This window comes from Metopolophium dirhodum, chromosome 8 (genome assembly GCF_019925205.1).
Source record: "Metopolophium dirhodum isolate CAU chromosome 8, ASM1992520v1, whole genome shotgun sequence".
NCBI lineage: Eukaryota > Metazoa > Arthropoda > Insecta > Hemiptera > Aphididae > Metopolophium > Metopolophium dirhodum.
In genome coordinates, this window is record NC_083567.1 from 170024 (window position 1) to 242112 (window position 72089).

The following is a 72089-nucleotide window of genomic DNA, read 5'->3' on the forward strand; positions in this document are numbered from 1 at the left end:
GTTGCATAGCTTTACATATTGGTTCGGTCCAGTCTCGGTCTTAAATATTCTCCATCGGTCCGGTCAGGTCTATGAAATTGTGGACCATGCAGAAATCTATAATATGCCGGGTGACGGCCTACTATTTGCAGACTAATAAAACAATTTATTCTGGGGAACAAATATGCCGGCCGGCGTAGGGGCTCTTAATCTATAGTAATAATAATAATTCAAATAACAATTATATAAAAAAGTTTCATAAAAACCGGAGCGGGTACGACGGCGTTGATGTTGCTCCGTGGTGCTGGTGACAAAATGACGGCGAGGTGACGGTAAGGTGACGGTGAGATGATGGTAAGGTGACGGTGACAAAACTAAACTTAACTTTGCCCGTGCAGTTGGTACAAGTATAACATAAACGCACGCAAACAACGTTTTCACCGTAGCGCTCACACAACGATTACGGCAACGCGACTGACCGTCCAGTCCGAGGTATGGCCTTTTATCTAACGTGTTCTGCGCTATCGCACCGATCACGACAACGTCTGAACAATGTCTATTAACCCTAGCCCTATACCTATAGCCTAAAGTTGATCATAATGCAGTTGAGTGTTATAATGATGTTTGCAGTATTTTTGTGATTTACGTCGCCATTTCGTCGATTGGTCATTTAATTGTTATGTTGAGCATAAGTTACTCAAACACGCACACACATCGTATCCTACAATTTTGTATAGGAACGACAATGGTAAAAATAATATTCTTCATTGTGATGTGCAATTTCATAACACTGCACATTAGTAAAATATAGTAATAATTGTTTTTCATTATTGTCCTAGGCCGGGGCGTACGTGTCAATGAAGAGGATTTGGACGTATTGAGTCCCACTGAATAAACAGTCAATACGCCACATTCCATTAATATTGTACGCGTTGATTTGAACTTTAAATGCTTATAATTAAAAACTGTGACTAAGGATTTTTAATTTTTTTTATCTGCTTTTGAAACAATAACCTAGGAGCCTTCTATTAAATTTTCAAGCTTTTTTACTCAACAGATAAAATTTTATTGATATTTATAGAAAAAAAAACTAAAAAAATTGAAAACTGACAATGGCCGTTAACAGCTCAAAAAGAGTCAAAATATTTTGTAAATTTTATGGTGTATAGAAAATGCTAATATAAACATTCAGTCATAATTTCATGTCCCTACGATCATTTGTTTTAGAGTTACACCAAAAACCAAAATCGATTTTCTCAAAAACAGATTTTGCGTAAAAATTCCCGTTTTTTCCTTAATTTTTCTTTTGTTTTTCACGTCGCTTGTGAAAACTACTGGGAAATTTTTACTTTTGACCCCCCAAAGTACCAACTAGATTCACTTTCCTATCAGAAAAGTTACTATTGAAGAAAATCCAAGCACTTTTACTGTCCTAAAAGGTGATGACAGACACAAAAATTAAAAAAAAAAATTAAAAATTAAAAAAAAAATAAAAAAATAAAAAAATAAAAAAAAAACACACATCATTGTAGAATCAATACATTCATCGCTTCGCTCAGAATCTAAAATGTAGTGTGTTTTTTTTTATTTTTTTATTTTTGTGTCTGTCATCACCTTTTAGGACAGCAAAAGTGCTTGGATTTTCTTCAATAGTAACTTTTCTGATAGGAAAGTGAATCTAGTTGGTACTTTGGGGGGTCAAAAGTCCCAGTAGTTTCCACAAGCGACGTGAAAAACAAAAGAAAAATTAAGGAAAAACGGGAATTTTTACGCAAAATCTGTTTTTGAGAAAATCGAATTTGGTTTTTGGTGTAACTCTAAAACGAATGATCGTAGGGACATGAAATTATGACTGAATGTTTATATTAGCATTTTCTATACACCATAAAATTTACAAAATATTTTGACTCTTTTTGAGCTGTTAACGGCCATTGTCAGTTTTCAATTTTTTTAGTTTTTTTTTCTATAAATATCAATAAAATTTTATCTGTTAAGTAAAAAAGCTTGAAAATTTAATAGAAGGCTCCTAGGTTATTGTTTCAAAAGCAGATGAAAAAAATTAAAAATCCTTAGTCACAGTTTTTAATTATAAGCATTTAAAGTTCAAATTTTGACAAAATACGGAAAAATCACGAAAAATAGCAAATTATTTTGATGAGAATTCATAAAAATTTTTCTTTTTAAATCTAAGATTTGAAAATGTAATATAAGATTACTCATAAGTTTGTCTACCTTTATCAAAAAAAAAAATGTCTAGAAGAAACTTAAATTAAATTTTTATGAGCGTCTGAAATTTATATTTTTACAACATTTGATATTTACTCGATTTCTCATGTAACAATTTTCTTATTTTATTGTAATTAAAAAACGAATGACTGTAGATACTTGAAAATTTCACTGAATGTTTATATTAGCATTTTCTATACACCATAAAATGTTGAAAATATTTTGACTCTTTTTGAGTGGTTTACGGACATTGTCAGTTTTCAATTTTTTTAGTTTTTTTTCTATAAATATCAATTAATTTTTATTTGTTGGGTAAAAAAGCGTGACAATTTAATATAAGGCTCCTGATATATCGTTCTAATAGCAGTTGAAAAATATTAAAAATACATAGGCACAATTTTTTTTTATAAGCATTTAAAGTTCAAATATTGACAACATTTATCAAATTTATAATTTATTAATTATTTTATAGTTAAAAATGTATAAATTTTTAACTTTTGTGGCTAAGGATTGAAAATTTAAAACAAGGCTCCACGTAAATAGGTTATATTATATAAATTACTTTATTCACAATAATAACAATAATATCATCAAATACTTGGTAAAATCATAGGCTGACTGACCGTTTTCGCTCAGAATCGTTTTTCTTATACAATGATTATATTATATCATTGAATTCAAATTTAACACCATCCATTACAGTGACCCACTTGTAACCTACCGTACAGCGGAGCGACATCCACTTATCCACCTTTTTTTATTTCTATTGTATATTAAAAAATTCTTGGGTGAGCACCTTTTTAAAATGCAAATTTTCGAAAATCCTTTCTTTGAGCATCCTTACATGGTGGTGTAAATATAGCCAATATAGGTACCAATGTACCATTAAAATATCAAGTGTCCGGCTATCATAGTTTAGGCTTTACGTATATAGGTCAGTCAGTCAAAAAAGGACTGCTAGTTTTACTTACTGGATCACGGAGGTGATGATGGTCAATGATAGCTGACCGAGCAACAATGCAATTACCGAGTGGGTAAACAATTTAAAAAAAAATAAAAAAAATAAAAAAATAAAAAAAAAACACACATCATTGTAGAATCAATACATTCATCGCTTCGCTCAGAATCTAAAATGTAGTGTGTTTTTTTTTTATTTTTTTATTTTTGTGTCTGTCATCACCTTTTAGGACAGTAAAAGTGCTTGGATTTTCTTCAATAGTAACTTTTCTGATAGGAAAGTGAATCTAGTTGGTACTTTGGGAGGTCAAAAGTAAAAATTTCTCAGAAGTTTTCAAACGCAACGGGAAAAACAAAAGAAAAATAAAGGCAAAACGGGAATTTTTACGCAAAATCTGTTTTCGAGAAAAACGATTTTGGTTTTTGGTGCAACTCTAAAACAAATGACCGTAGGTACGTGAAACTTTGACTGAATGTTTATAATTGCATTGCCTATACACATCTGTTATAAAAATGTAAAGTATTTTAAAGTATCAGTATTTGTAAAAAAATGTGAGAATTGAATACAAGGTTCCAGATATATTGTTACAATAGTTGTTAAAAAATATTAAAATTTAAAATTCAATAATTATTTTGTAGTTAATAATTTATTAAATGTTCAACTTTTATGGCTAAGGATTGAAAATTTAAAACAAGGCTCCGCGTAAATTGGTTATATTAAGGTCATTGACCCTGGCACCACAAAATTAACATTTTGTTACAAAAATGGTTTCACAAATTAGTAACCAATTAGTAATAATTCGTAACCACAAATTTGGGATTTGTAACACAAGTATAACCGCCCAAAATCCGTTTTCAATTTACGGGTGCCAGGGTCAGTAGGACTCCAGCACCCGAAACTCGAAAAAACGACTTACAGGGTCCGTACCGGATCTATAGGTTAGTAACCAATTCGTAATAATTTGTAACCACAAATTTGGGATTTGTAACACAAGTATAACCGCCCAAAATCCGTTTTCCATTTGCAACTGAATTGTGTACTCTACCTACAAAATATTAAAATATAATTACCGTGGTAATAATAAACGAAATCAAATTCTTAATTTTTTTATTATTTATACTTCTTTTTTAATGCATTTATTTTACTTTAACAATATTTAAAATTATTAATATATTATGGTTAAAAATTAATTTAAATTTAGTTTAATCAAATTGTAAATATAATTAATTCAACATTAATTTCACATTTATTGTTTACATTTAAAACTTTTTCTTTACAGTCATCATATAACTCCTATCTGTCATTAGACCTATATGCATATGCAGTATAATGGCCAGCTGTGTTAAACCTAAGATTTCCTCTTGTTGGTGAACTGAATGCAATAATTCCCCTCATCGTATATTTTTTTTTGTTGGTTACGACTTTTTTTGTAACATTTTCAAGAAGCATTTTGAAAGGCTTGACATAATTTTGATTGATTGTATCTAGTGGTGCACTTTCAATGTCTTTACTTGTATCAGCGTACAACCCTGTAATCATACAAGATTAAAAATAAGTATATTATTCATAATTAATTATTATAATGTTAAAGTTTATTTATAATATTTTACCTGCTGGCATGGAGTTAAGTTCAATAATTAAATATTCTCTTAGTGTCATAATTGAATTTTTCTTAGCCTGACAAGTTTCACATATTTCATCTGAATCAATTATATTTTCAATTTCATTTTGTACATCAATTTCTTCATCATACGCGTTTATTGATATTACGGTGGATGATAAAATTGTTTTTTTCGTATATTTTTCACAATGTTTATTAGCACAGTTTATATGACGTGTTATTGACGGTAATTCTTTCAAAAGCTTATTCGTTATACTGGTTGCTGTATCTGTCACGTCGATAAGTTGTATACCTCCAACCAAAATCGAACTTTTAAAATGTGGATACATTAATTCAACTCTTTTATTATACATCTTTTTACCTGTTGGACTTAACATATTAAGTAAAATTCAATTATTTCATTTTCACTAACTAAACTGAATAAAAAGTTTTTGAATTTTTTATATCAGATGTTGAGCATGCCAAAACAGTCATCAATGAATTAACAGCACATGTGTTACTCAATATAAATTTATCGTATTTATCAATATAAAATTATATAATCAAATCTGTTGTTCACACTAATACACTATTCTAACACTATAATACATAATAAAAACAATTGTAAATTATAATCATATTATCTTTGACAAATCAATATGTTTAAGATAAGTTTTGAAAGTTATTAAATTAGATTTAAAGCGTGTTATTGGTTCGAGGGTAATTTGAATAAACAGTCATCAGTCATCAATGAATCAACAGCACATGTGTTACTCAATATAAATTTATCGTTGAACCCAGAAAATTCTTTAATTTTTATACTTCGGTTTTTAAATAAATTTCTGTTGTTTAGAAAATAAACTGAAGCCGATGATCCTTTTTCATTTAAATTTAATTCATCAAATCCTGGCTGTATAGAAAGATATGATGAAGCAGATCTTGATTTTTTGGAACTTTCACTTGTATGTTTTTTCCCCCATTTTTCTATTGCATTGTTTTCATCAATAATATCTGCGCAATTCAGGGAAATCCTTTCTTCTCCACATCCTTCTTCAGTGTTCGAGGCTGGAATAGAACAGCCAAATAAATGAACATTTTTTCGACATGTTTTGCATTTATGAAGACCAGTAGGAAAGTCACCATTACTGCATGCCAAACATGAGTTAGACGAACTTTGTACTACTAATTTAACGTCCGTTTCACAATTTTCCTTATGAGCTATGTCATCTTCATGCTCTATAATACCTTCAAGTTCTGTTTCTGCTACGTGATCAACGTAAAGTTCTTAATCGTTCTCGGTATCTTCGTCAGCTATATTATCGCATATCTGTCTTTCATTGGCATTTGGTGCTGAACCTTGCAATAGTAAATGATCGCCTCTGTAATATTTAATTAATTTTTCCAAAAATGTATCTACCCTTAATGGTAATACATAGTTTTTGAAGACTTGGTGTTTCAAGTTATTGAAGTTACTCTCAATTCGGCTACTCGATGCTGTTTCACTTCCATATCCAAATATTGTTCTCATTATTCCTGACCATCAAGGAAATAATTTCATCGCATTTATTAAATGAGGTACTATTTCCAACTCATATTGGACATTATCTTCTATACCTATTATAAACAATAACGAAAATTAAATTAGATATTCTGAAACATAAGGCAATTATTCAATTTACCTTTTATTCCTAATTCCACTTTTAACTGACATACGTTTGCAATTGACTTGATCCATTCTTTGAATGATGAACTATTAAGAGATATGGATTAATCGTTATCTACTTCATAATCATATTGAGGTGAAATATTGTTCTGTTGATTTATATCAATCAGTGGATCGACAAAATCAATGACAGTAGCAGTTATGCGATTCTTGAGATATATTTTTGATTCAGCACATAGCGTTAGTTCGCCGTTTTCATTTGGCCCATCAGTTTCGCTAAATGCAATAGTAAAAATCGCCTCCAAGATAGTTTTAGCTTCAGTTAACTCGGTACATAGTACTAAAAGGCCCATTGCTCGTACATATAACTGTTTGGTTCGAATAAACTTCGTGTTTTTTAGACATGGCCATTGTGTTACGAGATGCATGAAATGGTTAACATCATTCCGTATATAACAAAATGGAATTTCTGTATAACGGTGTCCTTGTGTAAGTTTTAAGCAAACATCTAAATACATCTCAAGTGAAGTATACTGAGTAAAACTTTGAACCAGAGCTGACATAAGAGCTAGAGATTGATCATTTATTACCACTTCAGGAGACCGAACAACACAGCGAAGCCACCGTCGAATCCACACTCTGATTGAAATATTGTCATGCTCTTCAGATAACATTGATAAGGCAGTAAATGTTTGATCATTAACTTTCATTACACCATCATATAAAAATATTGACCCACTATATGTATTATTTTGTCGTTTTAATTTTCTAACACAACTGCCAGTTGCATCGAAACACATGGTTGGTGTATCAATCTTAGAATATGATTCTTTATACACTTTAAGTTGAAGATCACTCCAAAAATGAACAAAAAACTTATAAATACCAATGTTACGAATAGCAGAACCATAGACTCCATTTTTTTTCATTATACATAAGGCTAGCACTGGATCTGCGTGAGACTTTCTGCTGCGATCGCTCTGCTTTTAGCTTTTTGTAAGCTATTTAAATTAGGCACTTGTGCTGGAATTAAATCACCTAAAATCACATATATTTTTTGAACTAGAAAAATCTTTTATATTTATGACAACCCAATTTTTTTTTATAAAAAAAAAACGTTAATTTCTAACCTAACCAACCAGGTGTCGAGCCTTTGCAACAGGAGTCTTTCCAGAAGTTTGCCTGGGGTGTCCAGGAGGCAGATTGGACGGAAGCTGGAAGGAGCCTTGACAGGTTTGCCGGGACCCTTGTGAAGTAAGACCAGGTTGGCCTTCTTCCAGGTGGACGGATAAGTTTGCTCGGTGAGGCACTTGTTATATATCTCCAGAGTGGAGGCCGGGCGGATGCGTGCAATCCTCTTGAGCATTTCGTTTGGGATGCCCGAAGGACCACCTGCTTTGCCTGATGACATCTTCTTCGTGGCCTTGAGCAACTCGTCAGCTCTTGAGCAACTCGTCCACCCTTGAGCAACTCGTCAACCCTTGAGCAACTCGTCAGCAACCTAACCTAACCTAACCTTTTTTTTTTGCGGTATCGTGGGGGGCCGGAGACACCCTAAGGTATTTCGTCAGCTCCCCCACATCGTTTATTGAACATTATATCTTACAATATTAATGTATAATGTTATTTACAGTCTGTTATATACATAGAAGTAGATGGCCCTACACCATCTAAGAACGGCCTTCGGCCCATAGCAAAGCAGACTTAACTATAAGGTTTAATCTTGACGCTGCCGTTCTCTCTCCTCGGCTTCCCTCTTCGTCAGCACCTCCTTCACGAACCGCTCTACCGCCGTCCAGTTGCTCCGTGACTCCATCATCTTCCCCCCAACGGTCTCGGGAGTGAATGGGTCGTTGATTGCAGCTTTCAGCTCCATTTTCCGACGCCACCACCTGTCGCACAAGAAAAATGCGTGCTCCACGTCGTCCACTGACGCGAGACAGTCCACACACCTGGGGTTGTCCAACTTGCGGATCCTGTACAGATACTGGCCGAAACATCCGTGTCCCAACAGGAACTGCGTCAGGTGGAAGTTCGTCATCAGCCCGTGGCTCCTGGCGCACCAGGGACGAACGTCCGGGATCAGCCACCTGGTCCAGCTTCCTGATTCCTCCGTCGACCATCTCTCCTGCCATGCCTCCATGGTGCTGATTCTCGAATCGTTGACTGCTGTGGGTGCCGCGGGGGCCCGCCTCCGGTCGAACGCAGCCTCTCTCTCCTTCGCCAGGAGATCTGCAGGTGGCGTTGATGCGATCACGTTTGTGGCCGCCTCGGAGACAGTGCGGTACGCGCAGGCGCACCGGAGAAGAACTTTCCGTTGAGCTCTGTTCAGGGTCCAAACGTTCCCTGGCACGAGCTCCAGCGTATGTGCCCAACTAGGGGCACCGTACAGGAGTACGGAGTGCACCACCGATGACAGGAGCCGCCGTCGATCCTCTCGGGGCCCGCCCACGTTCGGCATGATCCTCACCAGCTGGTTCCCGATCCTCGCTGCTCTGGCTGCCGCTTTCTTCACCTGGCCCTTGAACAGCATCGACCTGTCCACCACCATCCCGAGATAGTTCATCTCGGTCGAGAGCTGAACGTCGCCGCCGCACAGTTTGATCGCGGGCTGGGTGTACTTGTACCTGTACGTGAAGAGGACGGCTTCCGTCTTCTCCACCGCAATCTGAAGGCCGAGGTCGGTGATCCGCTGTTCCACCAAGGACAGTGCTTCATTGGTCACGGCTTCCAACTCCTGGGTCGAATTGGCCCTGGTGACCAGCATCGTGTCGTCCGCGAATCCCAGCAGCTTGGCTCCGCTGGGCAGCTCGGTTCTCATGACGGCATCAAATGTAGCATTCCATAGAAGGGGGCCTACGACGGAACCCTGGGGCACGCCTCTGAAAATCTCGATCTCTAGCGTACCGCCCCCCACGCAGTTTGCGTACACCGTTCCCGTTCTCCCGGAGAAGTTCTGCAGGTACTGCGGGACACTCCATCCCGGCAGGGCATCCAAGATGTCCGACCACTTGATGGAGTTGAACGCATTCCTGATGTCGATGCTAACGGCTAGACAATACTTGCCTCCGTCGACTCCTTCCAGGAGGTTGGCCTGCAACTCACGTACCACGTCGTCCGTGGACTTCCCTTTCCTAAAACCAAACTGATTGGCTGAGAGCCCACCGCTGTCCGACATGTGGTCCTCGAGTCTTCGCGCGAGCAGAAACTCGAGGACTTTACTGACGTCGTTCAACAGGCAGAGAGGCCTGTAGGAAGAGGGCACACCATCTGGCTTGTTCCCTTTCTTCAACAGCACCACCCTGGAGGTCTTCCATTCCGCAGGGAAGGTCCCACTGCGGAGGCAGCTGTTGTACAGGTCCAGCAGGATGTTCGGGTGCGCCTTGTGCACCGCCCGGAGTATCTTGCCTGTGAGTCTGTCCGGGCCAGGGGCTTTGTTCTTGCTGCCCATCCTCTCGACCGCTGAGTCCACTTCCGAATCCGTGAACGGGACTACTGGATCCGCAGGGACCAGCGGGCCGTCCGTTCTGCTTGGTGTTTCGGGAACAGGGTATTGACGACTGACTGCAGCGTCGCGTATTCGATCGAGGACGTAGGTGGGGGACCTCTCAGCTTGCGCATCACCAGCTTGTACGGCTTACCGAACGGATCGGCGTCCACTGAAGAAATGAGCTCTTTCCAGCATTTCCTCTTGCTGCGCAGGCAAATACCTCTGCCGAATTAGAAAAGTCGTCCATCCCGTGTGTGTTGACTATCAGGACACAAAGGACAGCGCCGAACGCGCCAATTTCAATTGCGATAGGTGGTGGCATGCAAGAAGGGAGTTGGAAGTGGAGTTTTCGGTCAACTTCACACCTGATACCGCGACCGCTACAATGCTCAAGTCGCTGAGGCACTGGACCGCCGTCGCCAACTTCGTCCACCGGATCATGTCCACCAGAGAGGAGGAGGAGCGAGAGAGGCAAAAAGAAGCAAACACAAAATGATCAACATACTCCAGATCAACCTCCAACGGAGCCCCGCGGCCCAGAGCCTCCTTCAGCAGACGTCGGCCGAGAGGGGAACCCACGTCCTCACTGTCTCGGAACCCAACTGGCACCCCGCCAACGACGACAGGTGGGTTAGCAGCGACGACGGCACCTGTGCCGTCGCCCTGACAGCGGCAGCTGACTTCGTCGCGGAGACCAACGGCGCGGGTCGCGGATACGCCTGGATCCAGGGACGGGGCCTGAGAGTCTACAGCTGCTACAACTCCCGCAACGACACCGCTGAAAACTTTGCCGCCTTCCTCGACGACGTCCACCAGTCCGCCCGCGAGTGTGACCGCCGGACTCACCTAGTCATCTGCGGCGACTTCAACGCGTGGTCGCAAGAGTGGGGCTCGGCGCGCAACGATCGAAGGGGCGAGCAGCTGGCCGACCTCGCCGCCAGCCTGGGGCTTAGCGTCGAGAACACGGGCAACACGGCCACCTACCGGCGGATCAACGCCGAGTCGATCATCGACATAACGTTCTCTCGCCTCGCGGCGCCAGCCGTCATACGGGGCTGGAGCGTCCTGGAAGACGTCGAGTCCGCCAGTGACCACAGATACGTCGAGTTCTCCATACACCCGACGCCGGACGACGACGAAACCGATCGCAATCGCCCCACGGGCTGGTCGTACCGACAGCTGGATCCCGCCGCGCTCGCAGCGCACCTGGTGAACACGGTCCAACCCGCCGTCGACGACACCACCACCGCGACCCGGGCAGCCGATCAACTGAGCGACTACCTGGAGGCGGCCTGCGACGCGTGCATGCCTCCGAGGGCCTCCCCGAGAGCGGGCAGGATATCAGTCCACTGGTGGTCCAACGGCCTAACCTAACCTAACGACCTTGCTACGCTCCGACGATCTACCATCAAGGCGCGAAGAGCGGCCCAACGGTCCGCCCGGAGACGCGACCCACGAGAACTGATGGACGCTCATCACGCGGCCTACACCGAAACGCGGAAAGTCCTACGCGACGCCATCCGCGCGGCGCAGGCCAACAGCTGGGCCGAACTCTGCAGAGCCGTGGACGACGACCCCTTGGGCCTGCCTTACAGGGTCGTGACGAAAAAGATTTCCCAAAAGCGGCAGGGCGTCGAAGCTCGCGGCAGGGAAGAAGCCATCGCCGATCACCTCTTCCCGGAACCTCTGGCGACCAGATGGGCATCTGAGCCCCGTCTGACCGATGACGCCGTGAATCCCGCGACTCCCCGGTTCACAATCGAAGAGCTGTGTGAAGCGTGCCTACAGCTACCGGCGGGCAAAGCCACGGGACTGGACGGCATACCGAACGAGGTGCTAATCCGGGTTTCCAAGACCGCGCCCAAGTCTTCCTCGACGCTTTCAACCGGTGCCTCACGGAGAACAAAATCCCCGAACGATGGAAGATCGCCAGGCTCGTCCTCCTCCGAAAAGGACCGGTCAAATCAGTCCTCGCCCCGTCGAGCTTCAGGCCTCTATGTATGCTCAACTCCACGGCCAAGCTTCTCGAGCAACTCCTGTTGACGAGGCTAAACCAGCACCTGGATACGACCGGCCAACGTTCTGAGAATCAATTCGGATTCCACCACGGGCGATCCACGGAGGACGCGATAGGACGCGTAATCGCCGCAGCCTGAGGAGCCGCCACGGGAGCATCCCAACACCGCGACCTCTGCGTGGTAGTGTCACTCGACGTCCGAAATGCTTTCAACACCGTCCCGTGGCCGCGCATCGACGCCGCTCTCAGACGGAGAGAGGTCCCTCCGTACCTAAATAGGACCATCCGATCTTACCTGAAGGCAGGACACTACTCGTCGGCGAGGCGCTGACAGCCCGGAGAACGACCTGTGGAGTTCCTCAGGGCTCCGTCCTCGGACCGTCCCTCTGGAACGCGTTCTACGACGATCTATTAGACACCTTATCTATTAGTTCAGCTGGTCGCATTTGCGGACGACGTCGCTGTCATCGGCACATCCCGGACCGGACCGTCAGCAGCCGCACTGCTGAACCCAGCGCTGGAAACTGTGAATAACTAGATGCGCGACAACGGTCTCACCGTAGCACCCCAAAAATCGGAGGCGTCGTCTTGACCAGGAAATACAGATATGCCGACCCGGTGCTGTACGTCGAGGGGCACGTCATCCCGGTCAAGCCGGTCGTCAGATACCTGTGAGTCGAGCTCGACACACGACTGTCCTTCACCACGCTTCGTCACAGCTTCGTCTAGGAAGGCCACCGAATGCGCCAAAGCCATCGGACGACTGATGCCGAACGTAGGCGGCCCGTCCCAGTCGAAACGAGCACTACTGGGATCGGTGACCAACAGCAAACTACTGTACACGTCACCGATCTGGGCGACAGTCGGCACCAGGACCGCGAAAAACCGGAACGCAATGGCAAGGGCACAGTGGACCACGGCCATCCGTACTATAAGGGCCTACCGAACGGAATCCACAGACGCGTCCTCCGTGCTTTCGTCCATGCTGCCGGCCAACCTGCTGGCCCACGAGAGGGCGAGAGTGAAAGAGCGGCTCTCTGAGGACGGCGAACACAGGACCAAACAAACAATACAACTGGAAGAGAGGACGATCTCCATCCGCGCATGGCAATCCAGATGGGACCGGTCAGCCACCACACCAGACGCGGTCGGCCGCAGATGGACTCACCGGCTGCTGCCAGACGTAGCCCGATGGCTAGCTAGGCCAACAACGACGGACTTGACCTACCACCTGACGCAGGTCCTCTCGGTGCACGGCTGCTTCAGGAGCTATCTGCGCAGATTTAATCGGGCAGACGACAGCTTGTGTTCTTACTGCATGGACCCCGATGACACCACCGACCACACGCTGTTCGCCTGCCCGAGGTGGGAAGACGAACGCTCCATCATAGAGAGGATCCTCCGTCACCTTCCACACGCCGGTGACGTCGAGGACATCCTCTGCAGCCCCCGCCCGGACGAACTACCGGACGAATCGGCAGCCCGCAATAGATTAACTGACCAGGCAGGAACAAACGAACGCCAGTTCTGGTTGAAAAGATCATGACCGCTAAGGAGGAAGACGAAAGGGAGGAGCAGCTGCTCCGCTGAATACAGCGGATGATGGAGAACGGTGGGCAGACACGCTTCGAAGCCGCAACAGCGACACGTCGGAGGTGTCACCGACCACCGTTCTTCATCCCCCCCTACCTGTGATACCACGGGAGGGAAGGCGATCACAGCATCGCAGGACACCGGAAGGACGAACGAGCGAATAGAGCGGCGGACTCCGGTCGGCCCTAGAAGACCAGGAAGGCACCGACACACACTAGAAACAGTATCGTAATAAATAAAATGTTATGTAAAAGGGGGGTAAGTCAGGGAACTGTCCCGTCTACCCCTCCCGTATGTATATGTAAATGTTGATATCAATAAACGAATAAAGCAATTCCCGCGACGTCGTCGGTTCAAAAACGAAAAAAAAAAAAAAAAGGTTAGGTTAGGTTAGGTTCCCCCCCACGGGATCCGCCTTGACGAGGCGGGGGGACTTGCGGGCTCTTAACTGAGTCTTACCAAGCGATCCTAGTCTTAACTAGACTAATCACAGAGCCTGACCTTATCTGGTCGGGCAGGCCCTGTCCACCTGCAAGCGCCTGCAAACGGACATAGGTGAAGGCAACACTGACTTAAATCCCCCTGGTGGCAGGGCTAAAACGTAAGGTAGACAACCCTTCAAAAAACACAATATGGATAGCACCAGCAGAAATATTGTTACTACCGCAGGGGCCTCGGAATCCCAGAGGTTTGCAGTAGTGGGTGGATCTGGGGTAACAGCCGGGTCCAACGTAGCGGGCTCACTACGGGCCCCACCACTCTATCAACTACTAGTGCTGAAGCAGGCAGCGGGGAGGTTGTCGCTAAGTCATGGAGGAGCCTAAAGAGTGGCCTGAGAACTAACGATTCGGGCATAAGGCTTTTGATGACCAAGGTCCAAATCCTAGAAAACTTGTACGCCAAGGTAAGGAGTCCTGAGGTAAAGCTGGCCATAGAGGAGGTCCTCAAAGTTGCGGTTGGCGTATCCAAAAGCAGGGACGAGGTCGCAAGAGCGACTAATGCGATGTCTGAGATAATGCAGGGAGTAGAGCAGTACCAGGGTGGTCAGGCTCCAAGCTGCAAAAGGGTTGATGCCTCAACCCAGACCGTTTCGATCGGGGTTAACCCGAGTAAAAGCGTATGTGTGGGGACACAATCTCCAGCCTGGGACCCCCCAGCTAGTATTCATAAACCTGAACAACGAGCTCTTGTACCGTCTCGGAAACGGAGACGCCGGAGGTCTGGCAGACAGAAGCAGCAGAGCAAGCAGGGGGTTACCCCAATGGACAAGCAGTTTCGACCTAACTACCGAAGCCGGCCCAACAACCACGTTCGGCCACCGAACAAGTGGCTCTCCTGCGGAAGCGAAATCCGTGGTCCATGGCGGTCACCATCGACAGCCCGGCTGAAGCAGGCTCCCTAGCCGCCGTGATGAAAAAGGTATCAACCTTCAATCCCTTGGCGTCAAGGTCCTGACGACAAGAAAGACCAGGGCGGGAGGTATTCTCCTCGAGGTCGAGGGGATCGAAAAAGCCACGCTGTTAGCCGAGAAGATCCGGGAGAAGGTAGGAGATGCTGCCAGGGTCAGGTTACCCGAGCCCCGTACGCCCGTTCTACTGCTGGGAGTTCCGGAATGGGCAGAGGCAGAGAACGTCGTTGCCGGCGTCACGCAGGTGGGAGTCACCGGAGTCACCTCCGAGAACGTGACCATCCACAAGAACTCCGGTGGTAGAGGGGAGTTTGTCACGAGCCTCCACTTGCCGCTCAAGGACGCCATCACGCTGGCGGAGAAGGAAGCGGTCACCGTGGAGTGGACCAGGTGCAGGGTCAAGCTGTTGGCCAACAACCAACCTACCTGCTTCCGCTGCCAAGGGAAAGGACACCTGGCTGCCGAGTGCCAGTACGAGGCCAAGCCCCGCCGCTGTCACAGATGCAAGAAGGACGACCACCTGGTGAAGGACGGCGCCCTACAGAAGCAGACGCAACAGCAGCAGCAGCCACAGCCCTCAACCTCAAGTTGTGAGGCGCCTGCAGAAGCAAGTAAAGCGTTGTGATGGGACTCGACTTCGTGCAGTGCAACCTCAACCATTGTCACGTGGCACAAGACCTCGTCACGCAATTCATGGTTGAAGAAAGAGTCGACGTCGCCCTGATCAGCGACCCCCACAAGGCGATTCCCGCATCCAGTGCCTGGCACGTGAGCGCCGGACAACGGAAGGCGGCCATCTATGTCGCGAACACGGGAGTAACGGTGGCCAACGTCATCAGCGACCCCGAGTTTGTCACAGCTCGGCTCAACGGCGTCCAGGTGTACAGCTGCTACGCGTCGCCCAACAGGCCCATCGAAGATTTCCAGGACCCACTCCGCCGTCTCGAGGATAGTATCAGGACCGTTCAACAGGAAGTCCCCGTCCTCGTCACCGGGGATCTCAACGCGAGATCTGCCGCGTGGGGCGACTGGGTCGACAGCAGGAGAGGTGAAGAACTGGAGCTGCTGATCGAGTACCTCGGCTTAGGTTAGGTTAGGTTAGGTTAGGTTAACCTAACCCTCCTAACCGAGGAGGAGGAGCGAAAGAGGCAAAAAGAAGCTAATTTAATTTAATTTATTTAAGACTTATTTATTGTGGGCCGAATGCCAAATTCACCGGAGGGTTAGAGGCCCTCCACAATTGTAATAATTTATTATCTTGTAATTTACGAATAAACGATGCAGGGGAGCTGGTGAATTGCCACACCAGGTATATCCGGCCCCCTGCGATACCATAAAAAAAAAGGTTAGGTTAGGTTAGGCGAGGGTTTACGAGGCCCCTGTTGCGTCCAGACCAGTCCGTTGGTTCCTGATCTTGCCGCTTCTCGGGAGTTGATCGCGTTCCCGAGAGACTGTTGAGGTCAGTTCTAACCTGGTTTTTCTGTCAGGGGCCCTTTGTCTTCCGGGGCATTGACGCTTCGCAGGCACCAAACAGGAACTCGTCGAGCGCTTCGGCCGAGGACAGAGCCGTCTCGACACATGTGGTGCCAGCGGTGGCCACCAGGCGCGTGGAGCTAAGATGGCGGTGTAAGGCCTCTGCATTCAGCTTATTGACTGACCAGCCGGGGAAGGCGTCGGCGGGTGTTTCGGTTCAACCCGGGACCAGAGCCCGATCGACTGTGCTGAAGCAGACGTACCTGTAATCGCTCAAACTCTCCAGATCAGGCACCTGCTAGCCCGTGAGATCAACGCCCCTATAGAATGTCAGATCTATGATAGATGTAGCCGCTCCTCTCACGAAGGTGAGAGAGTTGCCCGAAGTGGCCAGTGCCAGCCCCAATCTTGCGGCTAGGTCAGACAGTGGCACGCCCCTGGGGTTGTTAACCCTCGAGTCCCACTCCACGTTCCAGGCGTTAAAATCACCAGCAAGCACGATTGAGGAGTCTCCTCTGGCACGGATCGCCGTCTCGAGATCGCCCAGAAACAGGCGGAACTCCGGCAGCGGGGCCCGGGTCTGCAGTAGCAGCTGAAGACTGTCAGCTCGCCAAACGATAGCCAGGCGAACACGGGGCCGGAGCCCCGTCCGTCGCGGCGACTAGGTGGTAGAGTGGAAGAAATTAGGGTACAAGACTGAGGAGCTCGGTCATTTGGATGCGCCAACGAGTAGCGCTCTCTCGATGGCCGCAGTATAGCCAGTCAGACGCAGGTGAAACTCAATTTACGTGCAACTTAAGGTACACAACTGCAAGTTGACATGACAATGAGTTACAGTAAATACATCATAGCCACCTAGGTAAGCAATCTATGCCAATTGTGCTAATTATCTACTCGTAATTATAAATACAATTGGTAATCTATAAGGAGGTTCACCCAATGATAAGTTATTACCCAATCAATAATCACTGAGTTGGTTGATTTTCGATTTTATATTACTGTACCACTATAAAACTAAGCCACAAAATCACATGGACTTTAAACGAAAGGAAAAACAAAATGTTCTCTATGTCATCGAAGAGCGGACAATAATTGTATGAACTTTTTATTTTAATATAGAATACTAGAATACACCATTAACATAATCTGTATCCAAATTGCAATCATATTTTATAATACAAAAAAACATTCGATTTCCGTTTGCCAAATGTGAAAGTCCTTGTATGAGTACATCTTTAAAATACGTATTTTTTAAAAATCCTTTCTTATTGCACATCTAGATTCTAGTTCATTAGACATAGAGTGCACCAGAGTTCCAAATTTCAAGTTCATAAGTTTTGCTATTTTGTAAATAGGTATGTGAATGCGTTAATTCTGTGAAATTTTATTTTTTTAATAAAAAGATGGCGTTGTACTGGTTTTTTTTTCTATACAGATAGTGCCACTGTCAAAAGATACCATCCAAATTTCTGATTTTATCGTTTTAGTATCCAACATTTTTTTTTTTATACAAACCTAGTTATGACAGTTATGAACATAAAAAAAAATCTGCCAAATAGGTGCACACATGCTGCAATACATTTTTATTTATATAGATTTTTTAAAACTTTAACATTAATGTAAAATCGTAAATTGTATTTAATTCATATGTATTTATGATTTGTAATGTGGAATATTATAACAGTCATATATTTTAAATATTATGTGCATAAAATACATTTCTTAATTATAAAAAAAATATTAAAAACATTTAATTGAACTAAAAGTTAGACAGCATTCAATAAATCAATTAATAAATGATTTAAAAGTGACGAATTGCACTTGTAACCTACGAGTAAAACTAAAGTTAGCGGTTCATCGGATTTTTATATTATTCAGGTTATGTTAGGTGTTTAAATTACACATTTTGATATACAAGATAATTAAATAGTATTAAAATAAATTGACGATTTTCTCCTCCGTCTTTATGATATCGTTTTTTAGGGACCATTTGGGTCATCTTCATTTTTTTTGGAAAAATATGATTTGCACAATTCAGGAGTAGTTAAAATTTGCATGGCTACAAAAAATAAAAACCCATATTACATCATTCTTTATCTTTATATTAACTATAGAATTTGAATAGTAATTACATCTTAAATGTATAAATATTTAGCTGTGTGTTTTTAATGTATAATTAACTGATGTATATTTAATGTATAAATTAACTAAATAAAATCATAATATTGTGACACAGTCGATTGTTGCGATAATCGATATTGGCACCAACCAAGTTAAACAAATAATAAATAAATAACTAAATTAAAAATAAATCAAATTGAAAAACTAACAATAAAACACAAAAAAGTTGATTAGGTAATAATAATAATCACTTTCCTCAAATCATTCCGTGCTTTTCAAGTGGATTAATACAGAATAATTTGTTCTACTTCACATTTACTGTGCAGTAAACAGAGTTAATTTATCCGGGGGGTGTCTTTAAAAACTTTCATTATTTGTCTAATTCATAATTATATTTACTCAGTATCTCTTTAGTTTTTAAAAATTAATGTATAGGATATAACTATATTTTCATTAGTATATTTTATTACATATTCTAATTGATTGTTTTCAATCAGTCGTTAATCGTCGTTTTGTGTTGTTGTTCTGTAGTTGTTCGTCGACGTTCGCTAGTGCAGTAGCATAGGTACACGTTCTTATAATGTGTATTAAGTATTAACCCTTTGCAGCCAAGCGATAACGTCTTTATTAATCATGTCTATTAAACAGTCACTGAGATTGATATAACATTATCTAATACATAATAGACTATTGTTATCTATCTCTATGTGAACCACGATTTAAGATAGTATGGTTGCCCAACGAGCTATGATAAGACGGCATAGGATTTAAATCGTGATCTTGGTGCTAGCGCTTCTAGTGGACTATTTTATAATTTATAATATAATACGATCATTATACATATTTTTATTTTATATCGGCATATAACATAACAATTTTATTAGTTTTAATTTTAACCGTTATGAGCGCTGTATCTGAAGACCCCCGTAGATTACGTGACTTTTTGATTCAAACAGTATGCCGTGTGAATCGTGTGATTACATTTTTCTAATGGGTCAACCATACTATCGTAAATCGTGGTGTGAACCACAAACTAAGATATAATGAACTGGAAACGAGCAGCTTATCAGCGGCTACGAATGTATGTACAAGAAGCAAGTGTGGTTGGTCACGAATCACGATGGGGACACAGAGTTACAATGCCATCCGTATAAGACACGGATTAAGATACAAAATGTGAAAATAAATAAAACTACCGGTAGCGCTAAAAACTTAGGGTCCCCAGTGTGTGGAACTTTTCAGTGGCCGCCCCCCGATCCCCGCCGACCATGTCGTTTCCAGTCAATTATATCTTACTCCGTGGCATGGTTTAAGATAGAATGTGTAGGATAAATAGTGTCATAGTCCATGGTGTGAATAGTTTATGTTATCTACTGAAAACAATTATAATATTAAAACAGTGTAGCCGACCCCAAAATATGTGTATTTTTGTTTTACACAACATAAAAAAATATTATTATGGCGTACATGTAATTTTGATAAAATCATAAGGCACAAAGCTTTTTACTAAAATGAGCTCTCTCTCCGAATTCATTTGGACCATTAAGGGTAGAAATTTAACTTTCATTGTCTTTAGTCATAGAGGTGGCACATTTATATTTTCGTTTGTTATTGCATTGCTTCATACATTTTAATTATGATTGGTAGTATATGATTTTCTAGACAGTTAATTGTAATAGTTAGATAGTCATATCTCTCATATATGTATCACAATTGAATTTTTTTAATAATAAATGTATTTATGACTACACCTATTTATTACTTATCCAGTGCAAATGGTTTCAATCATGTCCGAAAAATTAGACATTTTATGACAAACATCCAAAAACACGGATGAAATCATCCGATGCGAACATCGTTTTTTTTCTGAATTTATTTAATCTGAAAAATAATATTGTCAAGTAGCGTACACTAGATAATAGAATACATACAATAATAAAAATCCATAATAACAGTCATATGATGTTTGAAGTAGCCTCCTGTAGAACCTAAAATACAACATTTTATTTAATTTTATTAATGCAACTATTTAAAGATAAATTAATTTTACAGATTATTTATTATTAATATTAAATTGTTGGCCTGCATGAACTAAATTTATCCAACCCCTTACATTGTAATTGAAAACTTTTTTTTCCTTTATTTGGCATGTAATTAACATGTATTTGCATGCTAACTTTTGTATTTTGCATGCTTTTTATTTAGGCGTGGTATCAAAAACTAGGTAAGGGTGGAGTAAGACTCGAGTCACAGGCCAATATAGTTTAACATGTAATTAGCATGTATCCTAATAAGCACAAAAATAGTGGCTCAATTTACACAACAGTTTCAATAGTTACAATTTAAAAATTGTATTTCTGTTGTTTGATGTTCGTATAAATGAGTGATTTTTTTTGCTAAAGGTGATAAAAGTATCAGAATTGCAATATTATACGGTTTAGTATTTTTTTAGTATAAACAAATAATGATCCCCAAATGAACACTAATTATTTTAAAAAATTATTTAATACATCCGTCTGGCAAATAAAAATCCCAATTGGTCAGTTGACCAGGAACCTCCCTGTATCAGTACGTCAGTTCGTCTCTGCATATTATAACAAATATTATGTTAAAGTATACATTGAAGATAAGTAAATTATTTTTTCAACTCCTCACAACTCAATGAATCATGTGAGTAGAAACATTTTATGCCTATATAATGCTATTTTTCTTAGTTATGAACATTCTTTCAAATTAAAAATCTTTATGTTTTGTGTTTTGCACTCCTTTGAAATTTGGGAAAAACAACAAAATTACAAATATTTTACACAAAATCTATTTTAATTTTGTTATTATTCAGTAATGAATAACTGTAGAGATTTGAACTCTTCACCAAGTCACAAAATATTATTTAAGAAAAAGATTCTGTGTATTTAAAATTGTTTGCATTAAGTTATATTGTTGAATAGTTTTAGAATCATTGAAGTTCCCCCCTATAATTTAGAATTTATTATATTCACAAACCTACTAGGTATAATCTTATTAAATATATCTATGCATTATGGGTTTAATATAAAAATTGGCGCACACTATTTGTCTATTGAAGTCTAGTGAAGTTTCTGAACCACTATTTAATTCTATGCGGGAGGCAACTATAGTGTGAAAGTTCTTGAGAGGCAACCCGTGTATAATTATGAATTACCTGGTCATCGAAGGCCACTATAGTGTAGATTAACCTTTTTATTTACGATAAGGATGGGAGGCAATTTGTATATTTTGGGAGGTATGCACCGATAAAAATGTACATGGAGTCCAGGTATATAAGGAGCCACAATTATGATTTATCAACTAACAAAATAAATACAAATATCCGTATACATTTAAAATCATTCAACTTTATAATATTTTATTGAATAGGAGTCTTATTAAAATGAACAATTTATTTTTTATTTTCTATACTCTAAAGTGTCACATGTTCAATTATATTGCTAATATTATTATTTGTATTATATTATACAAATAATATACAATCTAATTTCAGAACAAATACTAATAATAAATCAAGCATAAACTCCAACTTCAAGTTCAAAACCATAGGCAATTACGAAGTAAAAAATATATTAAACAATCTGAATCACAACTCGGCACCTGGAGTTGATGGTTATACAGCATTTTTTTTAAACGAATAGGAGACAATGTGATATTACCTATTGTACACATAATTAACTGCAGCATAAAAATGGTAATGTACCTCATGAACTTAAAGTAGCTAGAATCGTACCGATTCATAAAAAGGATATAAACTGATTTCACTAATTATAGACCAATCTCAATAGGTATTAGGAATTTTAGCTAAAATCCTTGAAAAAATAATTAAAAATCAACTATTAGAATACTTGGAGAGAGATAAAGTAATATTTACTGGACAAACGGGTTTAGAAAAAATTTAGGAACGGAAGATGCTTTAATCGATATTAATAACTAATTACATAGCAAAAGGGTTACTAAAAAAAAATTTTAATTTCATTCTTGGACTTGGAAAAAGCATTTGATTCAATCAGTAGATAATTATTACTAAACAAGTTAAAAGAATTAGGCTTTGATTACAATGCATTAAAATGGTTTAAAAGTTATCTGAGTAACAGACAACAACTATAACCACTGTAGTGATCGCCGTGAAGGACACGTTGAACACTAATACAATAATTATTTAAACGACGTAGCACGTTCGTTGTCGTCTTGAGTCGTGGTTGAGAAAGATAGGTAAATAATTAATAACACTTTTTAGACTTTTTAAATATGACAATTACATAACACTTTATTATTACAAGTTTTAATTACAAAATAACTATAAGCACTGTCGTAAGCTTGATAGACCTACGACGAGGGCTGACTATCTTCTAAGTAATAGTAGGTGCTCTACCCGTATTTATGCGGGTTCTAACAATGACGTATTGGTGGCGTGATATCTATATTCTAATATTACTTCCCTAGTAATGTCAAATTGCATTATGATGATTGATGGGACTAGGTAAAACAACTTGTTGTTTTCACCTCTGATCCACGCTTCCTGTTATTTAGGCCTATTTTACATTGCATATTACTACCTACATTACCCATTATAAATTATACTAAATGTATAGTTTATTCTACGTGATATTGTTTAATATCGTATTATAGCTGTGTGTATTAATACATCCCTAATATTGTTGAATTGCACTATTTTGTGACTCGGTAAAACAACTTGTTGTTTTCACCTTTGCTCTATGTTTCCTGTTATTTAGGATTATATTAATACCTACGTTTCTACTCATAAATTATACTATATTATTCTATTTATTATTTTACTTATTTTATTTAAAATAATATAATGGCTTTTGGGTTTACTACACCACTATCGGACCTAATTACAGTCATTATTGTTATGTTAAAGATTATGGAGTCACTCAAGGTACATCATTATGTCCTATATTGTTTTTAATATACAGGGTCATTTTTTTATCGAAGAACACTCATTATTTCTGAAAGTATAAGACTTTTTACCAAATGTTTTTTTCTAAAAATTTTAGTTACATACTTTTCTACATTTGTATAACACTTTAATTTTTTTCACCCTTATATTTATTGGTCAAACTATTATCAACTTTTGATTTTCAAATGGCAACCCATAATAAAAATCTTATAAAATAATAAAATAATTTTTTTATGAATTATAACGTTAAAATTTTCATTTTTTGATAATCCATTAGCGAGATACAGTGCCTCAAAGTTTGGTGGTTTTTTCATAAGTAATTGTGCTACTGTTTATAAGTAGATAGTATTTTTAAATTGTTTGCCATTTTCAGCTAAACAAATATCCAGTCGCTTCATTACCTCAGTGGATGTAATTTTTTTTAGTATTACTTTTTTAATTTTGTTACAACAGTCTTTTATTTTTTGTTTGGTTCATTGACCTCTTCCTTGTATACTTCATTTTTTAGATAGCCCCAAAAAAAGAAATCAAGAGCACTCAAACGAAGGGTTAAATATGTGTTGTATAGTGACTATAGTGTTGTATAGTTCTATAATATACAGGGTGTAACAGATAGAACTGACTTTTGGAATAACTTTTGTTCCAATCAATATTTTTTAATTTTTTTTTTTATTTATCATTTATAAACCCTAGCACTAAATGTACAATAATTTTATTTTTATCTTTAATTTAAGTACTGAAAATAAAAAAAAATTAAATTTGATTTAATTTGTTTTAAAAATTTTAAAAATAGCCATTTTGTAAAACTAATTATTAGAAAAATTATAGGATATCATATTATAATAAAACAATACAATACTATACAAACACCAAGTCAAAACTTTTAAATTCATCTGCAAATTCTTTATTTGGCGACTATTTAATTTGTATAGTTAATTGGTAAGTTCACCTAACATTTTTTTTTTTTTTTTACTAAATAATACTTATTAATAACTTTGTGTAAAAAAATTTGACTTTGATTTCAGTGAAAATTAGTAATTCATAATAAATTACACTGAACTATGAGCAACTATATCTATGACTAGACAATACTATTTGATTTGACTAGCAAATGTTTCATAACTGTACCAGTACACTTATATTTGATATTTATGTAAATTAATTAAATATATTTCTGTAATATAATATAGTCTCTGGACAAACTACTCAATTAATTGTGTATGTATGAATATTTTGAATTATTAAATAAATACATTTTTTAAAATTATTTTATTTTATTTCCAGATTCTTCTTCTTCTTCTTCTTCTTCAGCTTAGCGGTCCATTCAGGACCATCGCTGCCATCAAAATTTCTCTCCACCTCTCTCTCTGATATGCTGTCTCTAAAGTTGCGTCCTGGTCTATCATTTCTATATCTTTGGCAACTACGTCAATCCATCGGGTTTTGGGTCGTCCTAGGGGTCTCGTTTTATTTATTTTATTGATAAGTACATTTTTAATTAATTGTCCATCTGCCCTCCATACATGTCCGAATCATTCTAGTCGTTTTTTCCTAATAAAGTAGAGTATGTCTGGCTTATTATAAAGAGACTTTATATTTTCGTGGCTTCTTCTTTCGTATGTCTGTGTTTCTGGGTTGAAGATTGGTCCATAAATGGTTCGTAACACTTTCCTTTCGAACGTGATAAGTCTTCTGCTATCACCTTTAGTTAACGACCAGGTTTCACAGGCGTATGTTATCACAGGTCGAAGGTAGCTATGATATAGTAGTATCTTTGATCCTCTCGATAACAGCTTAGACCTCAGGAGTTTGATAATACTGAAGTAACATCTATTTCCACTAGTGATCCGTTCACTTATTTCTATATGCATATCATTTTTGTTGTTGATGTTTACGCCTAAATACTTAAAATTATCAACTTTTTCAAATTTATAATTATCCACTACTATGGAATCTATATTTGGTGGTCTTCTCGATACGACCATATACTTAGTTTTCCCCTCGTTTACATGTAATCCTATTCCTTTACTTGCATTTATGAGTTTAGATGTTGAGTTGATGATTTCCTCTTTGGTTTCACCCATCAGCACAATGTCATCTGCATAGGCTAACCTAACTTGTTCATTGCTTATCTCCATCCTTCTGTCATCGTTTGTGTCTCTAATTATTTTTTCGAGGGCTAGGTTAAATAGAGCAGGTGACAACGCGTCCCCTTGTTTAAGGCCAGATTTGACTTCAAAAGGATCTGAGATGCCTTGCATATAACACACTCTGCATAGTGTTTTTTCGTAACATGCTTTTATTAGGTTCACATACTTTTTGGGTATTCCTAAAATTACCAATGCTTTCCAAAGCTCTTCTCTGTCTACACTATCATACGCCTGCTTGTAATCCACAAAGACTAGATGCAGGTCCTTCCCAAATTCATAGTATTTTGACATTAATTGTCTTAGCGCGAAAACATGGTCTGTTGTGGATTTTCCTCTCCTAAACCCACATTGGTAATTCCCAACTATTTCTTCAACATACGGGTTTAACCTTTCTAATATCAGTGTTGTCAGAATTTTATAGCATGTGTCCAGTAGCGAAATTCCTCTATAGTTCTCAGTTTTAGTAGGGTTACCTTTTTTAAATATTGGGCATATAATTGCAGTTTTCCATTCTTCCGGAATTGTCTCAGTTTTCCATATTGTTTTAATAACTTCTGTAATTTTGCTCACCAACATCGTACCACCTTTTTTAAGTAATTCCGCTACTATGCTGTTTTCTCCTGGGGCTTTGTTATTTTTAAGCCTCTTAATCAGATTATCAATTTCTTCGTATTTGGGAGCGTCTATATCTATTTCTGCTGTTAGGCTGTCCTCGCTTGGATTTAAACCCTGCCCTATTGAGGGTCGGTTCAGGAGGTCTTCAAAATGTTCCTTGAATTGGTTAATTACTTGTCTTTCTTCTGTGATCATAGTTCCCGTACCGTCCACTAAGATCCTTGTTTGTGGTTTAAAGCCAACTTTTACTTCCCCGGTCATTTTGAAAAACTTTTTTGCGTTGTATCTATTGGTTTCTATTTCTTCTATTTTCTTCTTTTCGTTTAGACGTTTCTCTCTCCTTAACGCTTTATTTGTCAACTTTCTTTGTTCTTCATATTCTCTTATGCACTCGTCTGATGTATTTTGTAGTGCTTTTTTCCTCAATTCGTTTCTTCTGATAACTGCATTCTTACACAGATCGTTGAACCAGTTTTTATTCTTTTCTTTTGGTTTCATTCCTAGAATCTCCGTTGCACTAATAACCACCGCTCCCTTTGTTCTGTTCCAAATCGTATCAATTTCTGTACTATGGCTTATTTGATTTATATTATTATTTTGTAATTCATGTGCAATTCTCTCAATATAATTATGATTTATTTCAATATCATTTAATTTTTGAATGTCGTACTTTATTGTAGGTTTCCTTTTTTCCAAGTTCCATTTTGTTGCCAGTCTCAGGTTAAATTTCGCATACACTAGGTAGTGATCTGAGTCTGCGTCAGCTCCTCTATACGTTCTTACATTCCTTATGCATCCCCTAAATCTCCTGTCGATAAGTATGTCGTCAATTTGATTAAATGTTCTTCCATCAGGGGATTTCCAAGTGACTTTGTGTATATTTTTTCTGGGGAAATATGTACTGCTTATTATACAATTTTTTGAATGTGTAAAATTTATCAGTCTGGTTCCATTTCCGTTACTAATTTCATGTAAGCTGTTAGGTCCTATGACCGGTCTATATATATGTTCCCTTCCAACCTTCGCGTTCATATCACCTACTACTATCTTTATACAGTGCAACGGTAAAGTGTCATATACCCTTTCTAGTTCTTCATAGAATTTGTCCTTTATGTCTTCATCTTTTTCCTCTGTTGGGGCATAGCAGTTTATGATAATTAAGTCAAATATCCTTCCCGCTATACGTATATAGCAAATTCTATCATTAAAGGCTGAGAAGGTCTTAACATTTGGTAGTATCTTGTCGTGTACTATAAAACCTGTTGAAGTACACAGATATACAGAAGTTAAAAGGTAAATAATAATATAATCGGATATATATAATATAATAATAAGTATAATGATACGATGTACAATAGTGTTACGAGGCGTAATATAAATCAACGACTAACTATGTATACCCGGCTACACTACGCAGGACATATAATATGCTGTAGTATATAAAAATGTATAGTCAGCGTCTGATGAACTACAGTGTGAATATATTACTTATACACTACATTATATAGGGTGTTTTGTTTATAATTCCAACACTTTCCCTTAAACAATATACCCTTATACATCAATATTTATAACTCCTAACATCTCCCTTAGCTCATTGAACCGCGTTCGTGGAGTTGATTTTGTCATAATGTCCGCAATCTGCTCCTTGCTGGATATGTACTCCAATGAAAACAATCCCTCATTGAACTTTTCTCTTATATAGTGGTAGCGAACATCTATGTGCTTCGTTCTTCTATGAAACTCTGGATTTTTTACGAGTTTAATCGCACTTTGATTGTCTCCATACATTGTTGGCACCGTTTTTGGCTGGTCCAGCAATTCACCTAAAAACAATTTTAACCAAGTTAATTCTTGTACTGCTTGACTTAAAGCTATGTACTCTGATTCAGTTGTGCTAAGGCTAACACACTGTTGACGACGTGAACTCCATGCTATACTTCCAGATCCTAATGTAAATACTGACCCTGATGTTGATCTTCTTGTATCCAAGTCACCTGCATAGTCAGCATCACTGTATCCTTTTAACATGAGTTTTTGTCTAGAACTAAATACCAATCCAAAATTAATAGTTCCCTTTAAATATTTTAAAATTCGTTTCACTGCTGTCCAGTGTTGTTCCTTTGGATCCTCGATGTATCTACTAACTAGATTTACTGAAAAAGTTATGTCCGGTCTTGTAATCTGACTGAGATATAATAAGCTTCCGACTGCTTCACGATATGGCACTTTACTAGTTAAATTAGTATTTTGTTGCTTGTCATCTAATGAATGTTGAGGGTCTGCTGGTATTTGAACTGATTTTGCTTCAGTCATATTGAACTTCTCCAATACTCTTTTACAATACAACCCTTGGTGCATTACAATTGATCCATCAGATTTTCGCTCAATTTCTGTACCTAAAAATTGATTCAATTCTCCTTCGGTAATATTGAAATGTTGTCTCAAATATTCCATTAATGCATGTACATCCTGACTCGATGTAGCTGCAACTAGACCATCATCAACAAATATAGCGACGATTAATACTTTGTTATTTTCTCTATTAACAAAAACACAGGGATCTGCTTTTGTTTCTAATAGATTAAAGTTAAGAAGAAATGTTTTGAACTTTATGTTCCAACATCGTGGTGACTGCTTTAGGCCATATAAACTGCGTTGAAGTCTGCACACCATTTCGGTACCATCGTTGAACCCTTCTGGTTGTCTCATGTAAATTTCTTCGTCCAAATCTCCATATAGAAAGGCTGTTTGAACGTCAAATTGTCGAAGTTGTAATTGTTCTGCTGCTGATATAGCTAATATAGACCGAATTGAATCGAACTTTACTACAGGACTAAAGGTTTCATTAAAATCAATACCGAACATTTGACTATACCCTTTTGCTACTAGCCTAGCCTTGTATCGATCAACATGTCCATGAACATTATATTTTGTTTTATACACCCAACCACAATTTACAATAGTTCTGTCCTTAGGTAAACTTACGAGCGACCATGTTCCGTTTTGTTCAAGAGATTCCATTTCATTGTTCATGGCTTCTATCCATTTTTCTGAATTTTGTGACTCCACAGCTTCCTTGAAATTCACTGGATCGGATTCGACTACGAAAAAGGCTGAATTATCATAACGTAATGGTTTCTTAATATTACTTCTGTCTCGCAAGTTGTACACGTTGACATTTGATCCATTTTCTTGTTCATGTTCTTGTTTTTCATTGTCATCTACACTTATTGACCCAAATTTATTTTCCATGACTTCATCTTCTTCTGATGTATTGCTGTGTTCTAAAGAGCCGTCTTTGTGTAAGCTAAGAACATCAATGTTATTACTATCATTTAAATTATTAGAACATTCTACACGTTGGTCATTTACAACACTTTCATCCTTGAAAATAACGTCTCTACTAAGTGACACCTCGTTATTTTCTTTATACCAAATACGATACCCTTTTGAAGTTTCTGAATATCCAACAAAGTATCCTTTTCGACTTTTTGCATCCCACTTCTTTCGTCGTTGTTTTGGAACTAAACTATATGCATTTATTCCAAATTCTACAAACTTTTCTATTTTAGGAAGTTTATCAAACCATAACTCATATGGAGTTTTACATACTTTCCCTGAATTACCAGTATAATTGAATGAGAACACTACTGTATTGACTGCTTCTGCCCACAGTGATTTTGGAAAATTCTTGGCATATATCATTGTTCTGGCTGCCTCACAAATAGTCCTCATTGAACGTTCAGCTCTTCCATTTTGTTCAGGAGTATAAGGTACACTTGTTTCATGCTTTATTCCAAAAATATTTAGAATTGATTGAACTTCAGAATTCTTATATTCTAATCCACAGTCACTTCTAATAGTTTTAATAACATTTTTAGTTTGAGTTTTAACCATACTCAGAAAACAATTAAGTTTTTCTTTAACCTCAGATTTATGTTTCATAAAATAAACATAAGTATATTTAGAATAATCATCTTTAAAAATAATGAAATATCTTTTACCTCCTAATGAATTCTCTTCCATGGGTCCACATACGTCGCTGTGTATTATTTGCCCTGGTTCAATAGTTATTGTTTCGCTCTGAGTGAACGTCTCCTTATGCTGTTTGCCATAGATGCATGGTTCACAGAATAACTGTCCTTGTATATCTGTAAATTGTATTTGATTGTGTTTTAAATACTCACGAACATGTTTGACATTCTGATGACATAGTATTTTGTGCCAGTGTTCTAATGTTAATTTCTTAACTGCAACGTTAGCACAGTGTCCAATTTCCTGTGAAATATCTGTTTTGATTAGCATTGAAAACAATTTATTCTCACGAACACCGACTGCAATTACACGATTATCCATTTTAAATGTACAACCTTTACTGTCTGTCACCATTGTAATTCCTTTATCAAGGCATGCCCCACAAGAAAATAAATTTACTTTTATATCAGGTACATATAAAACATTTTTTAAGTAGCCTTTTATCCACTTATTGTTAACATAAGTATGAATATTTATGTTACCTTTTCCGACTGCCATAATGTGCTTACCATCTCCAATACGTACGGGCGAATGCACATCAAAATTTTTATAATCGACGAACCACTCTTTCCGATTTGTCATGTGGTCGCTCGCACCTGAGTCCACATACCATTTGTCTGAGTCGTCGATTTCTTCAATTTTTCTTTGTACACCAATAAGCGCCAAACCGGAAGTTGATTTCTTTTCTTCTTGTTCCCTTTTGAATATCCTGCAGTCCCTTTTCCAGTGTCCTGGTTTTTTACAGTGGTTGCATTTTCCTGGTTTTGTATTATCATTTTTGTTCCCGTATTTTTGACTTTTAATATACTTGCCTTTGTTTGCAGTCAAAGCAATACTTTCAGCACCATCGTTACGGACCTCCTGTCCTTGCACTTGTCGTGTTTCTTCCACCATCAATCGAGTGGTTAACTGTTCTAGCGTTCTATTTGTACTATTCATTGAGTCCCATGCACTGTAGAAGTGCCTATAGCTATCAGGTAATGTCATCAAAATTTTTGTAATCAACATTGATTCTGAGATAGGTTCTCCCAATTGTTTTAGTTGTCTACTTAGATTTTCTAGTTTCGAAATATGACCGGCTATATTGTCCTTAGGATCCATTGTATAACGATAGAATTTTTGTTGTACTATTGTTATGCTTGTGTCCGACATTTGTTCGTACACACTAAGTAATTTGTTCCACATACCATTTGCTGTGTCACAGTTCATAATGTATTGTAGAGGTTGTTCATCTAGCGAAGTGACGATACATTTTTGAGCCTTATTATCTGCCCTTTTCCATATTGAAAAATCAACACTATGCCTTTTTCTCGCTTCATCTTCAGTTTCATTACCGATTTTTGCTAAAATTGGTTTCTTTGATTTTCCTGTTACTACATCAAATATTTCTGCTGCATTCATGATAACCTTAATTTGAAATTTCCACATGTCCCAATTTGATGCATCTTTGAGTTTGTTGATTTTATATTGTTCGTTCTCCATATTTAAACAAAACGTAGATGTACACTATCTGCACACTAAGAAACGCACGCACACTACGAAACGCACGCACACTACACTGCACTTACTTCGCGAATTATTATTGCTGTACACTGTCTGTACACAAAAAACACGCAATTCGTTAATCAATTATTATTTTACTAACTATTCACGACTTTATTATAAAGACCTTACTCTGGGCCCATAACCTGTTGAAGTACACAGATATACAGAAGTTAAAAGGTAAATAATAATATAATCGGATATATATAATATAATAATAAGTATAATGATACGATGTACAATAGTGTTACGAGGCGTAATATAAATCAACGACTAACTATGTATACCCGGCTACACTACGCAGGACATATAATATGCTGTAGTATATAAAAATGTATAGTCAGCGTCTGATGAACTACAGTGTGAATATATTACTTATACACTACATTATATAGGGTGTTTTGTTTATAATTCCAACAAAACCTACTCCATTTTCATGTCTTCCATTAGTAGTGCCACTGTAAAATAATGTTATATTGTCTTTCTTTAGGTTTCCACTATTTGGCCACCTTATCTCTTGTACTGCTAATATGTCAATTGTATAGTTATTATAAACGTCAAGTACATATTGCAATGCTCCAGGTTTGTTTAGTGTTCTGACGTTCCAAGTTCCTATACGTAGCCCATTTTCCGATTCCAGTTGTTTGCCATTTTCAATCCAGTTCCGAGGCTTTTTTGATGGTTTCTTAACTGAGTGTTTTTTGCGAGAACGGGTTGTTGGCCCGAAGCTCAACCCCCAAGATTGGAGGGCCGTTCCGCGCCGACTACTTAAAGTCAGCGTGGTGCTATTGCAATATACTTTGCAGCGTATTGGGCGATGGGAGCGCAACTTTCCCTACGCCAATGACTGGGATCCGCGGGTTTGTCACGCCCGTTACCAATTAAGGTACCCCATGCGGATATTTATATAATTTATATATAATTTCCAGATTGTAAAGTTAATTTTTACGAAGAGGGAAATATTAAGTCAGCCTACTTAAAGGTTATGTTATTAAATTTTAATACAATTCCTCATAAGTAGCATTATGAGGTTGTTAAAATATAAAATTTAACATTTTTAAAAAAAATTAATCAGACATTTCCAATTTTTAATTAACTTATTTTCAAAAAATGTAAGATGAAAAATTAGTTATGTTTGTACTAATTGTATTTGTTGTATTTGAAGTCCGTAGCCCTTAAATAAGTTTAAATGTAGAGTAGTTAATATATGTACATTTAATTTTTATAATTTTATCAAGTGTTAATATTTTTTGTTGATTTATGACCTTACCCAAATTCTGCAAAAACTTGCATTACGGAAATTAGGCCATACTCAAGTAGAATTATTGATAACTAATGCACTTATTATTTTTGATAATTTAATATTAAATTAGTGTCCATTATGTGGCTTATTCACACACAAGATAGTTTTTACATTAAATTAATTTTCACATATTATGTGTATTAGGTATACAAATAATACAATAGCAATTATTCATTACAAGCATACATTTCTTAAAAAATTATTTTATTTCATATTTTTAGTATTAATTATTATAATCACATTCTGTTTTGGAATATAAAATTCTTAAAACTTAATGTTGTCATTGAAAAAAGTAAAAAATTAAAAAAATTATATGGATAAAAAATATTTAAAAACATCTTTTAATAAAAATGTTGTTTTGCAACATCTTAAAATAAATGTATGGCTGCTCTATTCTAAATACTGTTATGTAAAAAATTTTTATTAATTTCTAGCTTCTCCCCTACAAACGGCCTTGTGTGTGATTTGACCTATAACTACTCTTAGAATTATGTTGGGTTATGGACTTTTAGACAAATGAATACAATTATTTTATAACTTTTATTAAATTTTTTTAATGTAAACATTTATTCATAATTTTCAAAATGTCCTCCATTTCTCGCTACACATTTCTCATGCCTCGTCATAATGGAATTAGTTAGCAGTACCATATTCGCTATAAACTCTAATCGTCTCTCTGGGTCAGAAGGTATTAAACCTTGTACATAGTGTATTTTATACGGGTGATACAAATTGGTCTTTAAAATAAGGTGTACAGAGGTATGGCTTATGTTTGTTTGCCTGGATATTGACCTTGTAGAAGCATGCGGATCAACACTAAACGCAGCCAAGATACTAACCGAATGTCGCTCATCAGATGTAACATTATTTTTTGATTTATGAAGACCATTCGGAAAGCTACCTAGAGTTAAAAATAAGAGAATTTTATTTTTTTTTCATGTTGATTGTGATTGTGTATGTACTATTGACTTATAATTTGGACAAATATATTTTTTAATTTTAAGTGTTATATTTTCAACGTGCAACGCTTAATAAGTTAGTGATGGCAACTTGTTATCAATTACGGCAACTGTTACAAACTGTTCTCAAAAAATAACAGTTAAAATCATAAATATTTATGGTGAAAATAACAGTTACCTACTGTTGTAGACTTATTAGTGTTATTAGAAAAGAACAAATAGAACAATTAAAAAATATTAATAACATGACCAGTAACAGCTAACAACAACGCAACACTATTGATAACAGGGTAACAGAGAATAACGCCAGTAACCTGTAACAGTTTATAACCAACGAACCAGTCGCTAATCAAGACCAAATTATCAGAATAACCGTAACAGCTTTTTATTGTTACTAGTGTAGTACCTGTTATCAATCAATGTCCCTGATATTTTTTATCATCACTAAATAAGTGCAAGTGTACGAATACACAACAAGCGCCTCGTATAATTCAGTTTTTAATTGGGTATATTGGATCAACGACTGAATGAAAATAAAAAATTTAAACGCTGCAATCCTTAAAAATAATATTCTTAAAAAATGGCAATTTTGAATATGTTATAAAAATATTTAATTTAATTTAAATTTTTTTATTTTCAGTACTAAAAAATAAACTATACATGTAGCGCTAGGGTCTATAAATTATAAATAAAAAAAAAATAAAAAAAAAACTAAAAAAAAATAGATCAGAAAAAAAGTTATTCCAAAAGTCAGTTCTATACTTCTATCGGTTACACCCTGTATATTATATATTATGTATATATATATAATATGTACTCTTCTACTACAGAATTACAGAATGAATAAATAATAATTGGAATAAGAAATAAAATAATTTTAATAATTTAAAATTCACCACATGTCACGAAGTCCCATAAATGGATGGTCTCTTCACTCATCCCCCTGTCTGAATTGATGTAAATAATTGTAATTATCAACCTGTTTGTTACATTACCCTATTATTTTGTCTTTTCTATACTTATACTTTTATCACTTGTGCTTATTGTAAACAATTATATTACAGATTGTACAATTGTCTAGTTAAAAAATAAAAAAAAAAATTTTAAATAAGGAATAAGTACTAATAAGTAATAACTAATGAGTAATGATTAGGTAATATGGTTTATGAATATACAATATTGAATACAAGTAGCATATTTTATAAATATCAAATAAAATAATTTTAAATTTTGCTCATTACAATCATAAATTTATAATTCTCTACATTAATGACATTTCAATTTGTACATAATAAATACTTTATACAATTTTCAAAGAATTTTTATGCATGAAAATATTCACATTCAATACATTTTTGATACATAAATATGTTCATATTCTAGAATAATTTTTGAACAAAACCAGGCACTATAGTACGGCCAGCAAAAAATGAGCTGCGATACCAATGCACCGGGTGGTCGAATTTCGTAAGGGCTTCTACAACTATTTTCCGCGTTAATTAATTTCAAACAGTAGTCATACTGATTTGGTCATGGATCCTTATCATATAGTCAATGCTACTATAAAAATATTTAAAAAATGTGTTGTAGTAAATTTTACTCAAGGCCTAAATGGCTTTGAAAAATCGTAAAATAAAATGTAGGGACGCCATTACGAAGAACCCCTGATTACGTTAAAATACACCATTAGTAACGTTGCCGTCGCGGCTCATTTTTCACTGGCCGTACTATAGTCATGAATGTACCTTTAAATTATTATTATAATTAACCACTATATAATTTTATCCATCATTTTAAAGTCTAGGGCCATGAAAAATCTATTTCAAATTTGATGATACAGTTGAATCTAAATATTCGTTGTGCAATTATGCAAAATATGAGTAAAGATTAACATGTAATCAAAAAATGAGAAAAAATTCTCCATAACCCCCAGATTTAAAACAATAGTAAAATTTAAAAGTGGCCCTTATAATATTATTCAAACGTGAATTTATTACTTCAGTATTAATAGCTATAAATAGGCAACAACATCAATCATTTACAGAAATAATATAAGTTATTTGCATTTTACAAAGCAATAAAATATAGTTTAAAGTAAAAATATAATTCTTTTATTATTTAATATTGAATTTAAGCATATTATCTATAAGTAATTTGTATTAATTGAAATATACTTTATTTTAATTACACAATCTACATATTACGTATATTATGTATGATGTATCAAACGTAAGTATACAGCATACAAATATATATTATGTATATAATATTATGTACATACATATCTTTTGAGTCTTAATGATTGATGTTGTCACCTCATTTAAATGCATTATTAAAAAATAATATGAAATTATAAAACATTAACATTATACAATTTTTAGTTTTCAATACATACCTATTATTGGTTATACGCAGTTAGTCCATCTAAACTGTTGTCCACTTCTTTCAAATTAACTTGATAATCTAAAAAAAACAGTTTTTCAATACAATTAAATAACATTATAGGTAGTTAAAGATATTTATACATACTTAATTTATTTTGTAGTTTGTTGAAATATTAAAATCCAATATGTGAAGCAATATTGTTATTTATTGATGTTACCATTTGTAAATGCAATTGAAGATAGCAATATGAATATAATTTTAATATATATACAGGATCATCCAAATGGTATGTTATAGTAGAGTTCACGATGACATAATTAAATTATGAACAATTATAAAAATGTCTTAGATGATTGTAATATTTCTGTGTAGTGTTATGCCAAAACAGTACCACTTGATTGTGATACGAGCCAAATATTATCAAAATATAAATAATATCCAGTAGGTTTAGTGATCCATGAGTTAGCTAGGTATACATTAAACGAAAATTGTATGTGTTGAAATTATTAAACTGAAATCAAAATGTTTATACACAATGACATTGTATTATTTATTATAATTTTTGCGACTGCCAAATAAGTTAAACTTACCAATAAATTGTATTACAGTATTCGCGTACGCGTACTCGATAAGTATCCAATTCACATGTAACGCTTAACAATTTAGGAACTTCGTACTTATACGTTATGTTTGGTTGAATTATTAAATAAAAATACAACATGACGTGGTAAACAACACATTAATATTTACAAAAACTAATACTATATTAATAATTGTAAGTCTATTGTTATAATTTAAACATTTAAAATTGTAAAACATAAAATTATTAAATAATAAATAATTTATTAACGAGTCACGAGTCACGAACAGACGAGTGTTTGTTTACACTTATTAGTGTTTAGTAAGTATTGCATATTTCATACTCGCATAGTAATATCGCATAACCTAACTTACAACACTGTCCAATAGACCCCCACAGAACACGTGACATTTCGATTCAAACCGTATGCAGTGTGAAAACATTTTTCTAATAATCTATTTTTTTTATAATGGGTCGTTGGGCAACCATACTATATCTTAAATCGTGCTGTTTACTCAACGTCATGTGGATGATAACGATAACCAGGTATCAGGTATACTACCATATCATATAACCATGGAACTAAGATAACAAAGAACAATATAAAATAAATAGCAGCTGTTCGGAAAAAGGATGATTTACTTAATCGCGAATCAGCCGTTACCGAAGGTATGTAGTGGTGATTACAAGGAAGTATGCGACAATTAGTGTCAGTAATGGTCCAATAACTTATAATATGGATAACATCGTGACAGTAAGTTATTAAGGGTTGGGGGCAGTTGTCCGAAAAATGATAAGGAAGTTTATACCACAATACCGTACCAGCATATACCAGCATATTCCAGTGACACCAATTTGAAAAAGCATTGTACAGTGATGCCATGCTAGCGGCACTCGTCGCTACGCTCCTCGGCGCCGTCGCTCCGCTCCGCAAATCGAAAATATCCCCCGACTTGCTGTGCAACACCACCTCAAGTTGGTCACAGGGTAACCACAGGTGAACCACCGTACAACCACTCTTATCGGTCTTTATCATTATTCGGACAACTGCCAGCCACCGAGTTATTAAAGGTATTTTTATTATAAATAGTAGGTACAAATGTACAATGATTATCACCATTATACTTTAGGGTCGAACGATATCAAATTTATTACTTATAACTTCTGGTCTTTATAAACGTTAAGTATTATTATGGCAATTACCTACAGTGGGTCGAACGTCGCGACACCCTACCAAATGGGCATTATACTTTACTTAAATAAACAGGCACAACTTAAGCTTAGGTACTATACTTCGTGATTTTATTTGAAAAGTGAAATATCTTTTACCCCGGGGCATAAAAATCATAATTTCTACGGTATCTGCTGACGAGGTATAAAGTATTTACGCACTAATACCTCCCAAAACCAGCAAACTTTGAAGAGCTATATCTCGTCTACGGATTAACAAAAAATGAAAATTTTAACGTTATAATTCATAAAAAAATAGTTTTATTATTTTATAAGATTTTTATTATGGGTTGCCATTTGAAAATCAAAAGTTGATAATAGTTTGACCAATAAATATAAGGGTGAAAAAAATTAGTGTTATGCAAATGTAGAAAAGTATGTAACTAAAATTTTTAGAAAAAAAAATTTGGTAAAAAGTCTATACTTTCAGAAATAATGAGTGTTCTTCGATAAAAAAATCACCCTGTATATTAACTCTTTTTTGTATCATGTTATGTTTCTTTAATAATATCATGTTTTTATTTCTATAAGTATTTTACTTTAAACGAATTGTAATATCGTTGAACTCCGTATACCAGATACGAGCTCATAGCTCAGTTGGTATTCGTATCAGCTATTATTAATTCATTTTATTGTAATTATTTAATTTGTAATTGTTTTGACTGAATAAATAAATAAATAAATAAATTATTATATATAAAACTATAAAACATAATATGATGTCTTTCAATGTGTCAGCAATGGCACTACCTATATGATTCGGCTCATAGATTACTGGCTTATTAGTGTTTCCCTTAGTTAGATAATGCACAGTATGCCCTAAGAAAGGGCTAAACTTCAAAAAATTAAATATAAAAATGTACATGGATTCGTAAATGAAGTGATATATTTAAGTTTTATCTATTTAGTAATCAAAAATACAAGTATCTATAGATTTAAAAAAACTCTAAAATAATTTTGTAATCTTAGTATTTTCTGTTACGTAATTCAGTAAAAGAAATTATTTATATGAATATAGAAAGTCGCAATACTAACATTTGTAAGGATGGTTACAAGTGGTAGTGACAAAATAATTTACCTTGCATTTTCAGATCGAAAGAACAACCAATGGTACCTATAAATAATAATATAATGCAATTTATCAATAAAATACGTTATTCAATGTACTGCTAGGAACTACGTTTTTAAATTATATTTATAATCATTGCAATTCGGAGTTCTATAAATTATCTATAAAAGTCTTACTGAAAATATAGGAAGTGGATATTTGAATATTTCATTTACCTGTCTTTGTGTCCTAGGTTAGGTTAGTCTGTTAATAGTCTATTTTAATTAACAAATTTTGACATTCTGTTTTAAGACCTTTAGACATTTATTTATCAGATCATAGATTATTGTGGAATGGTTAAATTTTTAGTGCCAACCAATTTCAGAATCGCTGGATTGCGAAAACGCCAGAACTTATAAGCGTAATTCGCTGTTATGGTATAGAACGTCCACAGTAGTGATCAAAATTATAAAAGAAAAAACTTAAATAGTTGATTGATTCCATAAATTTGATAGTAAATATATTTTCATAATAATGAAACGACTACGCTTTAATATTATAAATATGAATATATAATTATAACCTTTAACCTTAACAATTAAAATATATGAATAGTCAGAGTCATAATAGATTACGAATTCTTAGGCAATATTTGGACTAATCACGCTAAAATAGATACAGATACGCGTTGGACACTGAAGTAGCCACTTTCTAAAATATAATTCATATCATATTTTGTCTTTACCTTGATTAGGATTATTCAACAAAGCTAAAGAAGAAAATTTTAAAATGTTAATAAAGATCAATATAATATATCTAGTTTTTGCTTTAATGAAGTGAAGTAGTTCTTAAAATTGAAAGTATAACTTTACCAATCTAATATACTGACACGTCCACAACACTTGTGGCCGGACTCGGGAGAGATATTGAGAATTAAATGAAAAAAAATGCACATGGTACTGGATTTGAACCAGCGACTCACGTGCCAGATCCTATCATATTAATTAATAATAACCTCGATATTCTCCCACTTGGGTCAGGCATGTGTACGGTTGAGAAGAGAACGCAGGCGCTAGGGCCGTATAGTACCTATAACATGCTATAATAATATTATAATATGTAGAATAAAATCAGATATAAATAAGTCGTTAAGATTTAAAAATAGCCCTAAATTAAATTGTAATGTGTATTTTATGATTAATTAAAAAACTTATTTAATTAATTTTTTTTTTCAGAAAATAAATTGAATGAATCAGCGTATCTTAAATTGTTAACATAAATTTTAATGTTAAATGGTTTGAAGTACCAGAAAATTAATTGATGACACACTGACACAGCTAAGATTAATATCTTACTTAACTGTAACTTATAATATAATATTTTGATATTTAAAGTAAAAACATTAAAAAAAAAACAATAAATTAAATGTTTTCATTGTTCTATTCACACGAAATTATATTTTTTAAGCTATTTATTTTCCACAGTATATTCTAAGCTCTATTAATAATAAATTAGTGAAAATGCATTAGTATTATTTAATCAGATAATAATTAATAATCATGTTATAAATAATCTATAATAATTTTCTTACCTAATTCATACGATGTTAAGACATTTTTGTGTGCATTGTATTCTAATAATTAGATATAATACATATTTATTATCACATAGAGTAGGTACTCGCCTTATTCTACTATAATTTACATTTTGGCTTTTTGCAAATCAATTATTTCTATATCAATAAAGACGTGTTTCAAAAATATAAATTACTGTTAACATAGGTTTTGGATTACATTCGTTTTCAAATTATTTCTTTTCTTTATTTTCTGTTATAACGTTTTGAAGCTCTGCATTCAATACTTTAAATCGAAAAATATAATTTGATGTGTATAGGGGGTACCCTGATAATCAGACCGTTTTCATAATTTATAGAAATATCGTCAAAAATATCGAGTTTTAGTTTATATTTAGCTATGAAAATATTTACAAAATTTTGAGAAATTTTCAAGTCCAAAATATAATATTAATTTGAAAATTGATAATAATAAAATTGAATTTATACATTGTAATTTACAAAAAAAGTTACAACGCTACAATTTTGATTTTGTTAGAAAATGGTTAAATAATATAGTTTTAAACTCGGGGTGCTGATGTGTCATAGCTCAGAGAAATAATAGTTATTTAACCCGTGTCATTAAGAGGATGCTACAAAGTATTTTGGTGTATTCGTCTTACAAGTGCGTAACATAGGTAGAAAATGTACGCTCGGCAGATCACGTTTGGCACAGTTAGTTTAAAAATTAGAGTGGATCGACCATTTATGAAACTTGAGGTAAGAACATTATGTGTGTTTGTATGTAATTTTTTACGAAAAGTTCAATTTTTTAGCAAATGTTGCTTATATATTATAATATACCTAGCGTATAAATTAAAAATGATCATAACTCGCTGAAGCACTGAATTATCGTAAAAAAAACCCAAATACAAACACATTTAATGTTCTTACCATCAATTCCATAATTATAGGTCTTTTCACTATAATTTTTAAACTAAAAAGCTAAACGATCTGCTGACCGTAAATTTTGTATGTTACGCACTTGTATAACACGGAGACAACAAATTTCCGTGTAGCGTCCCCTTAAGATCTCTAATTTCTAGAATATGTTAATTCGCCAAATAATTATATTATACTCACCATCATACTTAAATAGCTTATCTCCAAATTCTGTTTAAAAAAATATAATTAAAATAAACTATAGGTAATGTTAATGTTGCCGTCGGTTTTAGTGGACTGTAAAGGTTTAAGTTTTTTTAGTAAGATATTAAAATTACACTTTTTTTAGTTTAATTATTTATTTCTTTTGTGGAGACGGACACGGTGACACGCATATGTACATGGGCACACGGTTAAACACACACTAACTTAAGTAATATAATAATTGAATGTTGGTCGAACCGATATCGGTGAAAATAAGATAATAATATATAACAATATAGATAGACGTACGAATAATAATAATAACTATCAATGATATAATACAAGCGTCAACATGCCGCCCGCCTTGAAAAATTAGAATATTCATAATAAGAACAAATACATATAAATTATTTTTCAACAAAACGTTCATAAAAAATACATAAAGATAGTAAAAATAAATAAATAATATAAATATAAGTATCGACGTAATTAAATATAAATAAATTATTAGAATGGGAATAATTTGATATAATATGTATTAAGATATCATAAAATTATAAAAGGGAAAAATATATTTTTAATTTATGTACTATTACCCTCAAAAGGCAGAGCACAAAGCTTACGGACCGCTCTAGTTACTTCTTTCCCTTTTACTAATATGGTAGCTACCCGAATGACACCATCGTCACCAGCCTGGACGTGGACAATTCGACCCATGGACCACGACATCGGGTGGACGTCGTCCTCTTTCACCAACACTATGGTACCAACCTTTATCTTAGGGCCCTTTTTCTTATTGGCTAACCATTTCCGCCTGGTTTGAAGTTGTGACAGGTACTCCTTATTCCAGCGCTGCCATAATATTTGGGTTAACTGTGTTACCCGCTGCCAACGTTTTAAGAGATTGTCCGGTATATCGGTTAAATCAGGTTCGGGTAAAGAACATGTGGGCTCACCAAGCCTAACCTAACCAATATGAACCGCCCGGGTACTAAAGCATATAAATACACATATATATCCCTTTAGTACAGCAGCATTTCTTCGTAAACTTGTTTTTACAGCAATAGGTCCGGCATAATTAACACCACAATTTTTAAACGGTCGTTTTGGCTCTAGTCGTTTGGTTGGCAAATCTGCCATTATAGGTTCAACTATTGTTGGTCGAAGTCGAAAGCACTTTACACACTGGTGAAATATATGCCTTGCAATATTTCTGCCTCCAATTATCCAATACTTTAATCTGCTAATGCTAACATCGCTTGTGGACCCGCGTGTAAAAGTCGATCGTGTTCGTTAAGCAATATTAATTTAGCAATTGTACTATTTTTCGGTATTAAAATAGGATGTCGCTGTGTTATTTCTACATGCCTAGCATTTTTTATGCGATCAACTACTCGTATAATTTCGCTTTCCAAGAAGGGTTGTAAATTATGTAATTTACTTTTTACCGTTAAAGTACCATTCTTATTTAAATCGTTTATTTCACTGGACCAATAGGCCGCTTGAGTTATTTTAATTATAATTATTTCGGCTTCTTTTAATTCATCAGTTAATATTGGACCAACTACTTTCATTTTTTTTATTCGAATTTTTATAAAACGCAAACAATAACGTAATAGTTTTAACTGAAACGTGGCATGTCTCTTTGTCTTGTCACTTCAACATACCTGGTTACAATATAATGTTTTCGAGTTCAAAGAGAAACCAAAATGATGATATATTACTTTTTGTTAAAAATCATCTTAATGTGGACTTTTATGACTTTAATTTGTTAGAATACAACATTGTTAAACTAACCTTGAAAATCAATAATTGTTTGACAATTTTACTATGTATATATAGATCCCCTTCTTCTGACTGTATAGGCTTCATTAATTCATTAAAATACGTCTTTAATAATATTGACTTAAACTCAGGCTTAATTGCCGTAATTGGGGACATGAACATTAACATAATTGGCGCAGAAACAGTCAATAATAATGATTATTTAGACTTGTTATCGGAATATGGCTTCTGTTCGTTTATTAATGTTAATACAAGATTACCAGTGGGTCAAAATCACAGTTCTTTAGATCACGTTTTCATTAGAGATAATTTTAACTCACCTAGCAATATAAACGCAGGTGTTTTACTAACTGATATTACCGACCATTGCTCAACTGTTATCTCTATCCCTGTTCCAGTGAAAACTAAAAGCGTTAATAATATTATCAATGTCATTAATTATGATAATCTTAAACTTATTTTGTGTAATAAAAATGGTCTAACGTCTATGGCTCTAACTCCGCAAACGACTGTTTCACTGAGTTTCTGAAAATAATTACCAATGCAGTTATTAAATCCTCAACAACTAAGAATTTAAATTCAAAAAACAAAAGATTAAAAGAATGGATGTCCAAAGGCCTGTTATGTTCAGTACGTCACAAACAATACCTTTCGATGAAATGCAAAAAAAACCCTAATAACGCCAAACTTATATCACATTATAAAAAATACAAAAACACATTTACTAAACTTCTGAGACTCGCTAAGATTAAATTTTATGAAAATAAATTAAGAGAAGTTTCATCTAGTCCTAAATTAACTTGGAAATTGATTAACGAGATCTCTGGTGATAATACTAAGAATAAAGATACAATGAAATCTATAATAGTGAATAATAATCTATTAAATATAGATAATAATCCCAAAGAAGCGGCAAATGAGTTTAATAATTATTTTACTAATGTTGGCGAAAATTTGGCTAAAAAATTTAGGAAAAATCCTGATTTAGTTTTCAATCTGCGTAATGATAACATTTTTTATTCTTTTGATAAGTATTTTCTAGATAAAGTTGATGTGTCCGAGCTAAGTTTAATTATACTATTAAGTACAAAGATGATACTGCGGCCGGTTATGATAAGGTTACAGTTAAAATTTTAAAAAACATTTCTGAATTTATTGTTTCTCTGCTTGCATATATTTATAACTTGTGTATACAGACTAGTACTTTCCCGGACGACTTTAAAATTGCAATCATTAAGCCTTTATTCAAGGGTGGTGACCACAAAATCTTAAGTTACTATAGACCGATATCTATGCTAACCAATTTTTCAAAAATATTTGAAAAAATAATAAAGTCTAGGCTAATTTCCTATCTCGAAAATAACAACCTGCTTTCCAAAAATCAATTTGGATTTCGTCCAAGTAGCGAATTTGTTCCTTGATATCGATTTTTATCCCGTTGAGCATGAACTCTGGTTGGTCATATCCTCTCTTTGTCGTTTGGATGACTGCTTCAGTCTTGTTTATTGCCAGCTAAGACCGTTTTCATCCAAACATTCGCTGACAGCCATTAGTGTCTCATTTGTTGCAGTCTGAAGTGCTGCGGTTGTTCTGCCTGTTGCTATTATCGCTATGTCGTCTGCGAAGGCTACTAGTATACTTGTAGATGGACCGTGAAGGTTTCCTTCTACTTCTAGGCTGAGTAAATCGTCATACATGACGTCCCACAAAAGTGGCCCTAGTACCGAACCCTGCGGGACGCCGCATGAGAGAGTCTTGCTTTTGCTCTCCCCGTACACCAATTTCCTCTCACTCAAGTAATTATAAATGACTCTCATCAAGTAAGGTGGTGTCTTCTTTCTGTTCAACGCATCTGAAATCTTGCACCATCTCGCCGTGTTGAATGCATTAGCGACGTCTAGTGCTAAACCTTTTCTAACCTAACCTAACCTTTTTTTTTTTTTTCTGGTTTAACCGATGGCGCCGCGGTAAAACCTAACCTAACCTAACCTAAAATTAAAAAAATTAGGCCTCCCCCCTGTGACCAACTGGACCAACTGTCCATTGACACTGTCCATTAAAATGGCGAGTTTCCGTTGCTTTGATGTAGGCCCTATAGGACTACAAGACTTACAGTGTTTACTCTCTCCGAAATTAAGAGGGACTAAGGTAGGGAGTACTTGCACTGACATAAATGAGTATGGAAAACCTTTATATATGAACCAATATGAACCCGGGTGTCACAAGGGAGAGCTAGAACATGTCAATAAGCACCATCTATTTATTTAAAAAATCGTTATTTTAAGAATCGATTTTCCATAAAATCGATTTTTCGGACTACGATTTTTTTTAATCGATTTTTTTTATTCCGATTTAAATCGATTCAAAAATCGATTCAACGACCTGAATCGCCCATCACTACTCGACAACTCGTCGGTTGATACACAGATATGAGTATTGGGCGCGGCTTAAATGTAGCGTGCTTACGGATCGCGAAAACACCTAACAGCGCAGTCTCTTGGCATTGCATGGTTTCGTTTGCCCGTGTGGCGTCCTCTTAAGGTGATTCGATACCGTGATTTTCTGTTTTTGTCTTACACACACGCGACATAGGATTTTAAACTGGTTTTTTGCCAAACACCAATTGGTCTAATGAAGCGATAAGAATTCTAAAAACAGATTTGAATTTGTCGTCAAGTCTACTTGAAATCGACTTTTCCAAATTTTTGTTTTTTTGTTTTTAACTTCTCCAAAAATTAAAATACGACAATTTTAGATTCTGAGCGAAGCGATGAATGTATTGATTTTACAATGATGTGTGTTTTATTTTTATTTTTTTTTGTGTCTGTCATCACCTTTTAGGACGGTAAAAGTGCTTGAATTTCTTCAACAGTAACTTTTCTGATATAGGAAAGTGAATCTAATTGGTACTTTGGGGGGTCAAAAGTAAAAATTTCCCAGTAATTTTCAAAAGCGACATAAAAAACAAAAGAAAAATTAAGGAAAAACGGGAATTTTTACGCATAATCTGTTTTCGAGAAAATCGATTTTGGTTTTTGGTGTAACTCTAAAACAAATGACCGTAGGGACATGAAATTTTGACTGAATGTTTATATTAGCATTTTCTATACACCATATAATTTACAAAATATTTTGACTCTTTTTGAGCTGTTTACGGCCATTGTCAGTTTTCAATTTTTTTAGTTTTTTTTCTATAAATATCAATAAAATGTTATTTGTTGGGTAAAAAAGCCTAGCCTAACCTAAATCTAAGATTTGAAAATGTAATATAAGATTCCTCATAAGTTTGTCTACCTCTATCAAAAAAGAATGTCTAGAAGAAACTTAAATTAAATTTTAATGAGCGTCTGAAATTTATATTTTTACAACATTTGATATTTACTTGATTTCTCATGTAACAATTTTCTTATTTTATTGTAATTAAAAAACGAATGACTGTAGATACTTGAAAATTTCACTGAATGTTTATATTAGCATTTTCTATACACCATAACATTTTCCAAATATTTTGACTTATTTTGAGATGTATACGGACATTGTCAATTTCCATTTTTTTTAGTTTTTTTTCTATAAATATCAATAAAATGTTATTTGTTGGGTAAAAAAGCCTAATTAAATAAATTTAATATAAGGCTACTGATATATCGTTCTAATAGCAGTTGAAAAATATTAAAAATACATATGCATAATTTTTTTTTATAAGCATTTAAAGTTCAAATTTTGACAACATTTATCAAATTTATAATTTATAAATTATTTTGTAGTTATAAATATATAAAATGTTTAACTTTTATGGCTAAGGATTGAAAATTTAAAACAAGGCTCCACGTAAATAGGTTATATATAAATTACTTTATTCACAATAATATCATCAAATATACTTGGTAAAATCATAGGCTGACCTACCGTTTTCGCTCAGAATCGTTATTCTTATACAATGATATTATATCATTGAATTCAAATTTAACACCATCCATTACAGTGATCCACTTGTAACCTACTGTACAGCAGAGTGACATCCACTTTTCCTCTTTTTTTTCTATTAATATCAATAAAATTTTATCTGTTGGGTAGAAAAGCGTTAAAATTTTATGCAAGGCTCCTGATATATTGTTTCAATAGCAGTTGAAAAATATTAAAAATACAAAGGCACAATTTTTTTTTGTAAGCATTTAAAGTTCGAATTGTGACAACATTTATCAAATTTAAAATGTAATAATTATTTTCTAGTTAAAAATTTATAAAATGTTCAAATTTTGTAGCTAAGGATTGAAAATTTAAAACAAGGTTTCACATAAATAAGTAAATATATAAATTACTTTATTCACAAAATATCATCAAATATACTTATTGTCGCCGCCGCGACAATAGCAATGTACCCACCGACCGACCACACATAGTTATTATTAAGATTATTATATAAGTTATACAGTTATTACATAATATTTAGATTAGGCTGCGACCGGTCATTGTCCAGCAAGGGCGAGGCGCGGTGCGGCAGTGAGTTTAGTTCGTTCGTTCGTTGCACACAGTCAACGCAATAATATTGTACGTGGGCACACATCGCAGGCATTTTATTAGATACATTTTTGGCTCGAATAGCCAACAATATTATTATACTCTTTGTAGGCGCGAATCGCCGTCAATATCTTTTATTATTATTGTAATAATTCATTGTGTATATAGGCGCGAATCGTCACAAATATTATATTGTTAGCATCGGCTCTAATAGCCGTTTGCATATTTTATTATTTTGTTGACATATACCGCAACGCTAATCGTCGGGTTATTTCAAACAGTATTATATTATAAGTTATAACATTGTCACGAGTGCGATCGTAATTTAAATCATATTTTGAATTATCATATTATAACTGTACTTAGTTATTGCTATTTAAATTATTGTCTGGCTTGAATAGCCAGTGAATTTATATTATTATTGTTGTGTATCTATTATAAAACTATTATACAGGCAAACGTAGCAGCGACAAATTGTAAGTTTTTTTTAACAATTTATTTATTATGTTATATTGCATTGTCGAGCCAGTGGGCCAAATTTATACTTTTACGAGTAACAGCTCAAATAGCGGCTTATATTATTTTATCGGTTTGGCCAAAAGGGCCATATATTTACACTGTGTATTATTTAAACAATTATTATATTATCGCAATTTACTACCATTATAATTTTAGCTTTCAGTTTATTTGATGACAGAATTAATGTAAAACAAAAACGTAATATGGTTCAAAAAATATTGGAAGAAGACAAAGAAGAAGAAAAAGAAGTACAAAAGAAATTTTACCTTAAATCAGAAGAAGTTTCTAATTTTGTAAATAATGAGCTCCCAACATCATTACTCTCGGCTAAATCGATGATGATGTTTAAGAGATTTGGTTTATCTACTAACTTCTTAAAAATAGATCCATCTGAATGGAACACACAAAATGACTACATCCAAGGTCAACAAATAATTAGGTCACTTAAGGTTGTAAATGATACAGCTGAACGTGGAGTGAAACTGATGGAAGAATTTAATGAAAAAATTACAAAAGATGAAGACCAAAAACAATTTTTATTGAAAGTTAGTAGTTTATATAAGTAATAAGTATTAGTAGGAAGTATTACTATAGTCATAACAAATTGTGCCTAAATATATGATTAATATTTTAATTATATTTTATATAATTTCAGACTGTGCAAGATTATCGTCGTAAATACCCAGGACATAGCAGAGAAAAGTTGAAAACGCCATATACCTAATAATTCAATAATTAATTTAATCTCCAAATACTCACCTTAATAATATTTAACTATTATACAATAAATATTTAAGTATAAAATAATTTGTTTGACTTATCAAACTTTATTATAAAGTAATCTTTTTCTTATGAATAAAATAATTATGTTGTATTTGGTTCTTCGTAGTGGTAGAAGAGTTGTTTAATAAAATATTTCACGAATCCTACTGTAAAAACAAAGTTAATGGTCTAATACAAACTTTACTTATAACATTATTTCAGAAAATTATATTTTGAACATTTTTTATATAAAAGACTTCGTCGTAAATTGAACCATACGTCAAATATATTAGAATAACCATAAAAAAATCAAATTTTCGAAATATATATAAAATTTGGTTATTTAACAATTTCTCGAAAAATAAAGGATTGACAAGAAATTTTATGAAGATATTTTTTATAGGTAATTTAATGTTCTACAATTAAGGTTCTATGTGTTTTTTTGTGGATTTTATAGTTTTTGGTTTAAATTCAAAAAACAGGAAAACTACCCTCGTTAGTCATTTTTCAACCCTTTTGCGGCACGTGAAGGGGGTCAGGTATCATCACCAAATTTAACCTAAATTATTTTCTTATAGTAATGAACAAAATTTGGGGGTGCTCAATAAAAAGTTTGAAAGTTTAAAATTAAGGACCACCCTAACTAGCACTCACTGGTCTTGCTCGGCGACCCCGTCCACTTCCTTTGAGTCGCTACACACACATACACATCTATACACAGGTCGGTCGGTGTGTGAGTACAGCGCCCGAAGTAGCTATAGCGATCGGGCCGTACGGGCTAACTATTGTTTCGTCCCCGGCGCAATCATTTTGGTGACCTCGACGTATTGCTATCGCACTTTTTGCTCATAATCACGTAATAATTGTTATTGGTAATTATTTATACCTGTTCAGTTCATTGCATATTATAAATATTATTATCGAGAACCGTTAATCACTTAATCTAAATACCGGTCGTCGATATTATATCATAATATTCAAGAACTAGGTCATTCACCTCTTGTTATAGATTCTATTATTATTTATCGCAAGTACGTATGAGTAAATGTGTAATACAGTGTCAATTACAAATTAAATTTGATCAGATACCTAAAGGTGTTGAGAGTAGTATTCATTTTAAGTCCGTGATAGGCATTATATATAATATTATACCGTGTTTTTGATTTCCTTTCTCCATCTATAAATGGGACTAGACGAAAGCGACCAAAAAGTGTTAGCCGATATGAAAAAGAAACGGGGAGTGGTAAAGGCTTCACTGACCCGCATAAAAACGTTTGTTAGCAAATTTGATCCCAATTAGCAGTATCATTATTAGAATTTCGGCAAGAAGAATTGCCTCTGATCAACCAGAAGTTTGATGATATCCAATCACAAATAGAGTTACTCAGTGTCGATGAAGAAGCGCAGGCTGAAGAGGAGAGATTAAACTTTGAGCAAGACTAATTCTCCATCAGATCTAAAATACAGGAACTAATTAATCTAGAGAAGTCACATAACACTTCAACTCATAACTCTACATTTATGACTGGACATCAGGCTCAACGAACACATTTACTACTCATACCTTTGCCCAGCTTTAACGGCAACATTCAAGATTGGTTTTCGTTCTTTGATATTTTTAAAGCAATGGTTCATAACGAAGATGGCTACACTCCGGCGCAAAAGTTTTTCCAGTTGAGATCGTGCTTACAAGGTACAGCGTTGGATCTAGTGCAGTCAATTCCAATAAGCGATGTGAATTACGACGTAGTCATTAAACGGCTTATACAACTTTATGACAACAAAAGTCTCGTGATTCAGTCAAACATACGTTCGATTCTGGATTGCTCACCTGTCGATGAGTCAGTGCCCAATTACAAAAGCAACTTTGCACACACTAGCACTCTCTGGTCTTGCCCGTCCACTTCCTTTGAGTCGCTACACACACATACACATCTATACACAGGTCGGTCGGTGTGTTAGTACAGCGCGCGAAGTAACTAGCGATCGGGCCGTACGGGCTAACTATTGTTTCGTCCCCGGCGCAATCACTTAGTAATATCATAGGCTGACTGACCGTTTTCGCTCAGATTCGTTTTTCTTATACAATGATATTATATCATTGAATTCAAATTTAACACCATCCATTACAGTGACCCACTTGTAACCTACTGTACAGCAGAGCGACATCCACTTACCCACCTTTATTTTTAAATACTCTTTTTTAATATGACATTTATAGGAATTTGGGAAATAATATCAAACATGTGGGAAAGTCGATTTCAAGTAGACTTGATGACCAATTAAAATATATTTTCAGAATTCTTATCGCTTCAATAGATCGATGGAAAAAAACACGTATAAAATAATATGTCGCGCATGTGTTAGACAAAAACAGAAAATCACGTTATCGAATGCCCTTAATGATATATGATTAATTATTAAATTGAAAAATTGATTTTGTTTTTAAATTGTTATATAACACATCGAAATCATTCGATTACTGATTAGGTTAAAAAAATAATTACTTAATTGAAAGTCCACTATCTGTTTTTCACAATCTAAAAGTATAAACAAATTGTTAATTAAATAAATATTTGCTTGTTTAGAAATGTATTTAATTCAAAATGTAGTAATATTCGAATAAAAAAAAAATACATTTATTAAGTGTTGGTGTTTTGTGATGGTTTTAGTAAGGTGTTATAGGTCAAATTAATTAGGTATCTAGGTAAGAATTGATAAGTATGTATGGCTTGAAAATTTGAAATTGAACAAAGCTATTTGTTGATAATGTTAATGTCAGATGTACTAAACGGATATATCAATTTATTCTTTAAATGTTGACCAAGCAGCTTTCTATTAAACTCTGTAAAACCTTATAAAGGAATTGCTTTTTGGTTATATAGAACTTCCGTTATAGGGAGACTAAAATTATATGGTATATTTATAGTCATGCGAGAATATTTTTATTTTCCGTTATAAGAAAATATACTTCTTATAGACCTATCATAGGTAAGTAGGTAAGTATAATAAGGGATCCGTGTCCGTTATATAATGAAATTTAACTGTAAATATAGTTGATTGAATTTTGTTTTATTATTAATTAAGTGAAATAGTATATGAGCTTACCCAAAATAGCTGTGAATATAAAATTGTAAATCGTTACTAAATGATGAGTGTTATAATTTATAAATTATACAACAAAATTATAGTAGACTTACGATTTTCCAGCACTGTAAATTTATAAGCATAATTATTATTAAAATTCCAAGTTATTAAAATACTACAATTTGGAATAAAGTTAACTAGTTAATTCAATAATATTATAAATATTTTCTGTTTTTAATTTTGGTAATTTATGTTTTGTAAATAGTGAGATTCCAGTTACGTGTTTAAACTCAATGGAGTAAAATGTTCGTGGTATCAATGAAAACAATATTTCACCGAGATTGCACTAAGAATGACATCACCCCCAAAAAATATAAAGAAATCGTTTTCCATACAATTGACAACATACCACAAATTCATTAAGTCAAAGTAATCAGAAAATAAAAACATTTTATAATCAAAATAACACAGATAATCAATTATATCGAATAAAACTTCCATTTATTTGTTATTACTAATTTTTCCATTATAAAGGAGTTTCCGTTATAACTGGGAGACTAAAATACACAAGAATAAAGATTATACAAGACTATTGTTGTTTTCTGTTGTAAAAAGTTTTTCGTCTTATAGGGACAAGGGAGTCCCTTCTTGAAGGGTTTTTTTACATACTATGTAAAGAATTTGGTTTTATTATAAATTAAGTAAAATAGTCTATGAACTTACTTTTAAGAACTGTGAATGTATAAATGTAAATAGTTATTAAATGATTAGGGTTATAAATTATTATAAATTGTGTAAAAAATTAGTGGACTTACGTTTACTCCTATCTGTAAATTTATAATCATAATAATTAAATTAATTTCAAGTTATTAAAAAACTACGATTTGGAATAAAGTTGATCAGCTAATTCAATTCAAATAATTAAATTATAAATTTTATTTTTAATTTTGGTATTCTAAGATTTATAAATAATGTAACTCCATACAAACATTAATTTTTATTTTATTATTAATTAAGTAAATTAGTATTATACTATTATGAGGTTACCGTTAATTGCTGTAAATGTATAAACAAAAATCATTATTAAACGATTAATATTATGATTTATAAATTATGTATAAAATGTATGCACTTACAAACATCATCTTCTGCAAATGTATAAGCATAATTATTAATACTACGATTTGGACTAAAGTTAATCAGTTATTCGAAACGATAAGTAATATTATAAATATTTTCTGGCTTTTTTTTTAAATTTTGTAAAAATACAACTCCGGTTAGTATGCAACACAAAAATGATTCTGAGCGGAGAGTGTCTATCAGTATTATTATTTATTACAAAATATATTTTAGATTTAAGAGAAGCATTGATATGGAATGATATAACACATTTGATTTTTTTTTTTAAATTTGTTTTTAATCTTTTGTTTCTGTCATCACAATTATTGGGGCAGTAAAACAGTTTTAATGTTGTACTTCAGCATATTTTCTGTTAGAAAAGTGAATCTAGCTAGTACTTTGAGGGGTCAAAAGTAAAAATGTCTTGTTGTTATTAAAATTGTCTTGAAAAACAAAAAAATACAGATCATTTTTACGTAATATACCAATTTTCAGCCAAAGCGATTTTGTGTTTCTGTAGTAACTAAGAAACAAATAACCAATAATGTTTTAAATTATCACCAAATGTTTTTATGTCCAGTTTCCATACACGATAATTTTTTCAAAATATTTGGACTGTTTTTGAGATTTCATAAAACCATGATAAATTTTCAATTTTTTAAAATTTTTTTTAATAAATTATTTTTTGCTAGGTAAAAATACTTAAAAATGTAATATAAGGTTCCTTGTCAACTGTTATTAGAGCAATCATAAAAAATGGCTGTGCGTAAATCCAGAGCAGGATAAAAATTTTTTTAAAGTGAACCAAGGATGATAAATATTACATAATATATAATAATAATATGATAAATCTAATATTAGGTGGGTACATTAAGTTTATATTTTCGTAAAAACCATTTTTAAGAATTATTATTATTTGAATAAACATTTTACTAATTCAGACTACTAATTAGAGTTTTGATATAAATACATCAACATTTTAAGATAAAAATGTAATAAGTAAATAATTTTCAGTAAAAAGGGGGATCTCATTTGAAAAAAAGATTTGTTAGTATCGCCACAGAACACTCTTAAAGTAGGTAGTGCAAGAAATATCAAAATGTAGTCTTTCTAGGTACTTATAATTAGTTATAAACATTATAAAATCAGATTTTTAATAAAAGTACTATAAAAGGTAAAATTGGGGGCGAGCATGCTTTTTTAAAAACTATGTATACCTTGCCAAAATATTTTTAATTTCTGTTTGCACAATTTCTGCATGAGTACATCTTTAAAATGGAAATATTTTAATATCCCTTCTTATTGCAATTTCCATCTTTAGAGGAATCAATATTCTGAAATTCAAGTTCATACGTTTTATCGATTTTAAGAAGATCACGCAGTCACTTATTTCACTGCAGGGCTTGAAACCGTTATTAATTTAATCGGTTACCGCTGATGTGGTAACAGGAATTTTTTTGGATACCGGTTACTGGTTTTATACCGGTCCTGTTGTTAGCGGTAACCAATTACCGGTACTAGATTTAAAATTACAGGGTACCGTTAAGTGATAACCACTTCCAAAAATTTCGGTTACCGGTAACCAATTGAATACCGGTTTTCTAAAAAAAAAATTGTACTACACCTTTGTACCCGTATACTTAAGAGGATGTCAGCGCACTATTTGTTTTCTCTCTCTAGCCCACGCGCAACATAGACAAAATGCATTTCCGCACAATTGTTTTTTCTATGTTTTTAAGTAATCTTAGAGTAAAATCACTCATTACAAAAAAGATAGAGAATAATATTTTTGAGGGAATGACATATCGATTTCCATAAATATTGTTTCCAAAACGATTTAAACATAATTTAAATTTACAACATTTTTTTGTTTATTTTAAAAGTCGAATACAAAGTCAAATAACAATAAAATATAAAACCGATATGTCATTCTCTCTAAAATATTGTTCTCTATCTTTTTTGTGATGGGTGATTTTAATCTAATATTACTTAAAAACATAGAAAAAACGATTCTGCGCAAATGCGTTTTGTCTATGTTGCGCGTGGGTCGGAAAGAGAAAACAAATAGTGCGCTGACATCCTATTAATACAATATTCATGTTGTTATAGGAATCAAGCTATTTTTAGATTTCCCAGTACAATATACGATGAGGGAGACCGAGACTATCGACTATCGAGTACCGTCATTACTCATTACCAACGATATTTTATGTTATAAGTAGGTAGGAAATAAAAATGTAGAATACCAATTATTTGAATTATTATTACAAGAATGAAGACTAGGAAAAAAAACGAAGATATAATAGTATGATTTAAGAATAGGTTTAAGAAGTTATTATTTATTATACCATTAGTAGTTACGAGCGTATAATCATTCATGTAGCTAAAATAAATTAAACATAATATTATTATAGTTCATACGTAACGGTAGTCAGTATTTATAAATACTGGTAATCGGTTCTTAACCGGTTAAAACATATTACGTTATTATAACGTTTTATGTTAGCTGAAAAATTCTCACGATAACCAGTAACCGATAACTGGGAGCACAAATAGGCTTATAATAACGTTAACCGATTATAGGTTCCCCAAAATTCTGGGGAAAAACCGGTTTTCGGTAAAAACCGGTAACCGGTTTCAAGCCCTGCTTTTTTGTATTATTCAGATCAATATTTTTAAAATAACAAGCAAATTTATTTAGCTGTGTTTTAAGGTAAATCAACAAAATTATAATTATGACTACGTTTTTAACATAAACATTTGTTTAGGCCTTTAGCTTTTTTCGATCTTCTGTTGATATGGTCTAATGTTCACATCCATAAAGGGCTATACTCCATACCTTCCATGCCTTCAATAGATTTTTTTCTTGGTCGTAGACTATAAATGTTTCTTGATGCTAGTAATTTTAGCCATATTTTAGACAGATGCGTTTTATTATTTCCCTCCTATTTCTTCCATCATTGCTGATTATTCTCCCCAGGTATGCGAATTCATCTACCCGTTTTACTGTTTCGTTTCTTCGTAGTTTTATCTGTACAATGGTTTTATTTCCCCTTCCATAAACGAGTACTTTTGTTTGTGCACATTTATGTTCATTTTCAAATTTCTAATGAATCCACAGTTAGTTGATCTAAATCTTCCCTATTTTCAGCAATTACAGGCGAAAGCAACATAATTATTTTCTGATCAATAATTATTATCATCTTTTATCTTATATCTGTTGCTTCTTGAATATTATTTGGGATAGGGTCCATCCTAGTCTAACTCCTTAATTTATTTTTATTTTTGAATTTATAAAAATTATACAGAAATGTCCTGTCTGCGTGTTATATTCCTATTTTTGTCATCATGTTAAACATTAACGTCCAATTCACATTATCAAATGCTTTTTCGATGTCCAAAAAAACTATGAATATTTGTTTAACCTTCCTTATTCTTTTCTAAATAATTATTCTCAATGCCAGTATTTCTTCTCTCGTTCCCATATTTTCCCTGAATTCGTATTGATTGTCCATCAGTTTATCTATCTATCTTGGATTCAATATGTTGGAATAAAATCTTTGTTAGTATTTTAGATGCATGGGATAGCAGGCTAATGTTTTAGAATTCTTCACATTTTTTTATGCTACTTTCTTTGAGATGGAGAAAATGTATTATACTTCTTACGTACTCCTCTGGCACTTCACCAGTTGTGTCTATAAAATATATGTATCTATGATAATTAAAAATAATTTGTTTTCAACTTTTTCCCTTGACTCCTTCCAAAGCTTCGTTTGTATTTCATCAATCCCTGATGCTTTTTTTTCTTCAGATTTCTCAAAGCTTTATAAACTCCTCCCTCGTAACTGGGTTCTTTTTTTATCCTTCTTCATTTGATTCATTGTCTTTAAGTGTTTCCCCCCGAAACAGAATTTCTAAATATTTCTTCCATCTTTTGGATATATCGTTTTTTCTTTGTTTAATATTTTATTATTTTCTACTCCTCCAGCTCAGGACTTATTCTGACAAAAGAACTTCTTCAACATTTTGTACACTTCATCTCTATTTCCTGTTTTTATAAAGGTTTCTATTTCACTACACCTGTTCTTATACTCATATTTTTCTTTTGCTTCCCTTGATTTCCTAGTAAATTTCCTTAATACTCTATATCATTTCTGTCCTCCTGTACTGTTTGAACTTTTATATTTCCTTTTTTCCTCTATCATATTGACGATTTCAGTTGCTCTCCACTCCTTTCTTGCTCTAACGAATTGTGTCTTATAGTTTATCTACGGTGTTCGTGATTGTATCTTTCAAATTCTGCCATCTTTCTTTAATGTTTGGAAGTTCTGGTGATTCTTAAATTATCATGCCATTTATGCTATCACGATATTTTTTCTTTGTTTCTTCATCTCTTAGGTTTATAACTCGCCATAACACAATTTTCTTCTTACCCATAATTCATTTAAATTTAAAATAACATTTTAACAGGACGAGATTGCGGTTGATGTATGTATCTGGGTCTTGGGTAACTTCTACTTCTACTTCTACTAAGTTCTTTACTTTTCTTTCTAAGATAGCATTCAAGTCACCCATTACTATCAGATTCTCCTTCGCTTTGTTATTTGTAATCAATATTTTTATATAACTCTTCTGGCTCATCATCAATACTATTGTAATATACTCGGGAGCTTGGTACCTACTATCGTAGTACTAATAGTAGATAAGTGGCTGCCAAGATATTATAGATGCAGGTCGCAGACAATTTGTTTGATGTTGTAGTCGTGGTTGATAATAAATAAAAGACAGTTGTTGTTTATTGTGAATTTTATTATATTGTTGATAATTTTCCAAGTCCAAAATAATGCTCGTACAGAGTGGCGTGAAGGTGCTTGCACTAATGGGTGGTAGTACACGTCTGAAAACAGGCCGATTCGGTCTCCCTTTTATACTAAGTTCCCCGTACCCCTTGCCTATAGATACTGTATCTCGGCTCACGGATGTGGTTTGTGTGAACATCGTTCCAGCCCACGCCTTTTATGATTTCCAGTATAACTCTGTGTATTCGATTTGAGATAATCATTTTTAATATTTTTTATATTGAATATCGTCACGTACAGCGTTGTACTAAAAATAATCATTCTACTGTTTTATATTTTTTATATTTTGTACATTGTGGTATACAGAGCAATTATATTGTTCAGTGCGTTTCTTAAACAAGAACTAATAATGTAATATTATTTACTAAACAGAAAGAACCCTTATTTCCGTTTCTATTATCCGATATATGCCGAATTACAGTATCTAAATTATAGTATAGTGTAATTATGTACCTGTGGGATTTGTTTTATTGTTAAGTAGTAACTTGCTTACTACACTATTAATTTTCGGCATATACACTAAAACTACTATTGTGAATTTTTTTTTCATCTGGATTTTGACTAGAAAGATTCTATCATCGTATTGTATATAGACTTTAACTTTTTTGCCTAGGGTTTTATATATGATAATCTCTACTCCTCCTGTGTCAGGTTTCTTCCCTGATGCTCCTTTATGTCTTATCCTGTAGCCCCACAAGTCTCCAAATTTCAGTCATCTTATTTCTGATTTTCCAAGGATATCAATGTTCATCCTGTTAATTTCTATTTTCAAGTTTCCACATTGTATTAAAGTTCTTACGTTCCAAGTTCCTATTTATTTATACTCTTCAACATTTCTTACCTATATCGTATTGATTCAATTGTTTTCAGAATACCGGAGGAACTAGCATGAATATATTATATATCCTACATGAATATATTATATATCCTATAGGGTAATACTGAAGAAAAAATTCGACTGAACTATCAACTATGTATGATTCATAACGATTAATTGAAGATTGTTATGAATCATACATAGTTGATAGTTCGGTCGAATTTCGGTCATTACTAATGACTATAATAATAATGAAATGTGTGTCCTTACTCTTGATGAAGGCTGTATAAATGTAATTAAGTAATTATAAATTAGTTATACATTTGGTATAATGATAAATTTCGTGAAATAAATATAAGACGTTATTTGTGAAAAATGTTTTAATTATAATAGATTTAATATTATTGGTCACATAAGATAGGCAATACTAATATAGTAATAAAGACATTTCTTTATCAAATAAAGGTATGGTCATGTGGAAGCTGCCTTTAAAAATAAAAGATCTTTGTACTGTCACAATATCATTATTTCAATAAAGACAATAGTGAAAAAAGTATTTCAATTATTTTCAAGACGTATTAAATGATAGTCATCTATCTATAATAAAATTCGTAAAATAAATAGTTTATTAGATCTATTGTAACATATAATAAATGTATTATACTATACGCACCTAAAAAACGATCCAGCAAACCTAAAAAATATATTAATGTAATTAATAATTTATCGATAATATTATCTTATGCTTTGTTATAATAATGATTAGTGTTTATTTCAGTAATTTAAAAATTATAAACCATAGAGACTTGAAACATTCCACCACTACGTAACGATAAGTATAGTTATTGTATGAAAAAATAATCTGTTGATATTTCAATATATTATGTTGATAATTAGTAATAATTATCAATGCAAATCTTATTTATTTGATAAATTCTGAATTATATACAAATATTTCTATAAAAAATTAGACTATGATAACTAATGAGTGTGTTTAGACGAATGTGGAAGTGCCTACTATTTTAGCGATGTATTGTTAGCATGTTTCACGCATGATCAAATTTTAAATTTGCTGAAATCATAAAATATACCGATTTTCTTGTGTTAGCATTGTCAACTATTGGTCTCTATATTGTATATTATTAGGATTGTTTAAAATGTAGATATTTTGATAATTTTATTATTTATCATTTTGTATGTTATAAATTAAGTAACTCACACGCGCGTTTGAACACAATAGAAAATGATTTATTGAATATTTTAAAACTATGAAGCAAGGGGCGAGGCACGTTTGGGCCAGGGACGTTTAGGTCACTAATAAAAATGCAACCCGTTTGGACCAGAATCCGTGAACCCGTTTGGGCCAATTTTTTTTAGGCCGTAAGCGCGCGCTTTTAGTTTACACTGGTTAAGTTCATACGCGCCGTATCGGCCATCGCCATCGTCAATTAAACTGTGAAAACTAATTTGTAATTTGTAGATTATGTACAGAACAAAATTATTAATAATTGATAACTGACCAAAAACCCACAGTTATATTATACATACGTATAATACCAATATAAAAAAAAAATATATATATATACAAATATATAATAGATATCTCTTACAAAACGGCCTTATCGGCCCGTGCGATAATACTAATTGGAAATATTGTGGTTACTTATACATTATTATCAAAAATTCAAAACACTATGTTCTACGTATGCACAGTGGTGGTGGTGATATCGAGGCCCTGTTCCTATAGCTCATACCATACTAGGTTAGTATTAGTATTTTCAATTTTAGTTAGTGCACTCTTAATATTCGTGTAGTTAAAATGGATATCCAAATCGAAAATGTTTTCCAAACAAAACGAGGTAATACGTGTATAACTGTTGATAATTTTAAACTCAGTAAATGTAATATTTTAATGAATAGTAATATTCGTTTTCGGTGTACAAATCGTTCGTGCAACGTGACTATTATCGTTAATGATAAGTTTAATGAAATAATTGAAACCAAAAATTTTCCTCACAAGCATCCTCCTCTAAAAGATAATTCGATCAAATTGGACATCATTAGAACAGCTGTAAAAAGAAAGGGGACAGAAGACCTGCATACCAAACCAAACAAAATTATTTTAAAAGAAATACGTCAAAGTGGATTTGATACCGATATTGAATATTCTAATTTAAGGTTAGTGCGTAAATCATTAATTTGTGCCCGCAAAAACTTATTTCCGACGTTACCACAAACATTAGAAGATACAATTGATATACTTTCGGCAGAAGGAGACAATATTACAAAATTTAACGATGAAAAATTTTGTCATATTTCTTCGGATAAAAATTTAATTTTATTCACCTGCAAAGCAAATCTAAATCTGCTGAGTGATAGCACACATGTTTTTGGAGATGGTACATTTCGTTATGCACCTAAATTCTTTCTTCAGCTATATACAATTCATGTGTATGTAAATAAATTTTACATTCCTGTAATTTATTGTTTACTTCCATTCAAAAACTTAGAAATGTACCAATATATGTATATAAATAAAATTATTATGTAAACATTTAACTGGCAAAGAACTAGATGTAAAAAATTTCCATGCAGATTTTGAAAAACCTGCACATTGTGTTGTTTTGAATACATTTCCTAATTGTAAAATTTTTTTTTTTTTATTAAGAAAACAAAACCCTCGGCAGCAAGGCCATTGGGATATATAATGTATAATAGTGTTAAAACATGTTATGTGTTAAAGAGAGAGAAAAAAAAATTGTAAAAATTGTAAAATTGTGTGCTGCTTTTTTCATTTAAGCCAAAGTTTTTATCGCAAAATTCAAAAACATTATTATTTACATAATAAATACAAAGAAGAAAACTCAGAAGTTGGAAATTGGTTAAGATATTTTTATGGGTTAGCTTTTTTACCACCATCTGAAGTTGGAGATGGGTATGCTCAATTGATGTCTATTGCTCCCAATATAGAACACGTTACTCACTTTGCTGACTATGTTTTAAATTATTACGTATCAGAAGATGCAGATTTTAATCCTTATATTTGGGCAACAGAACCTTCCGATTCACCACGTACAACAAATGGTCCTGAATCGTTTCACTCTCATTACAATTCACAATTTTATACACCCCATCCAAACATTTTCCAAGTAATTGACGTTCTTAAAGATTTCCAAGTTCAAACTATGCTGAAAATATCATCAATTTCAAATAATAAAATTAATGTTCAAAGAAATGACACACTTAAAAAACACAACATACTACATGCACGATGGGCACAATATCAAAATGGTGAGATATCTCAATTGACGTATCTGAAGATTATTGGACAAATGTTTCAAGCAGCTCGAATTTAAAAAAATATATTTTCGTAATTCAGTCGACTGAAAAAATTAATAATTTTTACCTAATGTACCTATTTATTTTTTAATATTTTTATCTTTAAGACGAAGTGATCATACATACTTGATATTATTATTTATTATATAAAAAAACAATAATAATAATAAAAATAAAAACGAGTTGTATAAAAGTAATATTTTTTAGTCCAAACGGGTCTTCAAAATTGGTCCAAACGAGCTGTGTTTTAGAGAAATTGGTCCAAACGGGTCCTGCCCGAAGCAAGAGTACCGTTACATCAGACACATATAGTTGGATACAGTCACCTAATACCTACTCACTGTTGTTGTTACTTGTTAGTTGTTAGGTACTTCTGGCCTCTCTGCCTAAGAGTACAATTATTAATGTTTGTTGTCGTTATGTAATAATATTAATAAAGTTTTGTGTTTAATATAAAAATACTAAAATGTGATTGATGAAGTCTTAACATAACATAAATGGTATCAGGTGTTGATTCATTATGCGTCGAAGAAAGAAGGATCAAGTAGATAATTCTGGATCACGATATGATGAGTCAATAAACGAGCCGCAACAATCCACGTGCGCTGATGCTCAAATGTCCATGAACACATTCACGATGTCGTCAGGTCTTATTGGTAATGTAAGTCAACTATCCTTAGAAGGAAATTTATGTCAAAATTGGTCTGATTGGCTGCAAGAGTTCACCATTTACTTGATAGCGAGTGGTTATGATAGTCAGCCCGAAAAAAGAAAAATATCAATATTTTTACATTTTATTAGTAAAGCTGCTTTAAAAATTTATAACTCGTTTAATGTTAACATAAAAGAGTTGACATTAGACAATCTAATATTCAGATTCAATGAATATTTTATTCCACGTAAGAATGTCACAGTGGAACGCCATACATTTTTTAATTTTTTTCTCGGTACCAATATTATTTGATGAATGTATTAATGATTAGGTTTATCAAATAAAAGTATGTCATGTGAATTTGATGATTCTTTACGAGAAAGTCTAATAAAAGATATGTTAATTTGTGGTCTAAATAAAAAAAATCTTAGTATTAAACAATGTCTATTAAAAGAAGATGATCTTACATTGCAAAAACCATTAAAAATTACTTCGTCCATGACACTGTCACAACAAAGGATAAAGAAACTGGATGTCGTGGATGGAAGTAAAGGAACAGTCAGAGAAGTACTGGCAATCCAATCAAAGGAAAAAGTAGGTCAGCGCATTTCGGTGGTGGATATTTGTTCATCGTTCTTTCGGGCCACGGACAGGATAGTGTAATTTTAATGTATTCGATAAAAAGCGATTCTGAGCGGACGAGGGAATCTTTTTTATTTAATTTTATTCGTTTCTATGGTGATAAACAAAGCGTTTTAAGAACAGCATAAGAACGATTTATATAAATAGGTTATTTATATAATTATAATTAAAATTTATAATTAGAAAATATCATAAAAATGAAAAAAAATATAAAAGAAAAGAAAAAGCTCATAGGTCCCTTAAATGTTTTGAAAACTTTACCATGTCTAGGTAAGGCTAATATAAGTAAACAACCCAAATTTCAAGTTTATACAAATGTTTTTAACCGAATTACAACAAAAAAACTCCCGAAATTAAAATGTCTATAAATAGCTCAAAAATGGCTAAAATTTTCTGAACTTTAAACCGTAAGGAACAAAATTCAAAATACAATAAAAAATATTTTTTGTCATTTTTCATTTGAAGCAATATTTCTGGTAGAAAACGTCGTCCGTAGTTATTTAATATTATAAAATCGTGAAATTGTACGTTTTTTCTCCTTTAACCACTTTTATTTACGTGCGTGAATTTGGTCCCACCATGTTATGATAATTACACCGAAGTTATACCAACATTTTGCAACTAATTTGCAATTTTAGGCAACCTTCGTGAAAAAATTTGCAACTTCATGGTTACGCCGGAATCGAATTTGTATTTATGTATTTAATAAAAAAATCTATTAAAAATCTTCAAATATAAATTTATTAAAAAAATGTAATGTGAATAAAAAATATTCTTAATTGAAATAAAAAGCAGTTTAAAATAAAATATGTAAATAAAAAAAAATGTAACTAGAATAAAAAAATCATAGTTGAGTAAATAAAATATAAATAGGGATAAATAATCGTTTAAAAAAATGAATACCTATTTAACAAAAAATCCATATTTCATAAAAAATATAACTAGTTTAAAAAAGGCTAATTTAATAAAAAATAAAGAAACCTTAATTTAAATAAAAAGCCAAGTTTAAAAAAAATTGTGTATGTAGTAAAAAAATCTTAGTTGAGTAAATAAAATCTAAATAAAAAATAAGTCGTTAAAAATTTTTATATTTAATAAAAAAAAAAGTAGTTTAGAAATCCTAATTTAATAAAAAGTATAAATTGAATAAAAAAATGTAATGTAAATAAGAATAGTTTAAATTATCCCAATTTAATAAAAATGAGGTTGCAAATTTTTTCATGAAGGTTGCTTAAAGTTACAAATTAGTTGCTAAATTATGAAAAAGGTTCGAGGTCGATAAGACAATGTGGTGGGGCTGCGAGAAGTTGGCCCCCACCCCCAACTTAGAAATTCGATTCCGACGTAACCACGAGGCTGCACATTTTTTCACGAAGTTTGCCTAAAGTTGCAAATTAGTTGCTAAATTATGAAAAAGGTTCGAAGTCGATAGGACGATGTGGTGGGGCTGCATGAATTTGGCCCCACCAATTTTGGTTTGTCAATTAAGGCAAAAATATAAGGTTGCAAATTTTTTTTTTATTCGTTGCCTAAAGTTGCAAATTAATCATCACATATGGTGGGGCCAAATTCACACACGTCTTTTATTTCGTGTAGCGTTTCGAAAATCGAAAAATGACCTCTAATGTACCAGCTCAAGAACATTACCTTTCAGAAAAGATACTTGATACTTTTGAGCAAGTTTAGAGGGAGAAAAAGTGTTTACAGAATAAAAAAGAAAAAGAAATAAACATCATTGTAAAACCATTACATTCCTCGCTCTGCTCAGAATCTAAAATTCAAGAGTCCAGGTCGCCATCGAGGATCGCATGATCATAAGAATCATCAGTCAACGTCATCAGACAAGAACAGTCAAAGTCGTGAGTCATCGCAGTCAAGTCAGTCGTCAAAAATCAGAAAAGAAGGTTCAAGGAAGACGTATGGTAATGATAGTAATTTTAGTCAAACATGTAGTCGTGGTCAAAGTCATAAATTGTCATGTCCCGCCAAAAGCATTAAATGTCATAAATGTAATCTGTTTAATCATTTTGCCAAATTTTGTAGAACAAAGATGGTTAATCAGGTTACATTTGTTAAAAAAATTCTAATAATGATAATTTACTTTTTATTGGTTCTGTTAAGAACCCCTGGCTATATTAGTTAGTATATATATATAATAGTGTATAATATAATATTGTACGACGGCGACTGTCTGGAATTGCTGCGACAGCAATTCCAGGCAAGCGCTGGGTACAGGCACGGCTCGTATAGCAAGCCGTGCCAGTGGCATTTCAGAGCAGTAGATGGAACATTGTGATTCGCACCAGAACATAATATTTGTCAGACCATTTTTTATAAAACATTAAATAATTCATTAAGTACATTGTAAGTTTTTCTTTTCAAGTTAAATAAAGAGAGTAGTAATTAGTTCGAAAGTGTTCGTTGTTTTTATTTGTGCACGGACCTCCAGGGAGATCCGTAAAATTTTTGGTGGCAGCGGTGGGATCACGACAAATATCAGTATCCCGTTACCACGAGCAATAGCCGAACTAGACTTTCAACAATATATTAGAAGAAAAGGAAACGAACAAAAGCGTATCCATCCGAAACAGAACATTGTACACAAAGTTGCGTAAGGTAACACTAATAGTATAAGATATTATTATTTTATAATATTTTATATATTTTATATACATCTATATGGTGTGTATATATACATGCAAACGGTTGCGTGTGAACGTGTCTCTATAAACGCGCGATCAGCAAATTACCGGCGTGGTGTAATACATACATACGCCGTCGAAAAAAAAAAAAATTGACGACAGGCAGCCGCCGTGTGTGTGTGGGCCTGGCGTACGTGTTGCCGCCGCCGTCGTGGTTGTGACGACATCCATGTCGCCGCCGCACAGTGGGAGTAATCAAACTTTTAGCTGGTCAAAAATAGTAAATTTTAGTTTCGTAATCAGCGACTATAAACTTCAATATCTGTTGCCACTTATCTTAAGATAACAAATATACTGCAATATGCGATAATCATTAACTAATGAGCCGATAAATGTAGGTATGATTCATAAAGACTTATGAACTTCAGTCTACCACATGGTGTGCGCGTATATTATATTTTTCAGTTTTTCGATATTTTATATGAACAGAAGTAGTTTTCTAGTTTTCTAAATCAAAAATGGATCAACATATAGTACTAGGTAAGTGTATTAATTCGTATTTATATCATTAGTTAAAATAAAAAAATATGAATATATATCATACAATTAAAGAAATTATACTTTCATTCTAAATAAAAGAGTATAACAATTATTTAGGAGCTCTTAGAGGTTGCCGTTATTTTTATATTATACATAATTATATTTTCTTTATAATACTATATCGGAAAGTTGCTCACACTTGCCCCTTTTTGAATTACGATTTTAATTACAATAACTTTTTGTTTTTTCTTAAAGGTAAAACTGACAATGGAAAAAGAGTTAAAAATAATTGTTTATTTGAAGTATTCAAAAATTCTGAATCTGCTTTCCATACAAGTTCTTGTGAGGTTCGCAATACGTTGACCATGTATTTGTATAGTAAAATAGGCGAAGAGTGGGATTCTTATGAGGACTTTGAAAAATGCGTTAAGGGGAAAATTGAAGGATTTTGTAGTTCAGTAAATAAAAAATGGAAAGCATCTAATCGGTGTATGTCAAAATTTTTAGTTAAAAATAAAATCTGGCTGCAATTAGATTTCAACATTCCAATAAAAACAAAGAATGAAATGGTCTACCAGCCAACAACAAGTCGCGGTAGGCCACGTAAATTATTTATTGATTTATGTGAACGTTCAAAACGTAGAGAAACCGAACATTTAAGGAAAACGATAACAAGTGAGACATTAATTAGTGCTACGAAAAGTACTTTGTACTCTGAAGGTAAGCGTACAGCTGCTCACATATTGTCACAAGTAACTGAGTACTCTCCGTGTAGAGCAATTAAAATTAAAAAATGTGTAAAAATTATTCTAAAACTGTTATGCCTTATACCGAAGATGAGGCTCTAGCATTTATTGTTGATACACGCATGACGAAAGATGCATATCATAAAACTAGACTTGGGGCCAAACAACGTGGAGCTAATATTTATCCTTCTTATGATCGCATTCGTTTGGCAAAAGAAAGATGTTACCCTGAAGGCATAGAAATTAGTGAAGAAAAAGCTTCTGTCCCACTTCAACATTTGTTAGATCATACACTGACTAGATTATGTGAAACGCTTGACTTTAATAATATTGAAAATCTAAAAGTTTATACCGATTTAAATTTGTTATGTAAGTGGGGTTGTGATGGGAGTTCTGGTCATAGTGAGTACCACCAAACTTTCAATGGTCAAAATATAACAGACGCAAGTGTTTTTTTATTTTCTTTGGTCCCATTGCGACTTACAGGAACCACAACAATTTCAAAAGAAAATACAATTTTATGGAAAAATCCAACACCTTCGTCTACACGCTATTGTAGACCAATACAATTTATGTATAATAAAGAGACGGTAGAAACAACAAAAAATGAAGTAGAAAAAGTGGAAAAAGAAATTACAGAACTAAAACCCCTCAAATTAAATATAAATAATAATGTTGTGTCTATTAATTATACAATGGTAATGACAATGATTGATGGCAAGGTAATAAACACTTTAACTGGATCTTCAAGCCAAGTTTGTTTTATTTGTAAATGCAATCCTACAAATATGAACAATTTAGACCAAATGCACAAATTTAAAATCAATGAAGATAATTTTAAGTACGGTTTATCCACATTACATGCCTGGATAAAATTTTTAGAGTGCATTTTACATATTGCATATAAATTGGAATCGGCTCCAACGACAAAAAGGACAACTGCTGTACAAAAAATTTTAATTTCAGAAAAAAAGAAAGAAATACAATCTCGTATTTGGGAAGAATTAGGTTTAAAAGTTGACAGAGTAGTTCAGGGTATGGGCACATCAAATACGGGGAATGTTGCTCGAAGATTTTTTAAGAACCCGGAAAGAGTCTCTGAGATTACAGGAGTTGATGTTCGTTTAATCCATAAATTTTCAATTATATTAACAGTGATTTCTAGTGGTCATGAAATAAATTACGAAAGATTTGATGAGTATGCTAGAGAAACTGCAAAACTTTATGTAAAGTTATATAATTGGTACCGTATGCCTCCAAGCCTACACAAAATTTTGATACATGGCTCTTTAGCAATCAAATATGCCCTTGTTCCTATTGGACAGTTATCTGAGGAAGCTCAAGAGTCACGGAACAAAGACTATATACGATTGCGAGAACACCATACAAGAAAATCGTCGCGCGTTAACACAAATACAGATTTATTTAACTTTCTTTTGATAACATCTGACCCAGTAATAACAGGGTTAAGACCTCAGAGTAAAGTATCATCAACTGAATTACCTCCGGAAGCAATACATTTATTGAATATTGAAAACTCCAAAGATAAAGAGTCTAACGAAGAAGAAGCTGAAAGTAGTAGTGACTAGACTTAATTTTAAAATGTATTACTTAGATATAATATTGAAGAGTTTTTAAGATTTGTTTTGTATTAACTAAAAAAAATGTATTCTAAAAATAATAAATCAAACACACTATATTAACCAATATTTAATGCATTAATTTTGTTAATTTTTTGATGTTATACATTTTGGCCGGCTAGAACTCGTATTCCTCCCACTGTGCGCCGCCGACGTTTGAAAACTGACGACAACACAGCTGTTACGAATGTTACGATAATACGATATCAGAGCCGCCGCGCGCCGCCCTCGTTGTTTATAAACACGATAGCGCCGCCGTAACGAATTTATATCAAAATATAACGATATATTTACGTTATTTAATCATCAAAGCGAAACCCAATAATTAATTATTGGTCCCCGCGCCAGCAGTTTCGGGGCGTAGAACATCGTTCCGAAGTGGTTAAGGTGTCGAAGAGGAAATTCGACGTGTTATTGTTCCGAGATCAATTCGACGTCATATACCAGAGCATTCAGCATCAATCACAACGACCAGACGCAGACGAACACTGAAAATTTCAATCCATTATAGTCGAACAATTGTGGTGGTCGTGAGTATTTAGCATTAAGTTTTCAGCTCTGTTTATAGTAAAATATTTTTTTTTACAAACATAGGATAATAAATTATTATACATCGTATATTAACATAAACCTATGGTAGAAAAAAGGTATTTCTTTGTAAACACATGTTCTCAGTGTTTCTTATTTCGAATTCTTTTTTTTTTATATCTCTTTACGATTAGAGAATAAACCTTTTAGGAAACTCTTAGGCAAACTTTAATGAGCGCAAATTCGGGGGAGGATTCAACCACCAAGGGGGCTAACACGTCCGTTATTGATACCCCTACCCCTACACCAAGAGTAAGTTTACCTGTAAGGTGATCCAATTCCGACAATCCAAATTCCGAGCGTCAAATACACTAACCTAACCGTCGACCATTTACTTATTAAGGAGGCGGATTTGTCTGTAGCAACAAATAGTCTTTTAGCCGAAGTTAACGAAGAACTTAGGGAAATAGACAAAAGTTTAATTCACGTCGCCTTCGAAACCACTACAACAGAAAATTCAGAAAATTCCCAAAACACAAAAATTCTACAGACCAATCAAGAAAAACTATTAGACTGGTCTTCAAACGACACAGTTGAATCGACAAACCAAGGAATTAAGCTTTTTGTAAATCAAAAACCATTGGAAATAATGGGAGATAAAAATCAACCAACAGAAAGTGGTGCACTAGGACCATATTTGAACACAGACATTTCAAATAATCCAGATTTAAGCCAATTAATTGATCTAAAGATTCAGGAAATCATGAAGACAAGAGATAGCACCAGTTCGAGACATGGAGAATCGATATCAAATAATCAAATAGGACTTCAAGATGCGATTAGGCTACTACCAAAGTCATTTGATGGAAAAGACACCGAAAATTTAGAGATTTTCCTTGAAAAATGCGAATTTGTTGTGTCATGTGTAGTGGAACCAGCAATTCCACGACTGCTTCAGGCAATCCAAACCAGGTTAACCGGGAAAGCGAGGCAGGTAACAAAGTTTAAAACTTTCGACACATGGGAAGAATTACGAGAAACACTTAAAACAAGTCTAGAACCCCAGCGAACCACACAACATCTATTTTTAGAATTGTACGCCAACAAACAAAAAAATGGTGAAGATATTCTGACCTACTCCATGAGAGTAGAAGCTTTACAAAATCTTATCATTGAACAGGAAACTGCAGACTTTTCACCAGAAATTGCTCAAGCGATGGAAATTTCTATTAAGAGACAGGTAATTCAAGTCTTTATGGAAGGCTTGGGGAACCTAAAGGACTACATTAAGGCAAGAAACCCGCTTACTTTAGATAAGGCAATACAAGCCGCCCGAGAGGAAGAACGGATTAGGATGTCATCCGAAGAATCCAAGAAACTGTACAAAGGAAACTCGGTGGCAACGAAAAAGCCAAATGGTTCTTGCAACATTTGCAATAAACCAGGACATCGGGCCTGCGATTGTAGATCCAAACGAGGTAACAACACAAATCAATCAAAAAATTCCAGCACGCCACACGGAACCTCCAAAGCTACAGTGAACACTATCACGTGCCAGTACTGTAAAAAACCGGGGCACACAAAAGATGTATGCCGGAAATTAAAATATGTTACCGGGAAAAGGAATGAAGCAGCTCAAGCAGAGACTTCGGAAAACCAAAATCAACCGGGCGCTTCCGGCGGACGTCCGGTAGGGAGCATAAAAAGCGCCGCCATATAATTTCCAGAATCTTCACATTAAAGTCAAATTTAACAGATAATACTTTTACATGCAGAACCTCTCAGACAATTAACCCCAATGCTAAGTTTTTACTGGATTCAGGAAGTGATCTCAATCTAATTAAAATTTGTTCACTTTTGGATCAGG

At 34.1% G+C, this 72089-nt stretch overlaps 2 protein-coding genes and 1 pseudogene across 2 annotated transcripts; all 3 read left to right on the plus strand.

The window, feature by feature from the left end:
* Window positions 1-10408: 10408 nt before the first annotated feature.
* LOC132950601 (uncharacterized) lies at window positions 10409-11290 on the plus strand. The gene has a single exon (XM_061022123.1). It carries the CDS (start codon window positions 10409-10411, stop codon window positions 11288-11290), a length of 882 nt encoding a protein of 293 aa, XP_060878106.1.
* Window positions 11291-14391: 3101 nt separating this feature from the next.
* Window positions 14392-15559, plus strand: LOC132950607 (uncharacterized; annotated as a pseudogene).
* Window positions 15560-49046: 33487 nt separating this feature from the next.
* On the plus strand, window positions 49047-49724 carry LOC132949991 (uncharacterized). Its single transcript, XM_061021155.1, has 2 exons — window positions 49047-49394; window positions 49505-49724. Exons 1-2 carry the CDS (start codon window positions 49053-49055, stop codon window positions 49571-49573), a joined length of 411 nt encoding a protein of 136 aa, XP_060877138.1. The 5' UTR covers window positions 49047-49052; the 3' UTR covers window positions 49574-49724.
* Window positions 49725-72089: the final 22365 nt, after the last annotated feature.

Excerpts from the sequence above, each read along its gene's own strand:
- LOC132950601 (XM_061022123.1), top strand. The coding sequence starts at position 10,409 with ATGATCAACATACTCCAGATCAACCTCCAACGGAGCCCCGCGGCCCAG.
- LOC132949991 (XM_061021155.1), top strand. The coding sequence starts at position 49,053 with ATGGTTCAAAAAATATTGGAAGAAGACAAAGAAGAAGAAAAAGAAGTA. Across the intron at positions 49,395-49,504 it reads AAAAACAATTTTTATTGAAA|ACTGTGCAAGATTATCGTCG; the intron begins GTTAGTAGTTTA and ends ATATAATTTCAG.